The sequence below is a fragment of the Colossoma macropomum genome, unplaced genomic scaffold (assembly GCF_904425465.1).
Source record: "Colossoma macropomum unplaced genomic scaffold, Colossoma_macropomum, whole genome shotgun sequence".
NCBI lineage: Eukaryota > Metazoa > Chordata > Actinopteri > Characiformes > Serrasalmidae > Colossoma > Colossoma macropomum.
Window position 1 is genome coordinate 17,281,212 of NW_023494800.1, and position 72,089 is coordinate 17,353,300.

The window sequence follows — 72,089 nt, forward strand, 5'->3', positions numbered from 1 at the left end:
TGATATGATATTTTTGCCATATGACCCACCCCTAGCATAGGCTATAGCTTGGAGATCTAAACATAAAACTCAGTAAACAAAGTATGACTACAAAATAACCATATTGTCATGATATCAAATGACAACTGCTCTCAGGTTTGTCTATCAGTATACTATGGTCAGCAGTATCAAACGTAGCAGAAAGGTTAAGCATTAAAGGATCACAACGTTGTTTCCATCTGCTTTGAGTTTGAGCTCATTAACTCTCAGCAGTACAGTTTCTGTAATCTGACCAGATGTGAATCTTGACTGATGTCATTACTGATGAGGAAAAATATTTAGCTGCTTAAGTATTCAATTTAGTAAGACAAAAGCTATTTTCAATTTCTGCTTAAGAAGTGCATGTTGGTCTAAAATGGTCTAAATATTAAAATAAGCATCCCAAATGATTTGTCTTCAGTAATGGACTGGCAGCTGCAGCTCTGAGTGGATCTGGAAAGCTACTAGTTTGTAGTAAGGAAACTACTACATTTAACAAAGAGGAGGAGAAGTAAAAACACTTAGAAACAGATATTTGGACCAAAATCCATAATTCAGATGATCCACTGACTTTCTGGGGGTAGGTTCACGGGACAAAATGTTTTGGGTACAGAAAATTTTTGAATCATATTTTTCTGCAGGGTGTGAATGTAATTTTTTAAATCCACTACTGTAAACAAAATGGTCTCAGCTAAAAATTAGAGGAAAACGTTAAAGTTCAGGAAAAGGTGGATAAAAAACAGAGCTGTGGACTTCAATGTCCCAGCTGATTAACATTATTTATACATTTATATCTCCCTTAAACACTGATATCAGAAGCTTGTAAGACATGCCTGTAACATTCTCTACTTTATATTCATACTTCAAAAACATTCTTTACTTTCCAGTGTGGCTCAGACACTTCATAGGCTGGCCACCTGGTCAAAACTACATTCACAGCTATGAGGGCATCCAGACTGACCACTCTTTTGTTCTACTCTTATACGCTCCCTTTGAGCCAAACACTCCAGGCTAAAGAGGAAACCAAAGCAGAGTTTAAGCCCAGTGTTTGTCACAGCATGGATAACTTGCAAATAAGTCTGTGAAGCCACCATTAATATTGAGGGGTAAACACACATTTTGGAGCAACATATGCAGCCATGTAGACAACTTTTTCATGTTTTTCAGGGGCGCCCTTGCTTGTTTCAGCAAGGCAATGCCAAGCCACATTCTGCAGGTGTTAAAACAGAGTGGCTTTAAAGTAAAAGAGTACGGGTGCTAGACTGGTCTGCCTGTACTCCAGACCTGTCTCCCTTTGAAAACATGGCATATTATTAATATACAATATGCAATATACAACAATGGAGTAAGGTGATAAAATGTGATGTAACACAGTGCTAAATGTGGAACACTTTGCAGGCATCAAATGTAGACTAGATGTATATATACAAAAACTGTTGGTTGTTTGATTAAACACCAGAAACTTTGTATTATAAAAACAAGTTAATTAATTAAAACATTATTTTTTTTTACTGTTTTACAGTAAATACAGTTGAATGCAGATCAAAAAGGATTTGCAAATCACTGCTGTCTGCTTTGATTTACATTTTTTCTGCTGTCCCAACTTTTTGAAATTGGGTTTTTAAAGTCTTTACACTGGCTTCCAGTTAGATACATCATAGATTTTTAAAGCGCTGCTACTGGTCAATATGGATCATTCTACTGAATTAGTTCAAACTGTGGTGCTAAAAAATTATTTAATTAATTAATGAAAGTTGACAAATAATTAATTAAAGTATTCAGACTTTAGATATTTCAAAGGATTGTGATATTATTAATGAAAACCCAGGGCATTAATAGAGATTGTAATAAGTGAAATGTATATAAAATCATAATTTATAGAGTACTTTCTATTGAGAGGTGACTGTCTGAAACCCTAATCCATGAATATCAACTTAAAGATAATACTTTCATTTTTTTCCAATGTTGTTTTTAAAAAGATTTTTGATTTCTTTTACACTGAAGTTGAAAGACTTACATTTGTCATAAGTTAAATTTTATAATTTATTATGTACAGTGGGGCAAAAAAGTGTTTAGTCAGTCACTGATTGTGCAAGTTCTCCTACTTAGAAAGATGAGAGAGGTCTGTAATTTTCATCATAGGTACACTTCAACTATGAGAGACAAAATGAGAAAAAAATCCAGGAAATCACTTTGTAGGATTTTTAAAGAATTTATTTGTAAATTATGGTGGAAATAAGTATTTGGTCAATAACAAAAGTTCAACTCAATACTTTGTAACATAACCTTTGTTGGCAATGACAGAGGTCAAACGTTTCCTGTAAGTCTTCACCAGGTTTGCACACACTGTAGCTGGTATTTTGGCCCATTCCTCCATGCAGATCTCCTCTAGAGCAGTGATGTTTTGGGGTGTCGCTGGGCAACACGGACTTTCAACTCCCTCCACAAATTTTCTATGGGGTTGAGGTCTGGAGACTGGCTAGGCCACTCCAGGACCTTGAAATGCTTTTTATGGAGTCACTCCTTCGTTGCCCGAGCGGTGTGTTTGGGATCATTGTCATGCTGGAAGACCCAGCCACGTTCCATCTTCAATGCTCTCACTGATGGAAAGAGGTTTTGGCTTAAAATCTCATGATACATGGCCCCGTTCATTCTTCCCTTAACACGGATCAGTCGTCCTGTCCCCTTTGCAGAAAAACAGCCCCAAAGCATGATGTTTCCACCCCCATGCTTCACAGTAGGTATGGTGTCCTTGGGATGCAACTCAGCATTCTTTTTCCTCCAAACACGACGAGTTGAGTTTTTTACCAAAAAGTTTTATTTCGGTTTCATCTGACCACATGATATTCTCCCAATCCTCTTCTGGATCATCCATATGCTCTCTGGCAAACTTCAGATGGGCCTGGACATGTACTGGCTTAAGCAGTGGGACATGCCTGGCACTGCAGGATTTGAATCCCTCTCGGCGTAGTGTGTTACTGATGGTAGCCTTTGTTACTGTGGTCCCAGCTCTCTGCAGGTCATTCATCAGGTCCCTCCGTGTAGTTCTGGGATTTTTGCTCACCGTTCTCATGATCATTTTGACCCCACGGGATGAGATCTTGTGTGGGGCCCCAGATCGAGGGACATTATCAATGGTCTTGTATGTCTCCCATTTTCTTACAATTACTCCCACAGTTGATTTATTCACACCAACCTGCTTGCCTATTGTAGATTCACTCTTCCCAGCCTGGTGCAGGTCTACAATTTTCTTCCTGTTGTCCTTCGACAGCTCTTTGGTCTTGGCCATGGTTGAGTTTGGAGTCTGACTGTTTGAGGCTGTGGACAGGTGTCTTTTATACAGATAACGAAGTCAAACAGGTGCCATTAATACAGGTAACGAGTGGAGGACAGAAGAGCTTCTTAAAGAAGAAGTTACAGGTCTGTGAGAGCCAGAAATCTTGCTTGTTTGTGGGTGACCAAATACTTATTTTCCACCATAATTTACAAATAAATTCTTTAAAAATCCTACAAAGTGATTTCCTGGATTTTTTTTCTCATTTTGTCTCTCATAGTTGAAGTGTACCTATGATGAAAATTACAGACCTCTCTCATCTTTCTAAGTAGGAGAACTTGCACAATCAGTGACTGACTAAATACTTTTTTTGCCCCACTGTAATTAATTTAAATTATTGAAAAAATGGTGTGTCATGTTTTCGTGTCACTACTAAAACAAATTTTTTTAGTCATTTTATTTTTTTTTAGCCATTGCCCTGCATTTTAGAGCAGGAAATGAGACTGCATCCCTGTCCCTCTTGGGCACATGGTGAGTAGTTAGACCCTATTATTTTGAAGTAAATGTGTCATAAAGTCTGAAAATCAGTTTCGAAACACATTTTCTGTGATTATGTACACTTTTTGTGTTTTAATAAAAATAAATCCAATCTAAATTTGTCACTACCGAAACATTTGGTAAAGTTTGGGTAGTGTTATGACTGTAGTGACAAAAAGAACATTCACTCATTTATCTTAATAAAATAAACATATTACGTTTTAGGGTCAATCAAAGCAAAATGATATTAGTTGTTAGTCCAAGGCATTTAAAATCCAAAATGAGTTTTCAAATCTGTGAACCAGTCTTACAGAATGATCCATGTATCAGTGAATGGTGTAGGCCCAGAATACATCTCTGATATAGTATAAGATAAAAACAGAGTAAGCCTCTTAGATCCATGGATACAGGTCAGCAAGTCAAGCCTAGAATCCAAACTAAACATAGGAAAGCACCACAGACAGGAGATTCAATACTATTACAACACTATTACCTAAAGACAGAATAATACCTCAGAGATTTTGTGTATAACATCAAAGTAATCTTGTAGTTGGCTGCTGTTCATCCAGTGAAGGGAAGTGTGATCCTTCTCAGTCAGGGTGCTGGAAATAACTCAAGGGTAACTGTTATCCTCTCCTGGAGGTTAAATGCTAGCACTATTAATCCATGAATACATTATACCTTACAGGTGGTAAACATCCTCACTTAGGGTCCTGGAAAAAACTTAAATAATACTGCCTATTTTACCATTCAAGTCTTTAGCACTTTTTTTCTTTTAATGTTCTATTTGCTTTTGATTTTTGTAAAGCACATAAACTTGCATTGCCTTACGAGTCCTCCCTGGTCAGCTGACTGAGCTATGCTGCAACACAGCTACGAGGCCATCCAGGCTGAGAGGGACCCACCCACTGATTCTTTTCTAGTGGACTAAGGACTCTTTCCTGGCCAGCTGAGTGACCCTGTGTCGTGGTCTGGAGAGTTTGCCCCACTGCCACCTGGGGGAACTTGTTTTGTTTATCATTGTGTGTTTTGTTGGTATTGTAAAGCATACTTGGTTCCAAAAGGTGCTATATAAGTTAAACTGATTATTATTATTATTATTATAACAATAACAATAATCAGTTTTACATTATTATGACTTCATTTTCTATACTTTACAACTTTCTTCAGTTTACAGCCCCCTAGAGGTACATAATCCATTTTACCTTCCGGGATCGTGACATGATGTCATGGACAATTTAAAAGACCAGTAAATAACCGCCCTGATGATCAGTGATGGGATGACTGCTGTTGTCTTGTACTGGACATAACAGATTTAAGCATGTACATGATATGAATATCTGCATTGTATATTTTTTTCTGTTCTGTGAATAAGTGCTGGCACTTTGTGGTGTTTCATTCTGTACTGTATGAATTACTGTATGAATTATATAAACTAATTATTTATACAGCTCATGGCAGTTTCTAATGAAAGCACAGTTGAGGTTGTGTCCATACATCAACAAATGTTTAATCTTGTGCTAAATGAGAAAACTATAACAAAATATGTTGTTGCAATGTTAATGCCTTTGTTTTTTATATATGTGAATGGTGTAATGCTCTTTGCTCTTGGGAGTAAGCGTGTTTTTAAAGAGTCTCCACGCTACATTCTTTTTGCTCACATGCTTTTTACTGACTCTGTTCATCTGCTTTTCTCATCTATGCTGTATTGTTTTGCTCTGGTCTTACTTAAGGTAATCATGGCTGGCTGTGCCTTTATAGTTTTCGTTTCAGGAACAACTTTCTTTATCGCACCTTTAAACTTGGCTGTGATGTCCTTAGAACGTTATGTGGCCATATGCTTTCCTTTAAGACACGCAAAAATAGCCACTCAGAAAAGGACTTACCTTGCTATCATATTAATCTGGTGTATTAGCTCTATAAATGTCGTGTTTGACGTGTTATTTGGAGTAGTAATGGATCGTCACTTTCTAACCTCACAAGTATTTTGCACAAGGGAGAGGATCTTTATAAAACCGTGGCAACTCGATGTATACTATGGCTTTAACACGTTTTACTTTGTGTCAGTGACGCTGATCATCGTCTTCACCTACATCTGTATTATGATCACAGCCAGGTCTGTGTCCTCCAATAAAGGCTCTGCTACGAAAGCTTACAGGACTGTGCTGCTGCACTTCATTCAGCTATGCCTGGGTCTCACTGCGTTTCTGTACAGCATCATAGAGCGAGCTGCGGCCATGCTGGGGAGCACCACTCTCTTCCTGGATCTGCGCTACTTGAACTATTTGTTTATCCTGGTTCTGCCCCGCTGCCTGAGCCCACTCGCCTATGGGCTGAGAGACGAAGCCTTGAGACCCTTGTTCATTTACTACTTCTACTATGGCAAAGGCAAAATCAGGCCAGCTGTCAATGTACACTGAATTTAGTCATATGCTCAAGCAAAAATTAGCATGTCTGATGATACAATTAAAGTTTGTTAAACTGAAATAAATAAAGAACAAATGCATTTAGCATGTAATTCATATGTCTCCCTTAAGTGGGGTTTTTTCAGACACTGTTTCTGGCCTTGAATTTCAAAGTAAATAATGAGAACTAACTTGTGTATGCAATGTTCTGGACTGCATATTGTTGCAGGTTAAGGATAACTGCACAGATAGTGATAGTGATAGTTCTCAATAACCATGGAGAGTTCAGATCTCAAAGAGACCTACAGAAACATTAAAAAAATTGAAATGACAGGATTAAAGATGTTAATTGAAGCATAATAATTACATCAATGTATACATACACCTGAGAAAGTTTGCACTAAAAAGCTGTTTATCTGGGTAGCGAGTGTTTATTTGCTCAGAAAAAACAAAAATTAGCATAAACACAGAAAATGTGAATAAAATAAGTAGTTGTTTTGCATTTGTCATTGTGTTCATTTCAAATGTCTTCTTATGACTTGCCTGGTATTAATTTAAATTATTATCCAAAGCCTGGTTTTACTCAGTGGTTCATCATGTTAAATCATGTGTGCTGCATCACAAATCTATGTGATGACTAAAGCAGTAAGGTGGAATAAACTTTCATCAAACTGTTCTTGAAACTAGCTCACAAGATATCAACTACTTTTTAAAAAATACAAAGTTCTTCTTGTTACTTTTTATTGTATTCATGATGGTTTGCATCTATTCCAATGATATATGCATATGAAAACATTTACATTTAAAAATCATTTTAAACATCTTGCTTAGGTGTTTACATTTTTCCACAGTACTGTAAGTATATATGTCAACATCACATGCAGAAAAATCCATCTTAGGCTTGAACATCTCTCTTATTATATTAATTAGCTAATCCACTGACTAAGGCCATACAGCTAGAGTCATTTAGCAATATTAGTGGCTACATGCACTCGTATGTGTTAAGAGGTTGCTACTACTGTCTCATGGGAAGCTACAGCTTCCCCTCAGTTGAACTAAACTCTGTCCTAGTTAGGAAGGACACTGTGGGGAACCACAGTAACAAGATGATAGAACACTTCAGGGCAATCAGAGGCACCAGCCCCATCTCAGATACTTTGTGACTGAGTGAAAAATAAATGTGTTAAATGTCAGAATGTTCTGTAGTTTTGTAATGGGTTGCTAGGGTCGGCTGATCCTTGAAGGGGGAGTTAGGTTGTGGGTTTGAGCCCAGTATGTTCCGTTTTATTTGTACTTGCATGAGCCTTTCCAGGGCTTCTGGGGTAAACTTAGTCTTATGTGAACCCAATTACAAGTTGAAGGGCCAGTTTGTCAGGTTAAGCGACCAACTAATCTTGCTGGATTAGATTAACCCAGGATGTGTTCTGTCCAGTGGTGACTTAGGTGTGTGGTCAAAAACAACCCAAACTGGGATTTCCAAAACCAGCACTTATTATAGTGCAGAAAAAGAAAAAACTGAGCCAGTGATGTTGGTAATGTGAACAACCCCGGAAGTTAGAAAATAGCAAGATACATGAAGAAAAATTATTATATAATAAAACTTAATCAGGGTCAATTACAGGATAACTAGATGAGAATATTCAGTTGTGATCAAATAATAGACAGTATGTACACACAAAAAATAATCTGTGTGTCATGAAGAACATCTTCCCACAGTAGGCCTATGGCAAAGAGCCCACAACCAATCCTCTGTAAAAATGGAGTGATACAAATAAGCTTCAAGCAGTTTTGGAATATGTATCAATGTTAAACAAACTTAGCAAAATGTAAGAATATGGTGATTTTTGGTCACATATAATCTAAGAAAATACAAATGGTGTATAATAAAACTATATAACTATTTTATGTACAATTACACTTGCACTGATTAGTTGATTCCCATGACCAAAAGATTTACAAAAGCAAAGCCAAATAATGGGGTAAAGCGATATTATACTATTATAGGGCCATGCATTTCCTGCATTAAACTGGCCTTAACTGAAAGAACAACAACATCAAATTCTGCTTTTGATTGTAAATACTTCTGGGTTGTTTCACAGCCCAGGCACTTTCACTACAGACCTTATAATCATTAATGCTGTTATTAAACACTGGGATTCCCCCATACAAAAACAGTTTACTTGTAATTTAAACCTCCTAGAACCCATAAGCGTCCGAGCAATGGAGCAAGTGGAGCATGTGCACCCTCACTTTTATTAGAGTGAGCAAACACACATTGCTTCACCACTTTTTATTCAACCTAGAGGGCTGCAAGGGACAGATATTTTAGTCCTGCTCCCCCTAGAATTCATCCCGCTCCTGTAGAAAATCTGCACCATTTGTCCTGCTCCCGCCTGCAACCTAAAAGTTTGTCCAGCTCCCACCTGCAGTCCCATATTGCGGGTTTCATCTGCGTCACTCACACCTGAAGTGGCTTTTTTATTGTCTATTCGCCTTTCTTAAGAGCACTTTCTACATCTGTGGCCATCTGGCTTTGTGAAGGCTGTGCTGTAAAAAGGCCTGTCTTAAAATCAGTGTTTCAATTCATTCTAAAGGTGTTCAGGGGGGTTGAGGTTAGGCCACTGGAGTTCCTCCACACAAAACAAACTATGTCTTTATGGTCTTCAATTTGTGTAGTTTTATTACCAATTGCAGAGTTTCACGACTGCTTTAACCAGTGATTCTCTTCACATTACAAACACATGGTGTACTGACAGTTGTTACCATAGAGACTGGGTGGGCAGACATGATGAGTTTCCATTGGGTGAATAGGCTGTTGGTTAAACTTGAGGTGCGTTCAACAGAGACACTTATTGCACACACTTTAGAACAGAGTAAAACAACTACACTATATGGACAAAAGTATTGGGACACCTACACAATACACCTACAGGAGCTTTTATGACATCCTATTCTAAGTGCATAGGCATTAATATGGAGTTGGTTCCCCCATTTAAACTGTAACAGCTTCCATTCTTCTGGAAAGGCTTTCTATAAGATTTTGGTCTTGGAAATTTTTGCCCATTCATCCAGAAAAGCATTCGTGAGGTCAGGCACCGATGTTGGACGAGAGAGCCTGACTCGCAATCTGCGTTCTAGTTCATCCCAAAGGTGCTCAATGGGGTTGAGGTCAGGGCTTTGTGAGGGGAGGTCAAGTTCGTCCACACCAAACTCAACCAACTACGCCTTTATGGACCTTGCTTTGTGCAATGGGGCACAGTCATGCTGGAACAGAAAAGGGCCTTCCCAAAAGTTGGAAGCATTGAATTGTCCAAAATGTCTTGGTATGCTGAAACAACAAGATTTCCCTTCACTGGAACTAAGGGGTCTAGGCCAGCCCCTGAAAAAACAACCCCACAGCTTTATCCCTCCTCCACCAACTTTACAGTTGGCACAATGCAGTCAGGCAGGTAATGTTCTCCTGGCATTCGCCAAACTGAGACTCATCCATCAGACTGCCACTGTGTGATTCATCACTCCATAGAACATGTTTTCACTGCTCCAGAGTTCAGTGATGGCGTGGTTTATACCACTCCATCTGACGCTTGGCATTGTGCTTGGTGATGTAAAGCTTGCAGGCAGCTGCTCGACCATGGAAAACCATGAATGGAGCTCCCGGCATACAGTTTCCACTTTTTAATAATACCACTCACAGTTGATTGTGGAATATCAAGGAGTGAAGAAATTTTACAAACCGACTTGTTGCAATGGTGGCATTCTATTACAGTACCACACTCAAATTCAGTGAGCTCTTTATAACGACCCATTCTTTCGCAAATGTTTGTAAAGGCAGACTGCATGGCTAGGTGCTTGATTTTATACATCTGTGGCAATGAGACTAAACAAAACACCTGAATTTAATGATTAAGGGGTGTGTCCCAATATGTTTGTCCATATGGCAAGCCATTTGTGGTTACCTAGGTTACCTAGGTTTCAAGATTGGCATTGTAGCACATTTCCACCCCTGTGTACATGGGCCATTCTACCAAAATGGTTACAGTCAGAGTTGAAAACTCAGTTTGGACTTTTAACTGACTTAATTCAGTTCTGCTTTGAATGTTGTCTTAATTATATCTTTTTTATTTAAATAAATAACTGAACATCACATTTATCACTACAAATACAGTAATAAACTATGCTCTACCAATACGATAATAAACTAAACTCTGTGTTTTGGTTGTGACTTGAAAACATGGGACAGGATTTTTGAATAGAGTTTTTCTTGATTGCTTGTCAGTGCAACAAAAATCAGAACACATTTCCCTCTTATTATAAACTGCTCACACACTTTTTGCAGAATACTTAATACAGTTCTCTGTCTCTAGGCACAAATTACATAATCATCTCTCACAGTATTTCCTTCAAAGTTGAAACTGCAATGGGACAAACATAACAGAGGACATTCTTGTATCAGTGAGAGAATCAGGAAAAACTAAAGTCAAAGTGTCATTTCTCATATTTCAAAATAATGAAAAGAATAAATATAATGCACATAGGTATAGATAGACATGAGTATCTAATAATGTACACTGTAAAAAGTGGCTCATCAGATATACTTAAAAAAATTACATGTGAAAATAAGTAAATGAACTAATTTTATTCAATCTAAATAAATAGTTGGAATGAATGATTCTTTCAATCAAAGAAATTTTTGAGCTGAATAAAACTAGTTCAATTACTTGTTACCACATGAAGTATTTTTTTAAGTAGAGTGTGGGGGTGGGGTTTGCTAGTATTTTAAGAATGTGTGGGAGCATTCAGGAGGAGAGACTGTGTAAGCAATCTAGATAAACTATTAAAAACTCATGATCAACCTAAATCTTTCAACTTTAAAATAAATTAAAAGATATTAAAAAAAGCAACAACATTAAACGTACCCTACAAATTATGATTTTGTATATATTTATTATATTTAATTTATTATTACTAGCTTAAATAATGCCTTAAATAGATCATAATATAATCATTGTAAATATCCTAGGTCTGAATACTCTGTTTTTTACTGTGGGAACACAGTTTGCACTGATTCAGTAGAATGGTCCATATATACTCCACAGTCATACTATCTGAACACAGTCAGCCTATTGGGCCCCCCTTGTGGCATGGCTCCTGAAGACTTTTTCCTTTTCATCAGTAAAGGGTCCAGATTTATGGAAGCCTGTTTCCCCCACTTGAAAAAAAAAAAAAACAAAAAACAGCCACATAGTATGTAATAATAATGTGAAAGTTTCTCATTATTATGACTTACTGTCTCATAGTAATGACTTAGTGTCTCATATTAATGAGAAGATCTGCATTCTCCCATAAAGACTCTTCTGAGAGATACTAAATCATAAGGAGATACTATGTCATTTATGAGATATTATTTCATTATAAAGAGACATTATTTCATTATTATGAGATTGCATACTAAGTCATAATTGTGAAAAAAAAATTATTTCTTCAAATCAAAATGTTGCATTTATTCTCCATTATTAAACTGTGCCATCGTGCGTCCAAATTTACAATTTACTGTGATAGCCGGCTGTCAGTGGTGGACAGTAACTGTATCTGTACTTTACTGAAGTATTTCCATTTTGGGCAACTTTTTACTTTCATTCCACTACATTTCAAAGTCAAATATCTTACTTTTTACTCCACTACATTATGTGAAATCTGTCATTCCTTTTGGTTTATGTGTGTAAAAAAACGTAACATGTCGAAACGAAAAAAGCATAAAGCAAGCACACCAATCAGGGCACAGCGCGCACTTTGTTTTGAGCTTGTTTTGACCTGTTGGACATACCAACCCAGTGCAAGCATACGGTTCAACATCAGTTGCAGCAGTGTAAAATTTTGGGAGTGTCTATTCCAACATAAATGATGGAACTAACCTAACTTTGTGTAAATAGACCACAATATAGAAATATGTACACATATGCAGTTGTGACTGACATGTTTCTTTTTTCTGAATTTACACAAACACTATTTCATTTTATAGTAAATTTGTTTTTGCTAGGTTATGTTTATGAACAGAGACCTACAGACGCAATATAGTAAAGGAAAACACATTTGTGAACCTGTGTTTAAAGCACAGAAGCAAGAGTCTTGTTATAAAAATGGTAATAGGACATTAGAGTCATAATTAATCTTTTAGTACTTTTACTTTTGTTACTTAAGTACATTTGAAGGTAAATACTTTTGTACTTTTACTCAAGTGGAGGTCGAAAGGGAGGACTTCTACTTTAACTGGAGTAATATTTTACCTTGGGTATCTCTACTTTAACTCAAGTACATGATTTGTGTACTTTGTCCACCACTGACGGCTGTGAACTGGGGGAGGCGCTGCTGCTGTTCTGAACCACCGCTGCCAGTAACTATAGAGACTTCAGTGCAAACTGGCTGAGCAATTGAAGCGTGTGATAAAGCCTTGGGTCTGCCAGTGGGCCCTGGCTATTTAAGGGGTTAAATTACAAAAACTATAACCACCACATGGTTTTCCAGAAGCATCTAAAGCTGAATTCTAGAATGACTCTGCTATTTTAAAGGAAAATATCTAATTTTTTAACATGTAAAGCATGTGAGTATGGCTCGCTTGCAGTCAGAAGTATTTCCAGAAGGGAACATTATTAGCACGTAAGTCCAGATGAATCTACACCAGAAGAAGCTCAAGAATGCTCATGTATGCAGTAACGTCAATTAAAATGAGAAGTATTTTTCAAAAGATGTTGGGTTACTCAGTATTATATAATTTAATATGTTTTTTACTAAAGATTTTCAGTAAAACACTTGATGCTCAAAAAAGCATATAATCTAAAAATAGAACAGAAAGTAAGTCAAAGCCTCAGGAGACTGTGCATATTGTTTGGGTAATGACAACTTTTTAACAAGAGAATACTGCTAATGATTCACTTTTTAAAAGCATTTTTAATATCAAATACATACTGTACCAAAACAGAGGCATAAAGTTATCAAAAGAACAGACAATCCCAGGGGCTCATGGGTATACAAATGCTATACAGACTCAACAACGCTGCAGGATTATGTTCTGTGCTCTTTGGAGTAAATGTGAGTTCAAAATAACTACAACAACTACCTTAACTACAGTCTAGAAAATACCAATTACTTTATTCAGCTTGTTTTTTCCTCTAAGTTGTTTGTTTTGTTTTTGCTCTGCCTCTCTTTAAGGTAGTCAGAGCTACCTGTGCTTTTATCATCTTTCATTACTGACAACTGAATGTATACAATGTTTTACTTTGTATCAGTGACAATGAGCAATACCTCTCTCTGTACACACCTGCGATATCTGAGCTTTCCTACCATCCTCCTACCTCTCCCACTGCCTGAGCCCTTTCATCTATGACCTGCAAGTACACTGTAATCCCACATTTTGTTTTAACTCAAATAAATTTAATAAGTCTGTTGTACATAAAACTCAATATGCCCCACATATTGCTCAACAATTTTAAGTTAAGGCATTGTTTTTGATGATTTTGTACACCCAATTGGCATTTTTGAGTTGAATTAACCTATTGCTATTTAGTTTAGTCTGTTGCTTTGGCAACATTGAAACCCCACATTCAAAACATGATGACATTTCTGTTGGTTTTATTTGTTTCTTTCTCATTAAAGTTGCTGAACAAATGTGTGAAACTGAGTGAAGCTAAATTAGCTGTGAAATATAATTACATGTTTGTTTTGTTAACACAATCTTATAAAACGTATAATTCTTTCCCATTGGCTCCTGGCTCCATCTATTTGCATATTGAGTGTTTCTTTCCCTTTGTTTTACTCACTGTCAGTGTGCTTTCAATCCACCCAGACTGCCTTTCTTCAGGCATGTGTTTTTTATATATGTTTTACTCAGCTGCCTGACATTGTGTTGTTGACTAAGAGTGAAGGTTATCGTTCTCTTTGCTAATAAGTGGACATTTGTTTTGGTCAGAGACCATATTCACAGTAAAGGGTAATCCTTCGGTATTTAGCAAAGTGGCTAATGTCACCTAAATAGAAATTCTCAACTGCCTAATGAAACATATAATCAAATCACAATTTCAAGACATTAAAATAGTAAGAATTTACAAATTGCACAAACTCATGTTTATGTTAGCCTAACTCAAAAATTATAGTTATTCTAACTCAAGTTTTCACTACACATTACTTAATTTTTTTAAGGCAACCAGTTTCCTCTAATTTTTTTTTAAAGTAAATTCAACTTATCCAGGCTTACAGTGTATGGGCTTTATTGAATTATCATTTCTCCTATGGGACTAGTAAACTTAGTGTGCAGGTTTGGATTGATTACATGCAAATACTATGGAGTCTAAGATCTCTTTTCTAATTTATTGCTGCCACCTGTATTTGCATTTGTGTTCTATTGCCATTTTCAGATTTTACCTTTTTTTTAATCACAGTTTCTTTTTTCTGTCATGGAAACAGCTGTACTTTTTCCCTTACATTACCTGTGAATTCAAGCACTTGGAAATTACATTATATCCTGCTGTGTCTTGGCTTCCCAGAGAAGCATGATCCAAACATATAGATTTTTCATCGTCTCTCATTTTCAGACTGCCATGGCATGATGTCATGGAGAATTTAAAGACCAGTACATGACAGTCCTGACAATTACTGCTGAGCTGGCATAGGAGAGTGTGCTTGTCTTTCACTGAACATAATGGATTTGTGCAGGTTCATGATGTAACCTTGTCAATTTTGTTGCATTTTGTAAATGTTTTCTGTTCCGTGAATAAATGTTGGTAATTTGTAGTGTTTCATTCTTTACATAGCAATATCTGGAAATAGTAAGCATGTTTTTAGAAAGATTCCAGAGGCTACGTTCTTTTTGCCCACATGCTTCTCAGGGACTTGATTCAGCTTTTTTCTCTGCTATACTGTATTGCCTTGCCTTGGCCTTTCTCAAGGTAGTCACAGCTGGCTGTGCTTTTATCATTTTTTGTTTCAGGTACTACTTTCTTTAACACAGCTTTAAACCTGGCCATGATGTCTTTGGAGAGTTATGTGGCCATACGCCTTACTCTAAGACATGTACACATAGCCAGTCAGAACGGGAGTTACCTTGCCATCGCGTTCATCTGGTGTGTTGGCTCCATAAACTTTGTGTGTGACTTGTTTCTTGGAGTAGTAATGGACCCTAGCTTTTTAACTTGGCAAGTATTTTGCACAAGGGAGAGGCTCTTTATAAAAGCATGGCTTCAATGTGTTTTACTTTGTGTCAGTGACACTGATCATCATCTTCACCTACATCAGCTTTATGATCTCAGCCAGGTCTGTGTCCTTCAAAGACTCTGCTAAGAAAGCTTACATGACTGTGCTGCTGCACTTCATTCAGCTATGCCTGTGTCTTACTGTGATTCTCTTCAGCGTCATAGATTGAGCTGTGGCCATGCCAGGCAACTCTACGTGGATCTGTGCTGTATGCTCTTTCAATTATCAACATTTAATCACATGCTAAAGTATACACCAGCATGTCAGATGACATGTTTATAGTTCATTAAACTGTTGTGAAAAAAACTTTGCATCTTTTGTATTCTTTAGCGTGTAATTCATAAGTTCCCCTTAAGTGGGTGCTTTGGTTCAGCTCTGTTAAATACAGAAGTTAAAACTGAAAAAAAGTAGATCTCTTTCTGCCCAACTTCAGTTGACTTATATCCATAATATCCTACTTGCAAACCATGTAGACCCTTTTCCTTAATTAGTACTGCTCTTCATAGTGTGTCACGGAGTGTAACTTAAAATGGAGTTACAGAATTAGAAGTGGGTATGTTGGGAATTGCTGTCCGTGTCTGGAAATTGCTACCTATAGTGCAGCATGGCGACGCCACAGTACATTTTGTACCTTGAGTTAGACTACCTCCATAAAGCACAGGTTAACCAGTGCATACACTGTGCTATCAGCCCCTAGCCCGATGCCAAGAAGCCTGGTAGACGGAGTAAAGCTGAATATTGAGCACTGCAGCACTCTGTGAGTAAAGCAGCTAGCCTGGAAATTTGGATTTTACAGCGGATGAAGCCTTGGATGTGCTTTCAACACAGACGTCAGACGCTGATTTTCTGAACGATTTTAAGCGGTGCCCAACTCCAACCCCCTGCGTGACGAAAGTTTGAATATTCACTATTGATTACTGCTGAAGATCCAGAACCCCAAAATAATAATTGATAATTGGGTGGCACAGGTTAAGCACAATTAAGAGAAAACACTAAAGAAAGCTTTGTGACTGAAATACTAGTAAATATTGTGTGTTGAGATTGTGTTTTTTACTTTTCTCTCTCATAATATTTGTCAATGTTATTCAGCACAACGTTTTTATGATGTACAAAGCAAAGTGGACTGTCACAAACAGCATATTCTTTTTCTATGAAGCTAGTGGCTCTTCAGTCTTTATCAGCGAAAGCACAGTTCTGGCAAATGTACAGTAGCCTGTGCACTTCTAATGTGCTCAGTCTTTACAGTAAAAGAACGGGATGTATCTTTAGGCCTACTGTTGGAGAGGTGTCCTCAACATAACAGAGACAGGCATGCCTCATGTGACAACCAAGGGTGACAACAATCCCCACAAGGGCTGCTACACTAAAAGGCATGTTAATTACCTTCACACTTGAGGAAAAGGCACAAACAATGCTTGATACTACGCTTCTCTTTGTCTCTAGTGACTAAGTTGATTCCAAGGCGTGTTTGTGTGCTTGTCATCAATAACATAAACACTCCAGAGACTTTACTTTGTGTTATGAAAGAGAGAGAGAGAGAGAGGGAGAGAGAGAGAGAGAGAGAGAGAGAGAGAGAGAGAGAGAGAGTTTGTGTTAATCTCAAATGATCTGAAGTCTGTGTGTAGGTGTGCCAATCAGTCCTGAATGCCTTGCTCTGGGTTGTGTACAAGTGCACAACCTGCTTTCCATACTTAAGCATTTTATCTTTAAAATATTCATAGTCCTTACAGCATAACCATAAACTTTGCACAGTGCAAATTTTACCCCTGGTTTTAACTTGAAATCAAACTGAATGCTTAAATTCAGCAGATTCAGAATGTCCTGAGATCCAGCCATTTCTTTTTATCCTCTGTAGGATACGATATTTTGTGGCTGTATATTGAAGGCCATTTATGTTGCTTTCTTAGAACATTACCTGTTTCGCATAATGATAAACACAAAGCTCATTGTAATTGTCATTGTAATACACATAGTTTTGAAAACCCCAACAGGTAAAAAAAAATCTGACCATATGACACTGCACTGCAAAACACAAGGCAATCTTTGTCAAAATATAAACACCACAAAATGCACTGAATAACCACTTTAGATTTGCAAATCACAAAGTTTCTACTACACCAAACTGCATATGGTGTAGGGAACTGTAAAACAGAAGGAAAAATGCAACAATACAGTGTTACAGGATGTGAAATGTATACAAAGTGTTCTTAAAAAGCACGAACCACAACCGTGTTCATGTTCACATTAGTTCCAGCTTTTACCGCTTAACCCCGGGCAAAATCAGTGTAATCAACTGTAATCATCCTTCACAACAGACTTCATCAAACATCCCCAGCACATTTCAACACGGATGCAGCACTAATAAGCCAGTGTGAACACCCCCGACCCCTAACCCCCTGAAAGAAAGTAAAGTCCTCCAAGTGACCAAAGTGTGACTGGATATGAGCAGGTTGTGGGGAGATGGGAGGTACAAGGCTGAGGCAGCTGAGGTTGTGATCTGGGGTGTCTCATCTATCATGTGTGTCAGAGCTGGCTTCTTCTGGAGGTGGCTAGAGTGCCACCAAGTGCAATGCTGAGAAGGTAGGTAACTGGGCCCAGTTAATGAGTGACATGGAGAAGAAGGGGCCAGTATAAGGCCATTTTGTTGTCCCTGTGAGGGCTTTGGACCCAAAACCAGTCTGAGACGGTAATAGTTGGCACCGTGTCCAGTTTTGACTGGTGAAAATGCTGTTTTATATGTCTCTGACGGCAGTTAACCAAGGCTCTGATTGTACAGGAAAGCACTTGTGGTGGGAAAGGATGAATCCTGTTGAGGGCCAGCCTCAGGGTGGTAAAACGCTGTGCGAATATGGAAGATGCCCTGTTTAGCAAGGTAGGCACTGAATTCTGCAGAGACCAGTTGAGGGTTGTTGTCTGGTGTGGTGGTTATAGGGAGACCCCAGCATGAGAAAAGAGAAAGTTAATGTTGACCAAAAGCAGTGGTGGTGGGGCACTCCATGTGTCTCCCCAGAGGTATCCAGCTGCAGGCGCAGATGAAGGGGTGGGGGAGCCTGGTGGCCCATCTGACCTAGCTGAAACAGAGTTACATAGATGATTTATACATAATTCAGCTTATCGCAGCTGCGGCATGTCTGTCCACAAGCTGGGCAGGTTTAGGCTCTTGTGGTGTCAGACCTTGATCCACATTTGCTGCATGGCTGTTGTAAACATAGCTGAGGACGCTGTCATTGTCCCATCTGCATGACAGTGTTAGCAAAGGAGTCAGGCTGCTGCATTTCACTCTGACTGGGGTGCGGAGGAGGACCCGAGAAGGCTGCTGTCGAATGTGATGTTGGCAGTGTTTCTGAATATCCTAAGCACACACTGTCCCTCCACTCCCAGCCAGTGTAACAGTAGTGCTGCTTTACGACGTACACTTCGAAGGACTGTAACCAGCGGATCCATGGTGTGGGAGGCTTGAAAGGCAGAGTGAGAAAGGATTTGGGTGTAGGAAGAGAAATAGCAGTCATTGTCATTGCCAGATATTGTGTTCTTAATAGGCATTAACTGAAACAGTGTTTGCATTAACATTAGCTCCAACCTGTACTACTCAATGCTGCGAAAAACTCAGACAGTGTAACCCTTCACATCAGGCATCACCAAACATCTACAGTACAGCTAAACACAGAAAACACATGCAGCACTAAGAAGTCTATGTGCAAACATCACAAATGCAAGTGTATTTGAAGTTTTGAAGGAATAGTAATGATTCTTGGACATGTTTGGGGTGGGGACTTATTTTGTGGTTCTTTATGTGGCTCTCTAACCACTAATTTCACCTATGATATACGTAACCAGTAATTTCACTTATGATTATAATTTTATTGTGTATCTATTTATTAAAACTAAAATCTGCATGTCAGGCAACTACTTTAGTTAACAGGTGTCAGCCCCTAGCCTACCCAGCTGACAGGGAACATTCCCACAACTATGGCGTTTTAACATTATATAAAAGTTCTCCCAATGTTAGGAGCAAATGGTATTACAGTACCGTCAATGGAACGTTCTGTAAGTAATACAAGGCCTTGATAAAAGTTCTTGAAATATTAGTATGAAATGTGTGAAAAGTGCAAGGTTAAATTATTAAGATGATAATGTGCTGTTAAAAGACGTGCAGCCATTGAGTGTGTCTGACTGCATAAAGGTTTTCTCCTTAATATAATATTTAATATTTCATGTTTAATCCAATTATATATCAAGAAATTCATATCTTATTACTTTTTCCTAATTTTTCACAACTGATACTGCATATAAAAATTGCTTTCATGAGAAAGCATGCGTTTTCCACAGCCTATCCAGTTTAGGTTGCCATGGTGACAGAGATTGGGCAGTTAAATATGTTCGGACAACTGAACTGGTTTACTCCAGATGGAGCTAGTTTTCTCTGGTCTGCATAGAAGGTAAGAAGTGAAACGAGGTCTGTAGAGCATTATATAAAGGTATCACACTGAGTACCTTATTACTTACTTAGTCCTAACTTATTTAAATTTAAAAGAGCAAACATTAGTTAACTAGTTAACGTTAGCTAGATTAGTCATGAGCTAAAATTAGCTAACTATATAGGCTCATATTTATCAGGTTATTTTATGCTACTGAATATAAAAACTGCACAGCCTTTCAGGGATTCTAAACTACTTTATTGGTAACAGATATACTAGGAAGCCTTATGGAATCATCTAACCATGAAATGCGTGTAGTTTTTGGAAACCTTTTTCCTTGCACTGTTCACAGAAAGTTGTGTAAATGTGGAGCATACTGTGATCAGTCTCAGGAATTTTTCTCACATAATATCATGATTTGCTTTTGTTTTATCTACAGAGATTATTTTTATTGATGTAACCAAGTCAACTCAGGTTGTGATTGTGGATATGCAAAATAGTACCAGTGAGATACATGGAAGTGATGCGCAAAAGGAGAGGGGCGGTCTAGGCCAATTTGATTGTCATTTCCCTGCTCTAATGTCATCATCCCACACTCTGTATCCCAGGATGCTGTGATGTCACTGTAGAATATAAAAGACCCAGAAATCCTGGTTGTTGCACAGAGCTTGAAGACCTCAAAATGGTCACTTCTTACTTGTTTCACTCATGAGGGATGATCGGTGGGAGATATACACAAAACCATTGCACATTTACATAAATGGGCTTAAATATAACAATTTCTTTCTGATTGTACATTTAGTGCTTACAGTGCCTCCTATAACTTTCAAATGTCTTCTCTGTTGATTAGATTAGCTTTTCTTGAAATTGAATGGCAGGCATTAATGTAAGCACAGTAGATGCTTTTATTTTTCAGTCCTTTATAAAAGTGGAACTGGATGGAGGGAGTATCACAAAGTTGCTGGTAGCAATAGTGCTAACTCTGTTATTTGTACATGTAAACTGTGTGATGCTCTATGCTCTTATGAGTAAGCGTGTTTTTAAAGAATCCCCACGCTACATTCTCTTTGCCCACATGCTTTTCAATGACTCTGTAAATCTCATTCTGACTTCTTTATTGTTTCTCTTGGCTTTTGCCTTCCTCAAGCTGGCCAAAGCTGTCTGTTCACTCCTTGTTTTTCTCTCTACTGCAACATTCCGCAATGCACCTTTAAACTTGGCTTTGATGTCACTGGAGCGTTATGTGGCCATATGCTTTCCTTTAAGACACGCTGAAATAGCCACTCAGAAAAGGACTTGGGTTGCCATCAGCTTTATTTGGTTTTTTGGCTCTGTGAACATTTTGAGTGACATAATTTTTGCAGCAATGATGGATCCTAACTTCTTCTATGTACAGATGCATTGTACTCGTGAGCAGATCTTCATGAAACCATGGCAACTTGATGTGTACAATGGCTTCAATGCATTTTACTTTGTGTCAGTGACAGTCATCATCATCTTCACCTACATCAGCATTATGATCACAGCCAGATCCATGTCCTTCAATAAAGACTCTGCTAAGAAAGCTCACAGGACTGTACTGCTGCACCTCATTCAGCTGGGCCTGTGTCTCACCTCTTTCCTGTATGGCACGCTTGAGAGAACACTTGTAATGACAAGTAATAGCAACTTTCTTTTTCTACATCTGCGCTATCTGAACTACATATTTGTCCTGATCCTGCCCCGTTGCCTGAGCCCCCTCATTTACGGGCTGAGAGACGAGGCTGTGCGAACCTTATTCACATACTACTTCTGTCATTGCTCAAGAAAGTTCCACACTACTGTGGATGTGTAGTTAAAACATTTTATTTCTGTGAATATATTATGTTATGCAGGCCTTTATTGGATTATATGTAATGGTCGTGAAGTATTTGTTCAGTAGCAAGTTATTTAATTATTTGCATTTAGCAAGCCAAAGCATGTCTTTGCAGGTAACCTTGAGCTGCCTGAACTGTTGAAAATATTTTTTAGTTCTTAATCCTTATTCTGGAAGCCTTATACACAGCAAGTAATTACTGAATGAGTTGAGTGTGTTAAAGCAGGCAACACATGAAATCATGAAGCATGCGGTACCCAGTTCTCATCTAGAAGTAAGCTCTATCTGTCTAAAAAAAACAAAAAAAAAAAGCACGATCATTTATCTGCTGCAAAACTACAGAATACTCCTTCAAAGTTAAAGCAGAATGAAATTGTACAGAAAAAGCAAGAAAGTCCTGTGAACAATTAGAAAAGATACCATGGGCTTATATGTGGTTGTATATTTGCAATTTATGAATATATTCATTTTGATTCATGTGTATGTTCAATTATGCGTTATATACAATGCACTTTACCTGTGTTGTGTGCTGAGCTGTGACAGGTGATGAAATCTATTCTTTGTCCTTCATGTGATTTCATGAAAGTGTTATCAAGAAATAAAATGGATTTTAAAGGTTGAGGCCCATTTGACCTTACTTTTAACTCAAGGCTTGAGCTGCACTAATATTACATAATGCAATTCCCAAACTCCCAATTTGTAACCGGATCTAGCCATAATTATGATAGTCATTCCTTACTCTGTGAAATTGAGGTGGAGGTTGATAGAAATATATTGATTATAAATGCATCCAGTGAAATTAAATATGTGCATATAATTTCTTCAGTATACCATAATGATTTATTATAATTATTTGACTGTCACTGTAGCATCTTGCTGTTTTTTATTTATTTAATTAGCTTTACTAATTAGATGCTATAGTAAGATTTCATTGAACAATTGAAGTGACAGGCAAAAAGAGAACAATTAGGACAACCTGATTCTCCTTTTAAAATGTTTTTAATTAATGACTTAAGTTGCTATTCTCAACTTACAGAGATCTTGTTTTCATGACATTACGTGCACGTTCACCTGCCTTCAAATTTAGGATCATCAGAACGTGCACATGAGCTAATATACCAGTGATATGACATCAAACACGCAATGCATTCAACTATCTCCTATAATAGTATCCAGCTATTCAAATCAAGATCAATGACACAATTTTTCTATTAATCTGCCAGTCAAATCTTTTTTGGCAACCACAGTAAATTTTGAAAGACACCCCCAAACCACAAACCTAACAATTATTTTTGTGTGCTAATAGCATCTCTTTGTGGCTCCATTTCAGTTGTTTTTTTTTTAAACTTGTCCTTGCCTACTTTGACTCACCACCTGGGTGTGTGTCACACCTATGTTACACAAGTGGCCGCTCACAGCAGAAGGTGAGTAATGGACAGCAAGGAGCAGACTATTCAAACTGAATGCGCTTACCCAGCCTTGTTGAGCCAACTGACAAGCCATGAATACTTTACAGTGCTTTTTTTGCCTTTTTTTTAATAAATTTGAGCATAACATACATAATATGTGCAAGTAATTGCTTTGTATGGCTATAATCGCTTAAGACAGGAGTGTCCAATCTTATCCGCAGAGGGCCGGTGTGGCTGCAGGTTTTCACTCCAACAAAGGAGGAGGTCACCTGGTGAAATGTTTAGAGACTAAGACCAACTGATTACACATGTAGAATCAAGTATGCTTCCGCTTGTTTAGAGTGAAAACGTGCAGCCACACCGGCTCTTTGCAGATAAGATTGGACACCCCTGCCTCAAGATTATCGATCAGCGGGAGAAGATGAAAGAAGAGATAGAAAGAAGGGAGGTTTGAATGTTTAATAGAGGAAGAAGTGCCAGTTAGAGAAAAGGGATTGTCACAATGTGGAGTGTTTCCTTGGACAGCCTGCACTATTGAAAATTGGTTTTAGTTTAGTATAGGATCCTCAGACCCTTAGGTCTGGAGGCCTATGTGCTGCAAGTACTCTTTGAGTACTTCCTGAGCAGATTTAAGTGTGTTGAAATATTAAATGCATTAAAAAAAAAACATGGAGTGTGGTTTTCCAGTTCTGGTTGGAAATTAATTTTAATCTGTTCTGAAAAACTGTCCTTAAAACTTTTTAAGTAGAATTAAATCATGGCACTTTTAATTTTACTTGAGTTCATTTCTATTGAAGTACTTTTACTTTGCTTCTTTAATTTTTAATAGTGTTACAGCGTAAAATGAATATGCGTTTCAGCTCATAAACCAATTAGAAGAAAACCTGGTTAAATTTAAAAGATTCAGGTCTGAAAGGCAATCAAAACAGAGCAGCTCCAATCAAGAGACAGAGAGAACATTACCAGCACAAATGAAGAACATCAAACTGTCATCTTGATTTGTTTTCAAATTAACTGATGTAAATGACATTATTTTTATCTGCCAAATGTGTCTCCTGAATCCTGCAGTAATCTCTGCTTTTCACAACTCAGCTTCCACCCAGAAGAAGCAGTTGCGTGGCTGGCTAATCCTAGTTGAACAGGTACTGTTTTGCTATTTTCTTTTTGTTTTGTTGTTTTAGAATAAATTGATGTGGTTGCATATGTTTTGTTACAAGTGTCTGTGGGCTAGCTGCTTTAGTTAACATACATGTCAACCCATGGCCTACGGTTTACCTGTACAGTTTTGTCGCAGGTTTTGGATTTATATTTAGTACAGCACTAGGCTGTGATACTGGAAATGTAGTCTAATACAGATTTACCAAAAACTCTGGCCATTTATTCAGTCAAGCTCAGATTTGTTTTTCACTTTCTGTTTTTTGAAGATGTACTGGCCTTAAAACCAACATGCCCAGACTGCTATTTATGTGAAATTTTGCCTCACGTAAAAACCGGGCCAAATAGAGCATCACCAAAATTTAAAAAGAGTTGTGTCATAATATTCCAATCACTGTTTGATCTTATTGAAGAAAAAAAATAGTTTTGAGGGACAGTGAGGGAGCATTGAGTGCATTCCACCTAAAAAGATCATTATATGCTATGGCAGGGCATGGATTTAGCAAATTTCACTCGTTCCGCCACGGACTGAGTTGAAAGATGTATAAGCTCCACTTGTCATGTCACTTTTCATAAGGACTTAGTTGTAATTTTATGATAACAAACTATTTTTATTTTAATAAAAAGTAGGGAAGCAAATGTGTGTGTTCGCTCTCTGTCTAATAAAAGTGGGGGTTGTGCATGCTCCACTTGTTCCATTGCTCAGCTGCCTATGCTCAGTGTTGAACTCACACTGTTGGCTGGATATTTTTGCTTTGTGGACTGTTCTCAGTCCAGCAGTGACACTAAGGTGTTTAAAAACTCATACCAGCTCAACACACACTAACACACCACCGCACGCCAGTGTCATCGCAGTGCTGAGAATGATCCACCACCCAAGTAATGCAAATGAAAACTGAAAATTTTATTATTTTTTGAATTTGATGCGAGCAAAATATATATGTCCATTTTGAATTTGATGCCAACAACATGTTCCAAAAAGTTGGGACAGGAGCAACAAAAGACTAGTAAAGTTGTGCAATGCTTAAAAAAACACCTGGTGGTTAATTAGCAACAGGTCAGTAACATGACTGGGTATAAAAAGAGCATCTCTGAGACGCTGAGAGTTTCAGAAGTAAAGATGAGGAGGGGTTCACCACTCTGTGAAAGACTGCACAAGCAAATAGTGCAATTCAAGGATAACGTTTCTCAATGTAAAATAGCAAAGAACTTGCTTTTCATCATCTATGGTACATAATAACATTAAAAGATTCAGAGAATCTGGAGAAACCTCTGTATGCAAGGGACAAAGCCAAAAACCAGCATTAGATGGCTGTGATCTTTGGGCCCTCAGGTGGCACTACATTAAAAACAGGCACGATTCTGTAGTGGAAATCACTCCATGAGCTCAGAAACACTTCTGAAAACCACTGTCTGTGAACACAGTTCATCACTGCATTCACAAATGCAAGTTAAAACTCTATCATGCAAAGAAGAAACCATATAGAAACAGGATACAGAAATACACCACCCTATCTGGGCCCAAGCTCATGTAAGATGGACTAAGGTGAAGTGGAAAAGTCTTCTGTGGTCCAAATAATCAAAATTTGAAATTCTTTTAGGAAATTATGGACACTGCGTCTTTCGGGCTAAAGACCACCCAGCTTTCAACATTTGACATGTTGTCTTTGTACTGTTTTCAGTTTTATATAAGGTTTAAATGATTTGCATATCATTGCATTCTGTTTTTTTTTACATGTTACACAGTGTCACAACTTTCTTGGGAACAGAGTTGTAGAAAAAAACTTTGCGCAGGTTTATTTGCAGGGCCGTAGGAATGTGTAAGAGAGTGAGAGAGATAAGTTAGAAAGGAGGTCTGTGTGTTTAACAGAGAAAGACAGTTGGAGACAGAAAGAAATGACAGTGAGAGAAAAAGCATGTTTGTAAGCGACAGTGAATAAGAAAGAGAGAGAGCATGTACAGGTCATCACTGCCTGCCCTGCCTCTCTGGTGTTGTGATGTCACTGCACAATTTAAAAGACAGAAACCTATCACTGCTCAGAGCGTGAAGACTGTACATGGTGCAGCTGCTTTAACTTATCGGGATGATTGATTTGTTGTTCTAAATGTTTTTTCTTTATGTTTCTCTTGGTTATTAGTTTTTGTGCGAGCTGACTTCACAAGATTCCTTTATGTACAGTGGTATGTATTGTTCTTCTGAGCTTCTGTAATCAATGGCAGGCACTAATATAAGCACTGCAGATGCTTTTATAGATCAGTATGTCATCAAAGCAGAACTGGATGCAGGGAATATTGCAAAGTTGATGGTAGTAATACTGATCACTCTGTTATCTGTATATGTAAACTGTGTCATGCTCCATGTTCTTAGGAGCAAGCGTATTTTTAAAGAATCTCCACGCTACATTCTGTTTGCCCACATGCTTTTCAATGACTCTGTTCAACTCATTCTCACCTCTGTAATATGTATATTTGCCCTGGTCTTCTTTAAGATCACTAAAGCCGTCTGTTCGCTCCTCATCTTTCTGTCTGTTGCAACATTTCGCAACGCACCTTTTAACCTGGCTGTGATGTCAATGGAGCGTTATGTGGCCGTATGTTTTCCTCTAAGACACGCTGAAATAGCCACTCAGAAAAGGACTTACATTGTTATTTGCTTTATTTGGTTTTTTGGCTCTGTGAACATTTTGACTGACATTTTTTTTGCAGCAGTGATGGATCCTAACTTCTTCTACATGCAGATTTATTGTGCTCGTGAGCAGATCTTCATAAAACCATGGCAGCTTGATGTGTACAATGGCTTTAACGTGTTTCACTTTGTATTAGTAACAGTCATCATCATCTTCACATACATCAGCATTATGATCGTAGCCAGGTCTGTATCCTCCAATAAAGACTCTGCTAAGAAAGCCCACAGGACTGTGCTGCTGCACCTCATTCAGTTGGGCCTGTGTCTCACCTCTTTCCTGTATGGCACACTAGAGCGCACACTTATAATGACAAGTAGTAGCAACTTTATCATTCTTCACCTGCGCTATCTGAACTACATATTTGTCCTGATTTTGCCCCGCTGCCTGAGCCCAATCATCTATGGGCTGAGAGATGAGGCTGTGCGACCCTTGTTCACATACTACTTTTTCCACCACTCAAGAAAGTTCCACACCACTGTGAACATAAAGTGAACCAGTTTGTCTAGTGGTATGATCATCAATCACCAATTTTGGGGAAAGTTCTGTCAGCTTCAGTGATTGTCACAATATCAAATGTTGTCTTCAACTGCCTGGAATTTATTTATTTATTTTTTAATGTAGTATAGTGACCCTCAGTCCCAGTTTTGGAGACCTATGCACTGCAAGTAATTGAAGGGTTTTGTTCCAAAACACATTATAGATTATTTTCAAGAATTTTTTTTTCCATCATATATGTTGTTGGGTTTTACATGTTATTTTTGATTAATATCACATTATGAGACGAATAAAAACGTGTTTTCTGTTATAGCTGTTATTCTTTTCCAAAGATCAGTATATCTCATATTGTTACACATGGATTTATAGCATTTTGGAATGAAAGGCTTCAGTTATCAAGTGCTTCCTAAACTGATTTAAGTTTGTTGAAGTAAGAAAAACATGAAAGTTTGCTTTTCCAGTGGTGGTAAGAAATTCAGTTTGATCTGTCTGAGAAGACTGTCCTTAAAACTACAACATGCGGCTCCCGAGTGGCGCAACCGTCTAAGCGTTGGCCCTATCATCAGGAGATCGCGAGTTCGATCCCTGGTGTTGCTACAGCCCGAGAGCACAATTCGGTGGGTGGGATGGCTGCCCCTCTCCCCGCCATCACTCAGCGCGATGCTGGTCAGCGCAGGCGTCTGTTAGCTGACGTAACAAATCTTGCGGTTGGCGCTTTCCTCCGAGCGCGTTCAGCTGTCCAATGATTCTGCGTGAGGAAGCCTGTGTTAGCCTTCGCCCTCCTAGCGTTGAAGGTATCGTGTGATTGGGGGAGTCTTAACTAGCGGGTGGAATTGGAGACGACTAAATTTGGGGAGAAAAATTGGGTAAAAAAAACAACAACAAAAAACTAACAAAAAACATAATCATCAAGTGGTTCAAATTTTCCAGCCAAAACAGAGATATATGAGAATGGGCAGGAAGTCCTAAAGAACTGTCAAATGAGCAATCACAAAAGATACCATGCACTAATATGTGATATGTAATCTTTAATATTGTCTTACATTTATAAAGTTGACTTCACCATTAACAGAAATTTACAACAATACTGACAGCTCAAGAGTTTTACTACAGACATCTGGACTTTTTTTGTCTGGAGTTATGTTGCTTTTTTATTCAAAGACAGCTGATAAACCATTTATTTAACATGGACTAATGTCATCCGAAGACAGCATATGCAGTTGCACCAACTATTTCTTAATGGCAAACACTTTCAGACTGTTTCCATTCAAAAAGACATTCTACATAATCTGTGTTTACATTTAAAATTAATAAGTGATTGTGCAAGATTCCTGTAGGTAAAAAACATATTGCCCTATAATCTGTCCCAAGCTGGGGGAGTATTATAAAGTTCTCTCTGTAGTATAAAATTTACTCAGCAAAGAAAGGCAGGAAGGAATCTGTGAAATTGAATATTATTTTGGAAGATACTGGTATGAAACATTTACAGACATTTTACAGTCTTTAGTGATTTATATGTTAGAGATGTATACATACATTTGAGACAGTACAAGAATAATAATGTGCTAATTAATCAAGCATACTTTTTAAAATATTCACCATCAAAATCAGCCATAAGCAACACACTGAACACAAATTAAATGCACTCATCCTAAATTCAGCTGCAGTCAAGACACTAGAGGAGATGGAGAAGAATGATAATGGCAAGGAGGGGAAAAATGATAAAGTATTTGTTACATTATAAAAAAAATAAAAACTACAACATAATAAATAATCTATCACTGTGCATATCATGTGCATAATCATTATTGTGATGAAGTGAGGCAGGCTGCATTTCTCAAAAGATGTTGTGAGTAGCATGCCCGTGATGGCCATCACCAAGCCCGGTTCCTCACTGCCCATCTTTCCTAAGAAAACTGACGGAGTACCAGAGAGGTGTTGGGAGTTGGGTGACTATCAGTCCTATTTATTAGTCAATTACAGTGGGTTGTTCCACTCTGTGGAGGCCAACGTTACTTTTGTAGCATATCTGCTGCAAGGACCTGCCTTGGTGTGGGTGACCTATGTCTTTTCAAGACTTTGCTCCTCACTCACTTTTCATGCTCTTAGACCGATTGCGGTTTGCTTTAAACCCTCTGCTTGAGGAAAAAGAGAAAAGCCCTTAAGAACATTTCTGACCGGCTCTCCAAGCAGTTCCAGTACCAGTCCTTGGTGCAGCTCCAGTGCTGTCCCCCCGAGCCGCTCATCCTATGTCAGCTCCCCGAGCTATTGAGCTATTTCTCCTGCATTGGCTAGGTGAGACTAAGCAGGGGCCCAGGATGCCTGTAATGTTCTTTATACCTGTGTTAATTAAGAAATAGAAGGACAGTAGTGCCTTTACTTTTTGCAGTAAACCAGTCCAATCTGTTTCCTGTATCATGATAACTTCAGACTGCCCCAAGGGCTCCTATTATCTCTAAACCATAATATCAGATCTCTGGCCAACATATATTTTTTTTTAGTTAATGACATTATAATATCTTGCAGATAGATTTTTTTTTTTAACTGATGCATTGTTCGCAGCAGTGCTACTCTTCTCAATGAGACAGCCCCTACAAAAGTTTTATGAATATGTGTTGAACTAGTAATAAAGGAGGAGAAGTAGCTACTTTATTTAAAGATGTGTTCCAGTGCAGATTTCACTTTATTTGGCTTTATTTCTTTTGAAAACCATTGTGCTTCATATTCAAGGGTGTTCTGAGAAAATTTAGTTTTAATCATTTACAGATCCCCAAAATAACTGTCAAAACTTTTGTCTGTTATCTCCATTGATTACAACTTTGTCAGAACCAGCGACTTTAACACCACATATATAAAATCATGGACAAGAATGCCAAATAACTTTTTGCCTTACTTGACACCTTGGGTCTCTCTCAGCAAGTGAAAGAGCCTATGCACACTCGAGGCCACATTTTGGATTTGGTTGTTTCTAAAGATCTTAACATTTCTGCTGTTATGGTGAAGGATTCTGCCCTTTCTGATCATTTCTATTTTTTTAATTGCTGATTTTTTCTGGATGTTTAAAAAGCTCTATTCCTGTTAAAATGTTTGTAAAAGCATGCCTATTTTATTCAGGCCTTTCTGTGTCACCAACCATAAGTGCAGAGTCAGTTGATGTCCTTATGAAAAGTTCTAACTTGGAAATTCTTAATGTTATGGATGTTTTGGCACCAGTAAAAGGGAAGAAAACTTTGGGCAAACAGAAAGCACAATGGAGAAACCCCATGATGGTAAAATGTCTCAAAAGAGAATGCTGGAAAGAGGAATGCTGAACGTAATGGAAATAAACAAAATTTCAAATCCACTATGACATATAAAAACAAAGACTTTCTACTTTTAACTTTGAGTTATGCATGGCTAGACATTTTCATATCTGCATGATTATTAACAGGAACTCCCATACTCTATTTGATATGGTTGATATGGTTTCGACCCCCCAAAACAGACAGCACCAGAGCTCCTTTCCACTGAGAAATGTTATGAATTTTTGTTTTTTCATATAAAAATCAAAACTATTGGATTGACGTTAACACCACACAGTCAAATAATGAAACTATGCCACCTCTGCAACACCTAGAATACTGATTATTAGGTCACAATCAGTATTAGGCATCAATATTAGTAGTAATTCCACAAAAACTGTAAAAAATGTATTTTTTAACGTATTTAAGTGTATTTCTTAACTCTGCAGCAAATAGTTAATTTCTGACTTCTATTAGGCAAAAAGAAAGTTTTCCAACAAATGAGCAATTTTCCTAATGTAATTGGTTATTTTGTTCAATTTCAGTCTGGTTTCCAACCCCTCCACTGTACTGAAACTTCTCTTATAAAGGTGTTAAATTACATCTGAATTTTATTAACTATTATTATTATTATTATTAATAATAATTTATTAATTAAATTATATCTGATATCTGAATTTTCCACCAAATGGATTACGTTTTAAGCGAAAACTTTATAATAAAACAATGTGTCAGATTTCAGGTAGCATATTTATAACCATTTCATGTAAAAACTTTCTGTGAGGGAGCTTTTAAAGACATTAAACTGGGAACAATTCTGACTTGTCAAGTTTCTCTACAATGGAGCATTTCACACCAAACCACTCTGACCTTGTTTACATTAGCCATCACTGGAATTCCCCTTTAATGTAATAAAATGCTCATGGGTCACTACTTATAATTAAAAATTACCGCTGATCATTTTACAATGAAACTTTTTTTAAGCGATTAAGTTGTGATTGAGATGTGATTGAGATGTAATATACAACGTATCTGTTTTCTAACAAAACACGAAGTGTGGCTGAATTAAAGCCTTGTGGGTGAGGTCTTGAATAACTCAGATGTGCTTTACACCAGCTTCTTCAGCCAAAAATCAGACTTTGATATTTTATTAGTTTCAAATAGATTAAAAAGTTGGATTTTGAGATCATTTCGAGACAATGAGTTAATACATGGCAGATCTGTATACCGAAAAAGTGATGCACAGAATTTACTTGATAGAAACATTTCTAGATAAACACAATTTTGTTGTAGAAAAAGTGGTAAATGTAAGGGATTAATGGGGTTGGGAGGGTTACTTTAAAAATGTATTTTGTTACAGACTACTGATAACCTGATAAATATGTAATTGTAACCTAATCTAATGGATTACTGTTTTAAAGTAACATAATCAAATTACTTTCCGTTATTTTTGGATTACTTGTCCTTTCATATAATTAAATAAAGACAGAAAAAATCAACAATTTTTCCATCAAGAATTTTTTTTTTCATTTTGTTTTATGAAACAAATTTTAGGTGATCTATTGTCCACTCTTTATGTTTGACATTTGTACTTCCATTTCAAAATTGGGTATTTTAGGACTACAGAGAAGATGGGGACAGGAGAACCTGATAAAAAGCTGAGGAAAAAGAAAACAATTGGTACACTACAAATTTCCAGATCATTGAGTTCAACAACTATGCAAATGCAGTTTAATTAAGAACTACACTGCTCTCCCGGCACTTATTGGTTAAAAATGTGTTGCTTATCAAATGAAAAGATTAATTTGGTAGGCATCTTCTTTTGAGACAAAACGAGTTACGCATAAGCTTCCTGTCCGTCTCTTGGCCTTGGGCCAGGGCCTCAAAGCTGGCCTGGTTTTCCCTCTGGAAATCCAGGAGAGTCTGATGCTGGGTCTGCTGCAGGAGGGAGAGCGCTTAAACAATCTCTCCAAGCAGTGAGAACTCCATGGCGACATTTGTCCATTTGTTGGCATATTGGTTTGGTGTGACTGGCTCTCTCTCTCTCCTTGCATGTGACGCTCAACCATGCCCCCTTCTCCACAAGCCATTACTTTATTTTAGAATCTGTCTTTACACACTATGCGATGATTTTAAAATAGTTAATAAACATCGATGGTGTTTCTTCTAAAGATGTTTTATATATGTTTTTAACATTTATTGGGTAAATATTCTGAAAATGTTCTTCTTAATAGAGAAGAGGTGCAAAGTGCAAATTTTTATTACATTTCTGTGATTTATTACTTTATTGTAAAATTGTTACATTATCAGGGTCTACAAGTGTATTTTATAAACATAAACAAACGTAGAATTTGATGGCTGCAACACACTCAAAAAAAAATTGGACAGAGGTGTGTTTACCTCACTTTGTTACATCATCTTTCATTTGAATTACATTTTTTAATTGTAACTTTGGGTCTGACTGTCACAGAGTCAGTAACACTTCTCCATGTGAGCAGAGCCTCCTTCACTGCCAGCTTGAATTGTTTGTTCATTAGTGTGGCAGTTACACTCGGCTTACGTCACCAGGTATCAGCAGGTATTGCATGTTGGTATTGGTGATTTCTATGAGTACAAGTAAATGAGCATGGTATCAGCCCAATACCAGTATTGGTATCTATGCATCCCTACCTGAGCCCATGTGGCTGTATTTAACACAGTAGCATGGCGGTTTCTTATGCAATGCTGTCTGAGGGCTTGAAAGTCACACACATTCAACAGTAGTTTCTATCCCTGCCCTGCATGGTCTGAGATTCCTCTGCATTTCCTAAATCTTTTCACAATATTATGTATGGTAGATGGTGAAAGACCTACATTATTTTTCATTTTCAGAAATGTTCTTTTTGAACTGTTTGACAATTCTCTCACAAAGTTGGACAAAGACCTAGACCACGACCTATCTTTGCTTGCAAAGACAGAGCCTTTAGTGGATGCACCTTTTATACCCAATCATGATACTTTCACCTGTTACCAATTCACCTGCTTTAGGGAATGTTTCAAAATGGTATAAATTGGTATAAATTTAATATTCTATGAACGTTTCACATTTATTTTGCCCCATCCAAAAAATTCAAAATTAGTTTATATTTACAAAATGCAATCAAAAACATTTAAAAGTCATTTCTTTTGTCAGTTATAGGTTCAAGAGAATTAACTTTCAGATCACAAATCACAGATTTTTGTTTTTATTGCATTTTACAAAATTTCCAAACTTTTCCAGAAATGAGGTTTGCATATATTGTGTGTGTGTGTGTGTGTGTGTGTGTGTGTGTGTGCATGTGTGTGTGTGTGTGTGTGCGTGTGCGTGTGCGTGTGTGTGTGTGAGAGAGAGAGAGAGAGAGAGAGAGAGAAAACTAACAGGTCATTTTTGCACACTCTGCCTCTCTCATGTGATGTCACTGTACAGTATAAAAGTCACAGATATCTGTATCACTGCTCTAAGCTTGAAGGCTTCACAAGGTGTAACTTCTCTTCTTTAACCAATCAGGGATTAATGTAAGACTGATTTTTATATGGTATACACATATAGTGCACATATAGAAGGTGCTTTGAAATTGTACACTTAGCCTTTACAAGGCTGCTTGTAACTCTCAAATGTATTTTCTGATCATTATTTCAGTCCTTCAGGCTTGTAGTAAATATACTGTTATATATTGTTCCTTTTTGTTTCTGCAGTCAAGCAATGGCAGGCACTAATATAAGCACTGTAAATGGTTTTTTTTCTCAGAATTTAATCAAATCGGAACTGGATGGAGGAAGTATAACAAAGTTGGTATTAGCAGTACTACTGCCTCTGTTTTCTGTGTATGTAAATTGCATTATGCTCTATTCTCTTAAGAGTAAGCGTGTTTTTAAAGAATCTCCACGCTACATTCTCTTTGCCCACATGCTTTTCAATGATTCTGTAAATCTCATTCTCACCTCTTTGTTGTATGTCCTGGCCCTGGCCTTCCTCAAGCTGGCTAAAGCCGTCTGTTCGCTTATCCTGTTGATGTCTACTACAACATTTCTCAATGCACCCTTAAACCTGGCTGTGATGTCACTGGAGCGTTACGTGGCCATACGCTTTCCTCTAAGACACGCTGAAATAGCCACTCAGAAAAGGACTTACATTGCTATTTGCTTTGTCTGGTTATTTGGCTCTGCAAACATTTTGACTGACATAATTTTTGCAGCAGTTGTGGATCCTAACTTCTTTTATGTACAGATGTTTTGCTCTCGTGAGCAGATCTTCATAAAACCATGGCAGCTTGATGTTTACAATGGATGCAACGTGTTTTACTTTCTATCAGTAACAGTCATCATCATCTTCACCTACATCAGCATTATAATCACAGCCAGGTCCATGTCCTCCAATAAAGACTCTGCTAAGAAAGCCCACAGGACTGTGCTGCTGCACCTCATTCAGCTGGGCCTGTGTCTCACCTCTTTTGTATACGGCTCTGTAGAGAGAGCACTTTATTTAATGACTGGAAGTGATAATGCTGTCTTTAAAACTATGAGATACCTGAATTTTCTCTTTGTTCTGATTCTGCCCCGCTGTCTGAGCCCTCTCATCTATGGGCTTAGAGATGATGCTGTAAGACCCTTATTCAAATATTATTTCTGCTATGCCTCTACCAAACAGGACACTAAAGAAAAAACATTTAATGACAAGTAACAGAAAGTAATAGAGATTTGATTAAGGCTCTGAACTACATGTTTACTCTCATTGTGCTCTGCTGCCTATGCCCACTCAGTTAGGAGCATAGAGATGAGGCTGTGTGACCCTTGTATAGATGAATGCATTTTGTTTATGCCCATGTATGATGTTTTCCAAACTTTAATAAATTATATGCTATGTAATATATATGTGCTATAGTCACCCTGGGGATTTTTTTCATAACATCCCAGTTTCTTGAAGATTAGCTTTACAGATAGTGTACATCATGAAGAATGGACATTCTGTAGAACTCAATAAAGTTATAATTTCCCAATAATATAATAACTCACTGAAGTGTAATATAATTTTGCACCTTTTTAAACATGTAATAAAACTCAACAATGTTACAATATATATATATATATATAATGGATAATGACACCAGTTTATCTGATAATTTAAGTGTATAAAGTATGAATAAATACATGAATCTGCCCACATTAGCGAATCATTTGTAAAATAGTTCAATATTATTAAAACTCAAATCATTATTGTAAAAGGCATATGGCATAGAACAGGACATTCCCTGCATTATTGCAGTTATGCAATTATTAAACACAAGCATGAACTCAACTGTGAAAAAGTAGTTGGCTTACAAAATAAATGATAGATATTAATATTCAACACTATATTTAGTAATATAGTAAATATGGTTGATGATTGGGGCTGAGTGTCTCACTTATTTAACAGGGCTAGCAAGAAGAGTGGCCATATTTCACGGAAAGTTGGTACTGGCCAGCCCTTGTCTGGGATCCTGAATAAATTCCCAATGTAATAAGACCATTGGTAAACATAAACACATTTAAAATTTGATGCCTGTAACACACTCAAAAACGTTTGGACAGAGGTGTGTTTACCTCACTTTGTTACATCACCTTTCATTTGAATTACATTTTTCAGTTGCTTGGGAACTGAGGATACTGATTGTTGCAGTTTTGCAAGTGGAATCTTTGCCTGTTCTTGCTTGACAAGACTTCAGCTACTCAACAATGTGTGGTCAACATTATCTGGTATTCCTCTTCATGATGTGACATTTCGATAGGAGAAAGATCTGGACTATGGGAAGGCCAGTCAAGCACATGCACTCTGAGACTACGAAGCCATGCCTTTCTTGTAGAATATGCAGAATGAGGCTTGGCATTGTTTTGCTGAAACAAGCAAAACACACTGAGGAAACACGCTAAAAAACTGAGCAGAGCTGCTAACTCTGTGGACTGAATCTAAAAGCCAGGCATGGATTTACATGATAGAACAATACTAGGTCTGTCTACAGCCTATTTTCAAAAAGGTTTTGTAGTAAAACAGAGTACGTCGACATATACAGACTTTTGTAGCAAATGTGTAGTTTTTTACTTTCGTTTTGCTAGCCTACATGTCTCCACCCGTATTGGGGAAGTGGCTGTGATTGCATTTCTTTAAAAATAGGCTAAGAACACACAGTGGATGCCTGGCAAGAATCTGACAAGTAATGTGTGTCTGACTGTCGCAGTGTCAGAAACTTTTCTCCGTGTGAGCAGAGCCTCCTTCAGCACCTGCACGTTTAAAATATGTTCAGCCATTCATGTTTATGTTTCAGTGTTCCAACAAAGCCATTCTCACTTTGTATCATTATTGATGGAATCAAAAGCTCAGGGATCACTACATAATTAATCATTTTGGCTGATCTTTTTACAATAAAACAAGTTTTAAGCAAATGAAAAATGTGTCTTTGCAAAATGCAATATACGATGGATCTTTTTTATAGTGGGGTTTTTAATTTTAATAAACAAGTCATACAAATATAAAACCAGTACTCGTGTTGAATTAAAGTTATTCAGATGCTCAAGTAGTGGGTGATCTGCTAACTAGGAATCCCAGGGTATGCCATAGGCACGGCAAGCTGAACTAAGCCTAAAATATAAAAAGTAAGATGTGCCAGGTATAGAAAAAATTACATAGATTCTGAAAGGAATGTACAGTTAAAGATATTACCCAATGCATAAATATTCTTATTAGACTAAGAAGAGTAAACAAAGGGTTTTGAGCCTGCCAAAAGGTGATTATTAAGCCGCAAAAGAGAATATGAAATTTAGGCCCAATCCCATTTCTTATTTTTTACCCCTTGCCCATTGGAAATGAGTTACAAGGGGTAGTGGTGGAAATCTTCCCTATGAAATAGAATACCTTCAAATAAAAAAGAACATTACTTCATTAACAGGCTACTAGCAGTGCTCTGTATGCGATCCAGCCAGTCTGCAGTGATAGCAGAGGAGGGTAAAGTTCAGCAACCTCGCTGCCAGGCTTGGTTAAATTTAGGTGATCATATGCCTTTAAGGAGGGGGATGTGATAATTATTTATTATCGCCCAACTCTAATTCTTTGGCGATATGAAGCTGAAGTCAGCTATTCTCCAGCTTCTAGTTCGAATTTTTCTTCTCCGCCTTAAATGGAGCAGCAGTTAACATTACATTCTGGCACCTCAGGCATTGGTACTGCTGGACTATTTAAGATGAAACCGAAAATTTAACTAGTTAGCTACCGAGACATTAACATACTATTATCAGTTTTTTATGCTTGTTATGAAGAAAAGGCCCAAAATATATTAAAGTGACATTAACCTAAGATAATGGTTGCTTGGTTATCATCATTTTTAACAGAAAAAATATTCACATCCGTGTTTTGTTTTTTTTTGGTTGCTTGAGCAGCCATCTTGCCAGTGTTTCTTTTTTTCTCACAACACTCCATTTGGGGTGTGCCTCCAATAAGCCTCCATTTGGGGGGCCATGTAGTCCTAAGGCTTCACCCTACCCCTCTATCTCAACAAAAATCGGGACACCCTACCTTTAGACGTGAATGCGCAAAACGGAGGGCTAAGTGGTAGGGGCGAGGGGTAAAATGGGATTAGGCCTTAATATCATATCCAAGAAACCTGGAGGATTGTTTCCTTACATAAAGAGAACAGGTGATTATAGGTCCAAGTGACACATCTGTTTTCTAACAAAACACAACAAAGTGTGGCTGAGTTAAGGCCCTATGGGTGAGGTCTTAAGTCATTCAGATGTGCTTTATACCAGCTTCTTCAGCCAACAGACTTTATTATTTTATCAGTTATAAGTAGATTAAAAAGTTGGATTTTAAGAGATTTTGAGAAAATAAATTAATAGATAGGAACTTTACTATAGTGGCACAGCAGGGAAAACTAACTAATATTGTGTTCTAACAGCTAGTGATGCAAGCAACAACAGCAAAACCAATATGCTTCCATTATAATCAGTGAGGATGTGTACACCAGATACGAGCGGCAGAGTGTGATGTGATGTGACGTGATGTGATGAGCCGTTTTTGACAGATGCCTCGTTTCTGTTTTGACACTCTGCAGTTCCACCTTAAAATGGATGAAAAGAAAGTCTTTCAATGAAGTGGAGGAGAGATTGATATCTATGACCCTTCCAGTAAACAATGTGGTGAGAAACAGCCAGAGTGATGGAAGTTGACCCAGAGTAGCATAACCGAGCTGCCCACCACCACAGCAGTATAATGGTATGTTATTTCAACTAATGATGTTAATTGTGGGGATAAAATGTAACCCATTACAAGCTTTATTAAATACATGCTTCAAATCACATCTGGACAGCTGCTTCAGTAAAGCAGCTATCTTTTGATAGTCTTTTGGTTGGACTTGTCTGGTGTAGATATTTTGAAGGCTTAGCGACGCAGTGCGGCACTACGTTTAAATGCCAGCTTGCTTTTAGGACATAGTGTAATTTTGCGTTATGGCCAGTCATAATCCTGATGCTGTCCTGATTCTTTCCTGAATGCCAGTTTATTTTTCTCCTTCAAACACTGATTAGCAACCATCACACTATCCTTCATTATCTCACTCAAGCTTTCAGGTTTTTAGCATTAAGCTAGCATTGCTGGGAAAGTATTATGAATAAGAAGCTCTAAGCATTTAAAAGATGTGCAAAAGCGAAACTTGAAACTTTGACAGAGTAGAACATGCCTGTTTCTAAAGCCAAATATAAATTGTCAACCACCCAAATCAAAAAGGTGATTTGTCCTCATCGGCAGTGATCTTTGTCATCATAAGTGAGATATAAATGGATAAAACCAAGCATTTCCACACCCGCTGTGGCAATATACTTTAGCTTGGATGTCTGGACATTTTTCAAGTTTGCTGCGTTTTCCATCTTTATGCACATTTCAGCTGTCAGATTGTAATTTATGTCATCTTTATTTCAGTTAATATTTTGCTTGTCAAGAATAGATGTGTGCTTTCTAGCAGGGGTATCAAACTCTTGGGGCCATAGTAAAAAAAAAATATATTTTTAAATAACATGCTACCACTCAATTGTTTATTCAAAATTTGCCTCAACAGCAAAACATAAGCACTTGTGGTAGAGCTTGCAGTATTACATGAATACACACACACACACACACACACACACACACATATCCATTAGCTACAGATAACTGTTAAACCTCTTTAAATGTCCCCAGGAGGTAGGTCCTTTAAAACCACCTATTTGCTTGCACTAGATACCGTCATCTTTTCTTTGCTGTAATTTCATTAATTATTGGGACCATTTTCTGAGATGCTAAGCTATGTGTTTATGTAGTATGCAGCTGAAGTGCTGCTAGTGTGTTTAATGACTGGTGTCCCATAGATTGTTACTGGGGGGAGGGGGGTTGCACACTGGGAACTGTAGTGCAGCACTCTGTGAAATGGACTAGTATTAATATAAAATGACCATAATTTCAAAGGCAAGATAGGATTCTGCCAAGGGCCTGATCTGGCCTGCGAGTGTATTTGACTGTAAAAATATTATTACATTATCAGTTAATACATTGTTTTAGATTATTGGGAAAGTTATTACATTGTTGGGTTTTATTACATCTCTGACCAAGTTAAGTGCAACATTGCATTATATTTCTGAGACTTATTATTGAGAAATGTTACATTATTTTGTTATACAGGTACTTACATGAGGTGCATGTCATTCCGTCTTTATGCAGCAACATTCAACAAACAGGCCATACACTATATGGGCAAAAATACACACCTCTTAATCATTGAATTCAATGTTTCATTTAGTCTCATTGCCACAGGTGTGTAAAATCAAGCACCTAGTCATGTAGTCTGCATTTACAAACATTTGTGAAAGAATGGGTCATTATAAAGAGCTCACTAAATTTGAGCATGGTACTGTAATAGGATGCCACCATTGCAACAAGTCAGTTCGCAAAATCTCTTCCCTCCTAGATATTCCACAATCAACTGTGAGTGGTATTATATAAGTGGAAACGTTTAGGAACCACAGCAACTTTAAGTTACAGAGGTGCATGTGCATAAAAGTCACCCACACTCTGCTGACTCAATAACTGCAGATTTACAAACCTCTTCTGGCATTGACATAGGCACAAAAACTGTGCGCCGGGAGCTTCATGGCATGGGTTTCTATTGCTGAGCAGCTGAATGCAAGCCTTACATCACCATGCTTAATGCCAAGCATCAGATGGAGTGGTGTAAAGCACACCGCCACTGGACTCGAATCACGGATCAATGGAGTGACGAATCACGCTTCTCTATCTGGCAGTCTGATGGATGAGTCTGGGTTTGGCGAATGCCAAGACAGCATTGCCTGCCTGACTGCATTGTGCCAACTGTAAAGTTTGGTGGGGGAGGGATAATGCTGTGGGGTTGTTTATCAAGGGGTGGCCTAGGCCTTCTTAGTTCTAGTGAAAGGAATTTTGAATGCTTCAGTATACCATGACATTTTGGACAATTGTATGCTTCCAACTTTGTGGGAACAGTTTGGGAAAGGCCCTTTTATGTTCCAGCATGACTGTGCCCCAGTGCACAAAGCCAGGTCCATAAAGGCATGGTTGAATGAGTTTGGTGTGGAACAACTTGACTGGCTCACACAAAGCCCTGACCTAAACCCCATCGAACACCTAGAACGGAGATTGCAAGCCAGGCCCTCTCATCCAACATCAGTTTATGACCAAACAAATGCTCTTCTGAATGAATGGGCAAAGGTTCCCACAGACACACTCCAAAATCTGGTAGAAAGCTTTCTAAAAGAGTGGAAGCTGTTATAGCTGCCAATAGGGGGAGCAGCTCCAAATGAATAATCCTGTGGATTTAGAATAGGTTGTCATAAAAGCTCTTGTAGGTGTAATGGGTGGATGTCCCAATACTTTTGTTCGTACTGTGCATAAAGGGAGTATGAGAAAGCAAGTGAAAAGACAGGGGTGTGTGTCTGTTGAAGTGTATTTAGAAGAATAGTTTTATAAAAGAAGGTAAAAACACTCTTAACTTCTATAAGTATAAGGTGAGGTCTGAAGTCTGAGTTATCTGTTATGCAGGGTTTTGGAATGTTTACGTTAAAGGGGCCCCCCTGGTCCAAAGGTCTATCTCTTAGTTCCACATAGATGAGATCAATTTAAAAAGGGCCATATGTTCAGTTTGCTTTTTCAACAACAAGTACCCTATATAAGCAGCTGGTTTATTCTGTTTTGGAGGGGACACAATTGGCATAGATCCCCTCTCAGATACTTTATAGTGCTTGATATGATACCATTTTACTTTGTAATAAACATCTTATGCAAGTAATGCGGTGTCAGCGGAGACTTCTTCATCATCTTCACATCATCGCTACTTAATAAACAACACTGTAAAAGACATAGAGAAGAGAGAGAGAGAGAGAACTAGCGTCATCTTTTGCTCTGCCTCTCTGATGTTGTGACATTACTGGACAGTATAAAAGTCACAGATATCTGTATCACTGCTCAGAGCTTGATGGCTTCACAAGGTGCAACTTCTCTTCTTTAAACCAAGTATCAAAGGAAGGTGGATTTTTTAGGCTATGTGCAAAACTACTGACTGCATTTACATAGGGTGCTTTCAAACTTTACACTTAGCCTTTACAAGGCTGACTGTGACTCTCAAATGCATTTGCTGTTCATTATTTTAGTCCTTGCATGCTGACTTTATGGGCTTTTGGTAAAATTAGTGTTCTATATTATTTCTTTTTGTTTCTGTAATTGGTCAATGGCAGGCACTGATGTAAGCACTGTGAATGCTTTTATTTCTTAGAATTTCTAAGTGGAACTCGATGGAGGAAATCTAACAAAGCTGATGGTAGGAACACTGAATACTCTTTTTTCTGTGTATATAAATTGTATCATCTCTTATGAGTAAGCATGTTTTTAAAGGATCCCCACGCTACATTCTCTTTGCCCACATGCTTTTCAGTGACTCTGTTCATCTGATTCTCTCCACTCTGACGTATATCCTGGCTGTGGCCTTCCTCAAGCTGGCTAAAGCCGCCTGTTCACTCACTGTTTTTGACCACTGCAACATTTTTCAATGCACCTTTAAACCTGGCTGTGATGTCACTAGAGCGATATGTGGCCATACGCTTTCCTCTAAGACATGCAGAAATAGCCACTCAGAAAAGGACTTACATTGCCATTTACTTTGTTTGGCTATTTGGCTCTGTAAATATATTAACAGACATCATTTTTGCAGCAGTGATGGATCCTAACTTCTTGTACATGCAGATGTATTGCTCTCATAAACAGATCTTCATAAAACCATGGCAGCTTGATTTATACAATGGATGCTACGTCTTTTACTTTGTGTCAGTAACGGGCAGGGCACTAAAGAGAGAACTTGCAATGACAAGCAACAGAAAGTAATAGAAGCCGTCTGTTTCTGCATTATCTGAACTATATGCTTGTTCGCATTGTGCACTGCTGCCTATGCCCACTCAGGTAAGAGCATAGAGACAGAGCTCTGTGACCCTAGATGCATAGATGAATGCATTTTGTTTAAGCCCATGTATGATGTTATACTTTATTCATCTTGGGCATTTTTTCAGCTGTAGTGATTGTCACAACATGGCAGGTTCTTGAAGAACTGATGTCTTGAAGAACTAATGTTCTGTACAACCCAACCATGCAATAATTTCCCAAAAATGTAATACCTCCCTGAAATGTAATACTATTTTGCACTTAATAAAAATTTAATAAAAATCATTAAAGTAATTACTTGCCCAAATGTAATAATATGTCTTAAGTGATAATGTCATAATATTTTTACTGATAAAATTATACCTTATTTTATAGTTTCAGGTTGACCATATGTAATACATTTTATTACTGGGAACTGGGAGTTTTTTATGGATGATCATACTACTTTATCTGTTAATGTAAGGCCATGTTCATACATAGTCCATATTCTACAATTTGTGCTGTATTCAGAATTAAGTTAAACCCATGTTTTGAGGAGATAATACTAAAATAATGCACATCAGTATTCAGAGAACAGAGAACATTGATAGAGTCAAGCAGTACTCAGACAGATGTGCACAGTGGGAGGAGTTTGTGCACAACAGAAGTGTATTTCAGTTTTCCACCATTCAGACTTTGAGCTTTTGCTTTTCTGACAGAAACATTATAAAATGCCATTTCAGGTCAGTATTAAACATTTAAATACAATCTCAGAAAAAAGGTGTGAAACTGTCACTGGAGCAGTACCCCTCTTTTCACTGGGGTGGTACCCTGAAGGGTACATCTCAGTACCTTTTAGTCAGGGAACATAATTGTACCATAATCCATTGAAATTAAATTAGTTAAATTAATTTAATTAAATTAATTAAAAAGTTGTTCTGACTCCATACACCCCGTCCCATCTTTGGCCTTTTTATTGTATTTTTTTTGTGTTAAAACATTGGGTTATGAAAGTGTACAAATACATACTTTTCCACTGGGAGAAACTTGTTTAAGGTACACAAATGGTCCTTAAAACCAACCATTGTTGTACCTTTGAAGATACATTTACATTATTTGTATCTTGATAAATAAAAAAAATGTATCTGCACAGAACCTTTATTTCTTACAGTGTATGATAAAATATAGCTATCAACCTTCTGCCCATATTCAGCACCTGCTGATTCAAAATGTGTTCAACCATTCACATTCATGTTTCATTCCAAAAATGCAATGCCATTATTAATGGAATGAAAAGCTCATGGGTCACTGAATATAGCTTAGTAATTTTGGCTGATTACATTACATGTAATATACAACATCTGTTTTGTAATGAAACACAGCAGTTGTGGCTCAATTAAAGCCCTGTGTTTGAGGTGTTAAAATAATTCAGATATGCTGCATACCAGTTTTTTCAGCCAATAATCTTTATAATCTTTATACACTTATTACTTAATGCAGTGTTAGAACTGATTGGTAACTGCCCCATTGGCAGATTTTCACTATAAAACTGTTCATACAAAGTAGCAGAACTTTCCTCTTAAGAGTTAACCTCGCCCCTGAATATGGTCCCAATCATGTAAAAGGGTATAACATCATCAGTAAAATATTATTACATTATTAGTTAAGACATTGGGACACCTTATTGGAAACTTATTACATTCAGGGTTGCACTGATATCGTTACCGTGATGCTGATGGCGATGGGGATACCGATACCTATGACTGATCCCACAAAGCAATTTCTGATGTGCATGCACGCTACTGAGTGATTCAGGGCATAAGTATTAGAATATGTAGGGTGATGATTGTACTGATGTTAGAAGTAAACTAAAGCCTGATGTAATGACATCGCAGGAGGTTAGCAGATTGTGTGTGTGTGTGTGTGTTTGTGTGTGAAGTGTGGGCTGATTTGCATCGCAACTCCCAGTCTGAAAACCCTCTCCGGCCCTGGCCTTACTTAAATCAATTATCTGATCTGGTGTTCAGTATTGACTGCTAAAATACAAAAACACTTTTTTTCTTAGTAGAGATTTCATCAATGTCCATCTCAAATTCTTGTAAAGGAAGTCATACATGTAAACGTGTTTGGGGTCTCTAGATGTGTGCATTAGTGTGGGTGCAGTTTAAGTATAAACCATTATGTACGCTTATTGTACCTCTGACCCTCAATAAAAAGATATTCTGTTTGAAAAATTGAATTAGAAATATAAACATAAACACTTAATTTTTTACTTCAAGTGCCTTTATGAGCATATACTTTTACACTTCTACCTGAGTAAAAAATTGACGTCATACTTCAACTTTTACTTGAGTATTTTTTTTACTAGATTACTTGTACTTTTACCTTAGTAAGGGACTTGGGTACTTCTGCCACCTCTGCCATTTGCCTCTCTGGCAGTGCATCTCCATCATTCAGCTGCATCATGCAGCAGCAGGGTCTCGCAGCCTTTTGCTTCAACCAAACTGAGAAATCTACAACTTGTGGCTACTATTAGCATGAATGACTAATATTTACTAAACTCTAGCAGAGTCTGATGCTTGGAGATGTAAGTGTGAGTGTATGGGACGCATGTGTGAGACAAACAACTTGAAAAATAAATCTGCGGAAATTGTAGAAATGTCAGGAAAGGTATTAAGGTTAGAGTCATCGGCCGATACTTAAGGATCAGGTATAGGAAGAGAAAAAGTGGAATCACTGCATCCCTGATTACATTATTGGGTTTAATTACATTTCTTGGAGTTTGTACATAATTGGGAAATTATAACATTATTCTTTTTACAAATATTTATCTCAGGTGCATTTCTTTAACAGTACAAGTTCAACTATGAATTTATTAAAAAATTAGGTTAATATAATTTTGTATCTTGTATTATTTATTCAAAAATGAAAGTGAATCCTAAAATATATCTTTAAAATCTTTGTGCTGCAACATTCGACAAACAAGACATAAAAAGAGTAGGAGAAAACAAATCAGAAGGCAGTAGTGTGTGTGTGTGTGTGTGTGTGTGTGTGTGTGTGTGTGTGAAAGAGATAGAGAAGAGGGAGAGGACTAATAGGACGTCTCTTGCTCTGCCTCTCTGATGTTGTGATGTCACTGTACAGTATAAAAGTCACAGAAATCTGTATCACTGCTGAGAGGCTTCACAAGGTGCAACTTCTTTAACTCATCAGGGATCAACGGAAAGCTGATTTGTATTGGATATACTCAAACGACTGACTACACATACACAGGGGCTTTCAACATGTACACTTAGCCTTTACAAGGCTGCCTGTAACTCTCAGTTGTATTTTCTGTTCATTGTTTCAGTTCTCGCTTGCTGACTTAAGATTTTTAGTTAAAATATTGTTAAATATTAGTACTTCTTGTTTCTGTAATCAGTCATGGCAGGCACTAATGAAAGCACTGTGAATACTTTTATTTATCAGAATTTAATCAAAACGGAGCTGGATGGAGGGAGTATAACAAAGCTAATGGTAGTAATACTGACTACTCTGTTTTCTGTGTATATAAATTGCATTATGCTCTATTCTCTTAAGAGTAAGCGTGTTTTTAAAGAATCTCCTCGCTACATTCTCTTTGCACACATGCTTTTTAATGACTCTGCTCATCTCATTCTCTCCACTATGATGTATGTCCTGGCCCTGGCCTTCCTCAAGCTGGCTAAAGCCGTCTGTTCGCTCATCATGTTAATATCTACTACAACATTTCTTAATGCACCTTTAAACCTGGCTGTGATGTCACTAGAGCGATATGTGGCCGTACGCTTTCCTCTAAGACACGCTGAAATAGCCACTCAGAAAAGGACTTACATTGCCATTTGCTTTGTTTGGTTATTTGGCTCTGCAAACATTTTGACTGACATCATTTTGGCAGCAGTGATGGATCCTAACTTCTTCTACATGCAGATGTATTGCTTTCGTGATCAGATCTTCATAAAATCATGGCAGCTTGATTTATACAATGGATGCAACGTGTTTTACTTTGTGTCAGTAACGGTTGTCATCGTCTTCACCTACATCAACATTATAATTACAGCCAGGTCCAAGTCCTCCAATAAAGACTCTGCTAAGAAAGCCCACAGGACTGTGCTGCTGCACCTCATTCAGCTGGGCCTGTGTCTCACCTCTTTTGTATACGGCTCTATAGAGAGAGCACTTTCTTTGATGGCTGGTAGTGATACTGCTCTCTTCAAACAGCTGAAATATGTGAATTTTCTCATTGTTCTGATTCTGCCCCGCTGCCTGAGCCCTCTCATCTATGGGCTTAGAGATGATGCTGTAAGACCCTTATTCAAATATTATTTCTGCTGTGGCTCTACTAAAGCAGGACACTAATGATAAAACTTGTAATGAAAAAGCTTGCAAGTAACAGAAAGTAACAGAAGCCGAAGGTAATAGAAGTCTCGCTGTGCTCTGCTGCCTATGCCCACTAAGTTAGGAGCATAGAGACGGGGCTGTGTCACCCTAGATGCATAGGTTAATGCATTTTGTTTATCCCCATGTATGATGTATTGCAAAACTTTATTAGATTACATGCTATAACCGCACATACATGCTATATTCATTCTGGGGATTTTTTTCTAGCTGTAATGATTGTCACAACATGGCAGGTTCTTCAAGACTGGCTTTACAGACCGTGTACTTCTTGAAGAACTAATGTTCTGCAGAACTCAATAATGCAATAATTTCCAAAAGATGTAATAATTTCCTTAAATGTAATAAAATTTTGCACTTTTTTGCACTAGGATAAAACTCAACATAATAATAATGCAATGTTTGTAAACAATGTAATAACAATAATGTAATACAAACTTTTTTTAAATGGATAATGATGCTACTTTGTCTGATAATGTAAGATCATGTTTATATATAGTCTATATTCTTAAATTTGTGCCGTATTCAGAGTTGAGTATTGTCCTGCAATAATACACATCAGTATTCAGACTCAAGCAATGCTCAGACATATATGCACAGTGGGAGGAGTTTATGCACAAGAGTGTGTTTTCCACTATTCAGGCTTTGACCTTTGGCTTTTCCCCAACAGAAAGACTATAGAATGGCATTTACTGTAAGTTATACATATAAATATAACATACATAATCATTTGAATAAATACATAAATATGCCCAAATAAAAAAAAAAAGTAAAATCTGCAAGATTTGTTAAATACTTAAATATTATTGAATCTCAAATTATTATAACAAATTATATTATTATATTATAATTCCAAAAATACAGTTCTGGCTTCGTATCATTATTAATGATAATAAAAAGCTCATAGCTCAAAACATATAGTCCATAATTTTGGATGATCAATTTACACTTTTTGTCACTGCAAAATGTAATATAGAAAGTGTTTTCTAAAAACACAGCAAGTGTGGCTGAATGAAACCACTGTGTGTTGTAATTTAGATGTGCTTCATTACAGCTTTTTCAGCCAATAATCAGACATTATTATTTATTTTATCAGTTTTAAGTAGGTTAAAAATTAGATTAAGTGATTTTGAGAAAATAGGTTAATAGAGAGCAGTGGGGGGTCCATGAGTAAGCTCTCCATGAGGACTTGAGGCCCATGAGGACTTGCATGGGAAGGCAGATGTTCCTGCCATCCATGAGTCTCAAAGTTATGGGTGAAATAATCCCAGCTGTAGGTAAAATACTGTGGTGCTAGCATTGCACCACTGGACATGCATCTTCTCAGAATAAAACAACAACCAGGCTGGAAGAGCTTCTAGCTCAATAGCCACGTTTGTTATCAAGCTGAGCCACATGGTTACATGATGTTCAACTGCGGTCAACAGCATGAAGAGGGTTGCCCATGATGAGGATGACAGCTAATGAATTTTCACAAAGGTGTCTGTGTTACCCCAACAACCCAGTCCAGGGTTAAGGGACTGATAGGTTGATTGACTGATTGATCAATTGATTTAGGTAGCAGATCTGTAGGTTCAAAAAAGTGATGCTTGGAATTTACTTGATTTACTTGAATAATTTATAGATAAACACAGATTGTCTTTCAGTTTAACTGCTTTTGGTTGTAACTGTATTGAAGTAATGGATATTATTCTAGTGGATATTCTGTACACATTTTGATCAAGTAAATTCAATGCATCACTTTGTCCAGTATAGAGTGTTAAATGTAATCAAAGAAGGTTAATGAGAAAAAAGGGGTGGCAGATGGAAGTGATGTGTTATATGTTACTTTTCCATCTTTTGTGTAAGTTTAGCTTTTTTAGATTCTAGAATACCATTTTGAGAAATAAGATTAGGTACAGATTCTGTTGTTTCTAAGAATATACCACATTTTAGAAAGAAAAAATAAACAAAAACAAAAAAATATTGCAACTGTGCTCCATGAAGTGAATTTACAATAAATTAAACCCTCTGCATCCCTTTTTTTCCAGAGAAAAAATGGTTCAGGTCAGCAAAAAAGTGTAAGTTGAGCTTGGTTGCCTTGTTATAGGCTGAAATTGCTCAAGTATTTTGTTGGGTTTTAATTCAGTCCACCGACTTGTGGTCATTCTCACCCACAGATGTGAGCATTTCTTCTGGAAATGCTTTTTTCTAGGGGGGTAATGTGGTTTTCCACACATTAACTGAGAGCTCACACATCTTCCCTTTAGTCTTCAGTTTGAGAAATGAACAACATTTCACACTTGGGTAATTAGGCAAGTTTTCACAGTTACAGACATGATACAGCATTTTGTAAAGTTTTTCAGAGGTATCTTGTGTGTAGGTACAGTTGCAAGATTCTCAAGGACTAACCTGGTGAACCAGTTTGCCACTGCACCACCCTGGGGCAGACCAGTGCTGCAACAGCAGTTAATTAAGAACGTCAAAGAGAGACACTTGCTGTTTCTTGGGAGAAGCAGTTAAAACAGGGGTGTCCAATATTATCCGCAAAGGGCCAGTGTGGCTACAGGTTTTCACTCCAGACAAGCTGGAGCACACCTTATGCCACTTGTTTAATCAGCTGGTCTCAGTCTTCAAACTGCGGATCAGGTGATCTCCTGTTTTGTTGGAATGAAAACCTGCAGCCACAGCGGCCCTTTGTGGATAAGATTGGACACCCCTAAGCTAAACAATAATCTTTCCCTAAAATTATATTTGAACACCTCTATAGTCATAACATCATAATAAGTATATTGTCAGGGACCTGCCAGAATTTTGTTTTTGAGTCATTCAGGGGGTCCTGGACCCTGCAGAATCGCCTGTATTCCACACTGTGGTTAATGTTTGTAAGATTCATTGATGATCCTTGTATCAGCCTGTGCTAATCCCTGCTACATCAAATAAGCCATGTAGGAGAGCTTCTGTTCTTAGTATTACATCATCCATTTGGAAAAGCAAAATTGAAAAAAAAAATATCAACTTGTAAATATAATATATACAACAGGTGCTCAAAAAATATAACTGAAAAAGTCAAATCATTATTATAATAGACATATGGCACAAAACAGGACAGGACATTCCCTACATTTCATTCCAACAATGCCATTCTGACTTTGTGCCATTATTAAAGTAATAAAATGCATATGGATCAATGCATAATTCATAATTTTGGCTGATCACTTTACCATAAAACAATTTTAAGTGAATGAAAAGTGTGGCTTGCAATATGTAATCTACGACACATCTGTTTTCTAACAAAACACAACAAAGGTGTAGCTGAATTAAAGCCCTGTGGGTGAGGTGTTAAGTAATTAAGTAATTCAGCTTTTAATTTCAGCTTTTTCTTTTCTTTGCTGCAAGTTCATTAATTATTAGGACCAGTTTCTGAGATGCTAAGTGTTTATATTATTTGAAATGCAGCTGAAATGCAGCTCGTGTGTTTGATGATTGGACTGGTGTCACTTAGATTGTTTTTGGAGAGAGGGTTGGAGTGTACATTACATTGCAGTGCATGTTGGGGATTGTAGTGCAGCGCATTGTAAAACTAATGTTAATTGAAAATTAAAATATTTTCAAGGGCCGGATTGGATTGTGCCACGGGCCTGATTTAGCTAGCCTTTTGTTTGACATGTGGGCTTTATAGGGAAGCGTTGCTTCGGTTGTTGGGTTTATGTTAACTTTTGTTCTCATTAATGTGTAAGTAATATTGCTACCGTTTTGTCTCGATTCAGAAAATATGTGCATAGTGATGATGTGCTAACATTGCCGTTAGTATGTTGCTGTTGCGGTGCTGCATAGGCCTTCTTTAATTTGTTGTGATATCATAAAAAATCAATGACCACACCATTGTATTTCTGAACATTACATTATTGTGTTATACAAGTACTTACATCTCTTTCAGTTCAAGTTCAATAATATTTTTATTAGAAAATGAGGTAAATATAATATTAATTAATTATTCAAGGATTAAAGTAAATTTTGAAATTTACTGAAAAGATAACCCTAAAAATCTCTGTGCTGCAACATTCAACAAACAAGGCATATAAAGAGAGTACAAGAAAGCAAGTGAAAAAGGAGGGGTGTGGGTGTGTAAAAGAGAGAGAGAACTAACAGGTAGTCTCTTGCTCTGCCCCTGATGTTGTGATGTCACTGGACAGTATAAAAATCACACAAATCTGTATCACTGCTAAGAGCTTGAAGGATTCACAAGGTGCAACTTCACTTCTTTAAATCATTAAGGATCAAAGGAAGGTTGATTTTTATAGGCTATACAGAAAACTATTGACTGCACATATACAGGGTGCTTTCAAATTGTACACTTGACCTTCACAAGGCTGCCTCTAACTCTCAAATGTATTTTCTGTTCAGTATTTTAGTCCTTGCTAGCTGACTTAACAAGCATTTAGTTAATATAGTATTATATTATACCTTTTTGTTTCTGTAATTGGTCAATGGCAGGCACTAATGAAAGCACTGTGAATGCTTTTGTTTCTCAGAATTTTGTCAAAGTGGAACTGGATGGAGGTAATATAACAAAGCTTGTGGTAGCAATACTGACTACCCTGTTTTCTGTGTATGTAAATTGCATTATGCTCTATTCTCTTAAAAGTAAGCAAGTTTTTAAAGAATCTCCACGCTACATTCTCTTTGCCCACATGCTTTTTAATGACTCTATTCATCTCATTCTCTCCACTATGATGTATGTCCTGGCCCTGGCCTTCCTCAAACTGGCTAAAGCCGTCTGTTCACTTATCCTGTTTATGTCTACTACAAGATTTCTCAATGCACCTTTAAACCTGGCTGTGATGTCACTGGAGCGTTACGTGGCCATACGTTTTCCTCTAAGACACGCTGAAATAGCCACTCAGAAAAGGACTTACATTGCCATTTGCTTTGTTTGGTTATTTGGCTCTGCAAACATTTTGACTGACATCATTTTTGCAGCAGTGATGGACCCTAACTTCTTGTACACGCAGATGCATTGGTCTCGTGAGCAGATCTTCATAAAACCATGGCAGCTTGATTTATACAATGGATGCAACGTCTTTTACTTTGTGTCAGTAACGGTCATCATCATCTACACTTACATCAACATTATAATCACAGCCAGGTCCATGTCCTCCAATAAAGACTAAAAAAGCCCACAGGACTGTGCTGCTGCACCTCATTCAGCTGGGCCTGTGTCTCACCTCTTTTATATATGGCTCTGTAGAGAGAGCACTTTATTTGATGGCTGGTAGTGATACGGCTCTCTTTAAACACCTGAGATACCTGAATTTTCTCATTGTTCTGGTTGTGCCCCGCTGCCTGAGCCCTCTCATCTATGGGCTTAGAGATGATGCTGTAAGACCCTTATTCAAATATTATTTCTGCTATGGTTGTACCAAAGCAGGGCACTAAATAGAAGACCTGTAACAACAAGCAACAGAAAGTAATAGAAGCCGTCTGTTTCTGCATTATGTGAACTATATGTTTGTTCGCATTGTGCACTGCTGCCTATGCCCACTCAGTTAAGAGCATAGAGACGGGGCTCTGTGACCCTAGATGCATAGATGAATGCATTTTGTTTAAGCCCATGTATGATGTTATACTTTATTCATCTTGGGCATTTTTTCAGCTGTAGTGATTGTCACAACATGGCAGGTTCTGATGAACTGATGTCTTGAAGAACTAATGTTCTGTACAACCCAACCATGTAATAATTTCCCAAAAATGTAATACCTCCCTGAAATGTAATACTATTTTGCACTTAATAAAAATCTAATAAAAATCATTAATGGAATTACTTGCCCAATAATGTAATAAGATGTCTTAGGCGATAATGTAATAATTATTACTGATATAATTATATCTTATTATACATTTTCAGGTTGACCATATGTAGTACATTGTATTATTGGTGACTGGGAGTTTTTTATGGATGATCATACTACTTTATCTGTTAATGTAAGGCCATTTTCATACATAGCCCATATTCTACAATTTGTGCTGTATTCAGAATTAAGTTAAACCCATGTTTTGAGGAGTTAATACTGAAATAATGCACATCAGTATTCAGAGAACAGAGAACATTGATAGAGTCAAGCAGTACTCAGACAGATGTGCACAGTGGGAGGAGTGCACAAGTGTATTTCAGTTTTCCTCCATTCAGACTTTGAGCTTTTGCTTTTCTGACAGAAACATTATAAAATGCCATTTCATCTCAGAAAAAAGGTGTGAAACTGTCACTGGAGCAGTACCCCTCTTTTCACTGGAGTGGTACCCTGAAGGGTACATCTCAGTACCTTTTAGTCAGGGAACATAATTGTACCGTAATCCATTAAAATTATATTTTGTTGTACTGACTTCACACACCCTGTCTCATCTTTAGCCTTTTTATTGTATTGTTCTGTTTTAAAACATTAGGTCAAAAAAAGTACAAATACATACTTTTCCACTGGGAGAAACTTGTTTAAAGTACACCCTTAGTCCTTAAAACCACTGTTGTGCATTTGAAGATACATGTACATCGTTTGTATCTTGATAAATAAAAAAATGTATCTGCACAGTATATGATAAAATATAGCTATCAACCTTCTGCCCATATTCAGCACCTGCTGATTCAAAATGTGTTCAGCCATTCACATTCATGTTTCATTCCAAAAATGCAATGCCATTATTAATGGAAATAAAAAGCTCATGGGTCACTGCATATAGCTTAATAATTTTACCAGGTTTTCAGCCAATAATCAGAGATTATTATTTTATCAGTTTTAAGTAGATTAAAAAGTTAGATTAAGTGAATTTAAGGTAATAAGTTAGTAGAGAGCAGTGGTCAGTCCATGAGTGAACAGTTCATGAGGACTGTAGGCCCATGAGGACTTTCATGAGAATGCAGACGTTCCCGCCATCCATGAGTCTCTCAGTTATGGGTGAAATAATTCCAGCTATGGGTAAAATACTGTGGTGCTATCATTGAACCACTGGGGATGCATCTTCTCAGAAGAAAGCAACAACCAGGCTGGAAGAGCTTCTAGCTCAATGGCTACATGTTTGTGATCAAAGTGAGCCACAGTGTTACATGATGTTCAGCTGTGGTCAACAGCTTGAAGAAAGTTGGACTCTGTCAAGCTCTTTTTGCCCATGATGATGACCACAAAATGAGGATGACAGCTAATGAATTGTCACAAAGACCCACTCGAGGATTGATTGGTTGTGTGGCCGGCAGCCACCTCACCATACTCGCCAGACCTATTTTCATGAGCAGTCACAGATGAAGGCACCTCTCTGAAAGCACATCCCTCAGCACCCCATGTTTTGGACAGCTGGCAACCACATGGTCACGGAGGCAAGGCCTGGAATTCTGCATGGCTGGCTCCTGTTAATCACCTCAGCTGCAGTCACTCTCCCAGGCAGGGCCACTACCATAAAAACGATACTCAGAGGTTCAGCCAGACAAATGACTTCCAGGACTCCACAAGCTGAGTGAGCTAATGCGTGGGGTTCTTCTCTCTCCCGGCTTCGCCATTCTCTACCTTTCACTCTCTCTCCATGTCTACAGGAGACTAAGCCACACCGTGAACAAGGCCATGCTGGCCAGCTGCCAGCCACCTTTCTGCTCTTGAACCCAGCCCATCCTCTCCAGGAGAAGTAAAGGGCCTCCTGTATAGAAGCTGCCTAGACAAAGAACTTAATAGAGTTTTTTTTCTTTTTTTCCTCTGTGTTTCATTTTTTTTTGAGGTCTCTTTGATTGGTGAATAAAAATGGCGGTATTTTTGGACTCAATTTTCATGTCTGCCTGTTCTGTTGTCTCTCTTTAGTCAGGAGCGCCTCACAATTATTTGATTGATTAAGATAGTAGGTCTGTACACTGAAAAAAGGAGGCACTGAATTTACTTGATTCAAAAAATTATAGATAAACAGTTTTGTCTTTCAGTGTAGCTGCTTTTGATTATAACTGTATGTGCTGTATAACTGTATAACTGCATCACTTTTTTCAGTGTAGAGCATCAAACGTAAGGGATCAAAGGAAGGTTAATGAGAAAATAAAAGTGCAGTGTAACTCAGGACAGACTATGCAAGTTAAGATTTTTTAATGTTACTTTTGCATCATTTATGTAAGTTTACTTAACTTTTTTCAGATACTAGACTGCCATTCTAAGATTAAAATAAGTTTCTAAGGAATTTGTCTTGTACCACATACACAGTTTTTTGGTTTTTTTCTGTAATTTTGCTCCTTGATATGAAATTAAATGAAACCTGCATAGCTTTTTAAGGAGAATAAAACTCATCTTAAAACTTATTTTATTGGGTTTTTACTCAGTTCCTCCCAGTTTGGTCATTCTCACCTGCAAGTTACTTCTCCCCCTATGAAATAGTAACCCTGTCTATGGGGGGAGTTAAGGACTTCATTTTTTCAGTCTTCTCACCACAGAAGGCAGAGGTATGATTGGGATTTAAATCATGATCTCTTGATGGTCTTGATGGTCAGGCAGTTAGAGAACGCCACTGCTTAGGAACTGCAAAGTTGCTGAAATGTCTGTGTTAAAGACAGTATGAAACATTCAAATAACTCAGTAGTGTGATATGTGCTGAAGTAGTATGACAAAATATCATATCACAATACCTATCAACTTTTTCATGATACATGATATGTACTATGATATCTTATGCTACATACTTTATTAGTAAAAATGCTATGTACTTTATTAGTAGAAATGTGTCATTTTGCTGCCTAACTATGCCCAACCTGGGAGCAGCACAGTGTCACCAGCAGAGCTGCGATACCTGGGCCAGTAGGGGGTTAAGTGCCTGTGTGTGTGTGTGTGTGTGTGTGTGTGTGTGTGTGTGTGTGTGTATATATTTCTAATTTAGTGTGTAAGTATTCTAAAATATTCTCCTAATATTTCCTAAAAATTGAAAAGGTAACTGTAAACTGAGTACTGCCCTTACAAAATCTAACTTGCACTGAATACATAATTCCTGTATTCTGCATATGTATTCTGAATACTTGTATTCTGTGACATCCTGAACCTGCCAAAAATATAATAATGTATTAAATATGGTCAGACAGGGTAACAAGCCAAACTACTACAGCATTATCAGGAACATAGTAAGTTACTCAGTACTCAGCACTGGATTTGATCCAATCTTGATGAGATCTATTCTGCATTACTAAACAAATGCATTTTTCAGCTGTGAAAAAGTATTTAACTTACATGATAAATGACAGATGGTACCATTTGGTAGTGTATGTTATTGATTATTATACAACAGTTAGTTCCGGCCACACAAGCTGATTGGTTGAGAAGCGTTCTGACCATGCTGATATTTCGCCATAACTTCACGAGTTTTTCACAAACACTGCATCACTCCGCTAAGACGCCGTGGCCAGGCAACAAGTTTGACAGCTGTAGGAGACGTTCACACCATTTGAACGTTTTTACTTCTTACTTTGCGCACAAGCAGAAAATGGATACTTTTAAGATCACATTTGTCCGACTCTGAAGATGAAACTACACTAAATTTCCAAACTGTCATTACCACCAAGCAAGCTTTTCAGATGGCAGCTGTGACAGAAAAACACCTAAACAACCTAGAATTAGCCAGACATGAACAGAATACCATTCGACAAACATGTAGTCTCATCTTCAGAGTCAGACCAAATTGGACTGAGCCAAAAAGCTGCCGCAATAAAAAACAAAAAAGCTGCTCAGTGGTGATGACAGTTTGGAAATTTAGTGTAAGGAGCTGGAGAGAGAACTGCCGGCTGTGCAGCAAGTGAGCGGAGCTCATTACTGTGACGTAGCAACAAGCTGCTTGTTAAGGAACTATAATTTGGCGGAAGGAATTGCTAACATTAAAACACATTAAATGCCACGTTCATGGCCCAGTTTATTTATTTCTTACTTTATCATAGCCGTGATGTTATTTCATGATAACACACTCCCCATCGTGTTTTAATGCTTAATTAATTTTTGATAGTTATGTCATCTTAACATTGTATAGCTGCCACCATATAATGTAGCTCATCAAGCAGCTCTGCTAAAGTGTACTGGGCAAATAATTAGTGTGGTCTTATTTAAGAGTAACAAAATAATAGCATTATTAACACTGATTCACTCTAGAAAAATTGAAAGTGTTTTATTGTGGTTTCCATTGTGTTATAAGAAAAATATTGTATGTTTTGTTCCCTTTGGTGTTATTATTCTCTGCAGAACAGTATTAAAATCTTCAGTTACAACAATCCGCATAGAGCACAATGAGCACTAAAATACTGTAATCCACTGAAGTAGAGAATAGTTTAGGTGCTTTTAAATGTATTCTTAATGTAGAAAGCCAGTGTTGGCTGCTTCCTTAAGCAAAATGAACAAGAATAATGTTAAGGTATCCCTGATGTAGCAGTTACATTCAGGGCCCACTGTTTGATCTAACTTTTATGTCGTCTTTATTTGGGTCTGCCCAATGTGGCAGTAACCTGTGTTTTTGGTTTGATAATCATCAGGTTTTAAGTTTGTACATCTTTACCTTTGTATGTTTAACATTGTGCATCCCAGCTGTCTGCTTTTAACTTGGTTTTGTTATCTTCTCTGTGTAGAAATTGTGTCTGTCTGTGAGCGGAAGGTGCGGCAGTGCTGGTTATTTGTTTGAATTCAGCTTTCTGAATGGTTGGCATGGTTTTGTGTCAGGGTGTGAATGTTGGAATATGTGGGGAGATGATTGTGCTAATGTTAGAAGTAGTCTAAAGCCTGATGTAATGACACTGCAGGACGTTAGCGAATTGTGTGTGTGTGTGTGTGTGTGTATGGAGTGTGGGCTTGTTTGTCTATAACTCCCAGTCTGAAAACCCACTCCAGCCCTGGCCTTACTTAAAGGAATTATCTGATCTGATAATTATCTGATAAAAATATATATATATTTTTTTTAGTAGAGATTCCATCAATGTCCATCTCAAATTCTTGTAAAGGAAGATGTAAACATGTTTGGGTGCTCTAGATGAAAGCATTTTTGTGGATACAGTTCTAGTATAAACCATTCTATACGCTTAGTCTGATGGAGATGTGCCTCTAACCCTCAATAAAAAGATATTCTATATATTTAAAAATTTTAATTAGAAATTGAAATATAAGAAATGCTTTTAATTTTTTACTTTAAGTGCGTTTATGAGCATGTATTTTTACACTTCTACTTGAGTAAAAATTTGACGTCATACTTCAACTTTTACTTGAGTATTTTGTTTACTAGATTACTTGTACTTTTACTTTAGTAAGGGACTTGGGTACTTCTGCCACCTCTGCCACTAGCCTAGCTTGCAGTGCACCTCTGTCGGTCAGCTGCATCATGCAGCAGCAGGGTCTCGTGGCCTGTTGCTTCAAGCAATCTGAGAAATCTACAACTTGTGGCTACTATTAGCATGAATGACTAATATTTAATAAACTCTAGCAGAGTCTGATGCTTGGAGATGTAAGTGTGAGTGTATGGGACGCATGTGTGAGACAAATAACTTGAAAAATAAATATGCGTATATTGTATAAATGTCAGGACTTAAAGGTATTAAGGTTAGAGTTAGTATCTTCATCGGCCGATACTCAAGGATCAGGTATAGGAAGAGAAAAAGTGGAATCGCTGCATCACTGATTACATTATTGGGTTTTATTACATTTTTGACCAAGAGCACAATTTTATTACATTTCTTGGAGTTAGTACATAATTGGGACATTATAACATTATTCTTTCTACAAATATTTATCTCAGGAGCATTTCTTTAATTTGGTTAATATATTATATTATATTAACCTAAAAAATTTGGTTAATATAATTTTGTATCTTGTATTATTTATTCAAAAATGAAAGTGAATCCTAAATTTACCCTTTAAATCTTTGTGCTGCAACGTGCAAAAAACAAGACATAAAAGGAGTATGAAAAAGCAAATGAGAAAGCAGGAGTGTGTGTGTGTGTGTGTGTGTGTGTGTGTGTGTGTGTGTGTGTGTGTGTGTAAAAGAGATAGAGAAGAGGGGGAGGACTAATAGGACATCTCTTGCTCTGCCTCTCTGATGTTGTGATGTCAGTGTACAGTATAAAAGTCACAGAAATCTGTATCACTGCTGAGAGCTTGAAGGCTTCACAAGATGCAACTTCTCTGCTTTACTCCATCAACGATCAAAGTAAGGTTGATTTTTATAGGCTATACAGAAAACTACTGACTGCATATATACAGGGTGCTTTCAAACTGTACACTTAGCCTTTACAAGGCTGCCTCTAACTCTCAAATGTGTTTTCTGTTCATTATTCATCAACTTCTTTAACTCATCAGGGATCAACGGAAAGCTGATTTGTATTGGATATACTCAAACGACTGACTACACATACACAGGGGCTTTCAACATGTACACTTAGCCTTTACAAGGCTGCTTATAACTCTCAGTTGTATTTTCTGTTCATTGTTTTAGTTCTTGCTTGCTGACTTAACAAGTTTTCAATTAAAATATTAAAATATTGTTGTATATTATTTCTTTTTGCTTCTGTAATCAGTCAATGGCAGGCACTAATGAAAGCACTGCAAGTGCTTTTGGTTATCAGAATTTAATCAAAACGGAGCTGGATGGAGGGAGTATAACAAAGCTTGTGGTAGTAATACTGACTACCCTGTTTTCTGTGTATATAAATTGCATTATGCTCTATTCTCTTAAGAGTAAGCGTGTTTTTAAAGAATCTCCTCGCTACATTCTCTTTGCACACATGCTTTTTAATGACTCTATTCATCTCATTCTCTCCACTATGATGTATGTCCTGTCCCTGGCCTTTCTCAAGCTGGCTAAAGCCGTCTGTTCGCTCATCATGTTAATATCTACTACAACATTTCTCAATGCACCTTTAAACCTGGCTGTGATGTCACTAGAGCGATATGTGGCCGTACGCTTTCCTCTAAGACACGCTGAAATAGCCACTCAGAAAAGGACTTACATTGCCATTTGCTTTGTTTGGTTATTTGGCTCTGCAAACATTTTGACTGACATCATTTTTGCAGCAGTGATGGATCCTAACTTCTTGTACATGCAGATGTATTGCTCTCGTGATCAGATCTTCATCACAGCATGGCAGCTTGATTTATACAATGGGCGCAATATCTTTTACTTTGTTTCTGTAACAGTCAATGCTCAGACAGATGTGCACAGTGGGATGAGGTTATACAGAAGATAAATGTGTTTTCCACTTTTCAGACTTTGACCTTTGGCTTTTCTCCAACAGAAACACTACATAATTACATTTGATATCAGTTATACATATAAATATAACATACATAATCATTTGAATAAATACATTAATATGCCCAAATGAAAAAATCATAAAATATTTCAAATTTGTTATACTTAAATACAACCGCATTTCAAAAAAAGTTGGGACACTGTGCAAAATGTAAATAAAAACAAAATGCAATGATGAGCAAATCATTTAAACACTATATTTCATTGAAAATAGTACAAAGACAACATATCAAATGTTGAAACTTTTATTGTTTATGGAAAAATGTATGCCCATTTTGAATTTGATGCCAACACCACATTCCAAAAAGTTGGGACAGGGGTAACAAAAGGCTGGTAAAGTTGTGTAATGCTGAAAAAAAATACCCAGTGGTTGTTTGGCAACAGGTCAGTAACAGGATTGGGTATAAAAAGAACATCTCAGAGAGGCTGAGTCTTTCAGAAGTAAAGATGATAAGGGGTTTACCACTTAAAAACTGCACAAGCAAATAGTGCAACAATTCAAGAATAATATTTCTAAACATAAAACAGCAAATAACTTTTGTTTTTTATCATCTATGTTACATAATAATATTAAAAGATTCAGAGAATCTGGAGAAATCTCTGTATGCAAGGGACAAGACCCATTTGCTGGCCATGATCTTTGGGCCCTCAGGCAGCACTGCATTAAAAACAGACATGATTTTGTTGTGGAAAGACTGCATGGGCTCAAAAACACTTCTGAAAAATCACTGTCTATGAAAAATGTTCGTCGCTGCATCCCCAAATGCAAGTTAAAACTCTAAAATGCAAAGACAAAACCGTATGTAAACAGGATCCAGAAATGCTGCCACCTTCTCTGGGCCTAAGCTCATTTAAAATAGACTGAGGAAAAGTGAAAAAGAGTCCTGTAGTCCGATGAATCAACATTTGAAATTCTTTTTGGAATTCATGGACACTGTGTGCACTGATAACAAGCTAAAGACCACTCAGGGTGGCATGGGTGATGTGGGTGACGTGCACATCTGCGAAGGCACCATTAATACTGAATGATATATACAGGTTTTGGCAACATATGCTGCCATCCAGATTATGTCTTTTTCAGGGAAGGCCTTGCTTATTTCAGCAAGACAAAGTCAAACCACATTCTGCATGTATTACAGCAGCATTTCAATGCACCACTTTGAGCACACCACGATCAAGCTGAACCAGACAGAACCCATCAGGCAGTCCAGCTGCAGGGTGCCAGCACACTTAATACCAGAGCTCAAAAAGGAAGTGGAGAACATATTGAAAAATATTTAAAGGTTTTAAACTGCTGGCCAGTTCAGGGACGGTCGGAATCACTACAGGGCGTCAGGTCAGGACGCTTCTCTAATGCTTTACAGAGAGCCACCACCAACTTGAATCCAACTGATTCCCTTTAATGTGTTAAAGTGGGTGTGTGTGGTTCTAGAACAAACAAATATACACAAAGGCATACATAAGAAAATGTACAAAAATATTATATGACACCAGGAACAACGAATGCAGACACTATAATGCTTACATTGTTCTGTAAGACCATCATTTAAGGCATTCGCTGAGCAGATCAACTTAAAGCGCTCTATATGCGCATTACTGTGTACACAATTTTAGAGTCATGACTGAAACTTCTCAAGCTTGAGCAAACTTGTTGCAGCAGATGGCGCTAAACACTTAAATTTACACTGTGGTACACTTTTAGCACTGTATGCAAACCAAACATTCAGAAATGGCACCTTCAAGAGCAAGACAACATGCCATGCCATAATAAGCATATGCAGGTAATTAGTGATACAGACATACTGCCAAACCATGCCGACCAAACGTTTAGAAGTAATCGATAATGCTAAACTTGAAATGGACAAAGTGAACTTACATACTTACATTTAAATGTACGCACACAACACATTAAAAAGAGGGGGTAAATCCCACGGCCAAACAATTCCAAAACCTCGATGAATTCTTGCATTTCCTCCACTACCATCGAACAACACAGACCAACCTACAAACCCAGAATGCTCTGTGCTGCACTCTGATTGGCCGAAGGCACACAGGTAGGCGGGCTGAACATGAACAAGTCATTAAAAGGCAAAATTAAAGTCCCCAGACGGCCCTTTTTAACTTATATACTTGAAGTAAATGCTGAATATGTATGTATTGTGAACAAGAACGTGACTATTTTGACTTGCGAATACGTGAATGTAATTTTGGTTTAATCCACTGGGAGGGGCAATAGGTATTTAAGGAGACGCCCTGTCCAGGCACGAGGAAGTCTAACTGCTGCAAGTAAGACAGCTAGTCTCACTGCCAATATGCACCCTGAGGTAGAGAGGGCAATTAAGTGAGAAAAGGAAGAGTAACAAAATGCCTGCCATGTATTTTAGTTCTATTTTTTTTTGCCAATGGGGAAGGATCTTTTATGGTACTGTTTGTATTTTTGATAATGTGTGCAATAAAGAAATGGGGAAAGAGAATAATTTAACCAGCCTTCTGCTCAAACTTCTTCTAAACATGCCAACATGGTAACCTCCAGGCCACTTCGAGTCCATTCTACCACAGTACTATAGATGATGAAAAGCAAAAGTTCTTTGCTATTTAATGTTGAGAAATATTATTCTTAAATTGTTGCACTATTTGCTTGTGCAGTCTTTCACAGAGTGGTGAACCCTTCTCCATCTTTACTTCTGTCTGTACTTCTTTAGTCAACCACCAGGTGTTTGTTTTGGCATTACACAACTTTACCAGCCTTTTGTTGCCCAACTTTTTTGGAACATGTTGTTGGCATGAAATTCAAAAAGGTGCATACATATTTCAAAAAACAATAAAATTTCTCAAATTCAACATAGAGGGGACTTAACAGCCCTTTCTTGTCCTAAGTTCCATAAATCCTTGGAATTTGCAGTGCTATAAGGCTCAGTCCCGTCAAGCTCAGTGGTCTTTGTGTATTTCTCATTTACAGTACACCATTACTTATCTTATCATGAAAACTCGCACACATCGCAGAACAGAGAGGAGACAGCCAACCTAAAAACACTATTTCTCCTGAGTGTGTTGTGGCCACTGTTAGATGGGATCAACTGAGTGCTATTTTAACCCGCAAGCATCTATTGTTTTTGTTACATTACAATTAACCAGTTAACCACACTTTTAATACAGTTTCACTCTAGAAAAATTCGAAAAAGTCCTAAAGTAAATAAACAATGCTAGCTGCTTCCTTAAGCAAAACAAACAAGAATAATGTTAAGGTTTTGAGCGTAGTTCACTTGCATGTGTTATATGCTTAAGGCCATACTTCAGAGTATAACAAAATTGGTAAAAATACTATTACATCGTCACTGAAGACACTGTATCACATTATTGGGAAAGCCATTACATTTAGGGTTGCACTGAGACTGCATCAGTATTGGCGTTGATACTGGCAATTAAATGCAGGATGGGGATACAGATACCTATGACCGATACAGATACCTATGACTTGTATACACAGTGATGGTGTGGGCTGATGAGCAGCAGTAAGTATGCTCATTCCAACATCATGCCAGTATTTCGTGGGTATGGTAGTGGGTGGTATTGTAGTTGGAATTTTTCCTAAGGTATTTATTTCACCGATATGTCACAAAAAAAAAAATAATAATAAAATAATCTACACACAGTGAAAAACATGCTAAAGGGAGCCCCTTACCTGAATGGCTGAACCAGGCTTCTGTCAGTAATCATTCATTCCTGCTGTGTAGTCATTTATAGTCTGAGTTAATGTTAGCCCAGGTTATTAACGAGGCATTAGAGAGACACATGGAAGGAACCTCTGGTCTTTTGGGGTAATGATAGCCTTTAGGCTTGGTTTAGTCTTTAGCATAGCATCCTGCTAACCAGGCCTGTGTCTACTGGCCCCACCTGTGGTGCACCTCTGTCAGTCAGCTGTATCACGCTTCAGAGGTATCTTGTGGCCTGTTGCTTCAAGCAAGCTAAGAAATCTATGACTTGCAGCTACTGTTAGCGTGAATCACTAATATTCACTAATAAAATCTGATGCTCTGAGTTTTAAGCAAGAGCATGTGGGATGCACATATGAGAAAACGGGAAAGAAAATAAATTATTTATATAGTTGCAGAAATTGTAAGCCAGTAAGGTTAGATCGGTATGAGTACTTAGCTTCGGCCAATCGACCTCAAGGATCAGGTATAGGAAGAAAAAAAAAAAATCATATTTTATCACTTTGTACAAATACTTATCTGAGGTGTATGTCTTTAACAATTCAAGTTCAATTATGAGTTTATTAGAACACTACATAAATAGAATTCTGTATCTTCTAATAATTATTCAAGATCTAAAGTGAATCCTAAAATTTATCAAGATAACCTTAGAAACTTGTATGCTGCAACTTTCAACAATCAGGACATATAAGGGGAGTATGAGAAAGCAAGTAACAAGGTGTGTGTGTGTAAGACATAGAAAGGAAAGAGAGAGAACTAGCAAATCCTCTCTTGCTCTGCCTCTCTGATGTTGTGATGTCACTATACAGCATAAAAGTCACAGAAATCTGTGTCATTGCTCAGAGCTTGAAGGCTTCACAAGATGCAACTTCTCTGCTTTACTCCATCAACGATCAAAGTAAGGTTGATTTTTATAGGCTATACAGAAAACTACTGACTGCACATATACAGGGTGCTTTCAAACTGTACACTTAGCCTTTACAAGGCTGCCTCTAACTCTCAAATGTGTTTTCTGTTCATTATTTTAGTTCTTGCTAGCTGACTTAACAGGCTTTTGGTTAAAATAGTGTTACATATTGTTCCTTTTTGTTTCTGTAATCTGTCAATGGCAGGCACTAATGAAAGCATTGTGAATGCTTTCATTTCTCAGAGTGTAGTCAAATCGGAAATGGATGGAGGGTTTATAACAAAACTGGTAGTAGCTATGCTGACTACTCTGTTTTCTGTGTATATTAATTGTATCATGCTCTATTCTCTTAAAAGTAAGCGTGTTTTTAAAGAATCTCCACGCTACATTCTCTTTGCCCACATGCTTTTTAATGACTCTATTCATCTTATTCTCACCTCTTTGTTTTATGCCCTGGCCGTGGCCTTCCTCAAGCTGGCTAAAGCCGTCTGTTCGCTCATCCTGTTTTTGTCTACTACAACATTTCTCAATGCACCTTTGAACCTGGCTGTGATGTCACTGGAGCGTTACGTGGCCATACACTTTCCTCTAAGACATGCAGAAATAGCCACTCAGAAAAGGACTTACATTGCTATTTGCTTTGTTTGGTTATTTGGCTGTGTAAACATTTTGACTGACATCATTTTGGCAGCAGTGATGGACCCTAACTTCTTCTACATGCAGATGTATTGCTCTCGTGAGCAGATTTTCATAAAACCTTGGCAGCTTGATTTATACAATGGATGCAACGTGTTTTACTTTGTGTCAGTAACAGTCATCATCATCTTCACCTACATCAGCATTATGATTACAGCCAGGTCCATGTCCTCCAATAAAGACTCTGCTAACAAAGCCCACAGGACTGTACTGCTGCACCTCATTCAGCTGGGCCTGTGTCTCACCTCTTTTGTATACGGTTCTATAGAGAGAGCACTTTACTTGATGGCTGGTGGTGATACGGCTCTTTTTAAACACCTGAGATATCTTAATTTTCTCATTGTTCTGATTCTGCCCCGCTGCCTGAGCCCTCTCATCTATGGGCTTAGAGATGATGCTGTAAGACCCTTATTCAAATATTATTTCTGCTATCGTTCTACCAAAGCAGGGCACTAAAGAGAAAACTTGTCATGAAAAGTAACAGAAAGTAATAGAAGCTTTCATGCACTTGCACTGTCTGAACTATATGCTTGTTCGCATTGTGTTCTGCTGCCTGTGCCCACTCAGTTAGAAGCATAGAGACAAAGCTGTGTGACTCTTGTCTTTGTACTATTTTCAATGAAATATAGGGTTTAAAGGATCTCCACATCATTGCATTTTGTTTTTATTTACATTTTACACAGCATCCCTAACTTTTTTGGAAATGAGCTTGTAATGATATGTCTAAACTGATAATGTAACAATATTTTTACTGAAAAGGTTACACTTTATTATACATTTTCAGATTGACCATATGTAGTACATTACATTATTGGGAATTTTTATGGATGCTGATACTACTTCGTCTGATAATCTAAGGCCATGTTCATGTTTAGTTTATACTCTGAAATAATGCACAACATAAGGTATTCAGACATCACACTTAATTATAGACTCATACAATGCTCAGACACAGTGGGAGGAGTTTGTGCACAACAGAGCTGTGTTTCAGTTTTCCACCATTCTGACTTTAAACATTTGCTGTTCTCTAACAAAAACATTATGGAATGCCATCTAAGATCAGCATTAAACATATAAAATTGATAAAATATAGCCCTCAACCTTCTACCTATATTCAGCACCTGCTGATTCAAAGTGTGTTCAGCCATTCACATTTATGTTTCATTCCAAAAATGCAAGTCTTACTTTTTGTCATTATTAATGGAATAAAAGCTCATTGGTCACTTTATATACCTAATAATTTTGGCTGATTGATTAAGGATTGATTGATTGATTGATTGATTGATTGAGAGAGCAGATCTGTACATTGAAAAAATTGATGAGCTGAATTTACTTGATTCAAAAATTTCTAGATAAACACAGTTGTGTCTTTCAGTGTAACTGCTTTTGATTGGAACTGTATTGATGTAATATATTTTATTCTTGTGGAAATGCTGTATACATTTTAATCAAGTAAATTTGATGCACCACTTTTTCAGTGTACAGTGTTATAAGGGATCAAAGGAAGGTTAATGAGAAAATAAAAGTGCAGCGTAACTCAGGACAGTTTATTTAACTAAATTTTTAATGTTACTTTTGCATCATTTATGTAAGTTTACTTTACTCAGATTCGAGAATGCCAATACAAAAAAAAGATAATAAATACACATTCTGTTGTTTCTAAATAATAGGCCTATACAACAAAAGCAATTTGACTCAACTCAGAGAGGTGTGATATATGCTTAGTTCCTCAAACTCCGGCAGAGAGCACTGCCTGTGCTTAGATACAGAACAGGTACCTGTGACAAGACTGTGTAATTAAACTAAAGAATTCATAATAGATTTTAGAAAGAACTCTATAATACCAGACCCATTATACATTATTGGGGACTGTGTGGAAAGAGTATGTGATTTCAGGTGCTTGGGCACACACATGACTAAAGATCTCTCCTGGACCACCAACACTATGGCATTAGTTAAAAAAGCACAGCAGTGACTCTACTTTCTGAGAATCCTCAGGAAAAACAACCTGCATGTGAAGCTTCTGTTGTCTTACTACCGCTGCTCCATAGAAAGTGTGCTTACATATGGCATCTCCACATGGTGCACCACCAGCTCAGCAGCGGACAGGAGAGCCCTTCAGAGGGTCATCAGCACAGCCCAGAAGATCATCGGCTCTATGCTCTCTGCCCTCCTTGGAGGAGGTTTTCATGTCCCGCTGCCTCAGCACGGCAGCTAACATACTGAAAGACCCATCCCATCCTGGTCATCACCTGTTCGACCTGTTACCCTCAGGCAGACGCTACAGGTCCATCACATCACAGACAAACAGACTTAAAAACAACTTCTACCCCAGTGCAATTTTATAGTTTTATTTTTATTTTCCTTTTTTTATAATTTTAAATTATTTAGTATTTTCTTTAATATCTTGCATTTTATATTAGCTTATATTTGCTTTGCTCCCAGTTTAATCTTTTTTTTGTTAATGCATCATTAGGATTGCTGCCCAGTTTTGTTGTACTATGTGCAGTGACAATAAAGTATCTTAAATCTTGAAACAGCCTGGTTTTAGGATGGGTAATATGGCAAAATATCATATCACAATACTTATGGGCATTTTCATGATTCATGAACCATGATATTTTGACATACAGACACAATTCACTAGTAGTGTCATATTTGAAATCTGCCTTCAAAAACTTTGATAATAATAATAATTCAATATATTGTTTACATATAACTTGTCTGTTAAAAGACAGGAGTTTAAATGTGGTCAGGTCTCTGTGGAAAGGCCTTTGGGGGAGGAAGCCCAGTTCTTCTGGAAATGCTTTTTCCTAGTTTGGTAATGTGGTTATCCACACATTAACTGAGAGCTCACACATCTCTTTAGTCTTCAGTTTGAGAAATGATCAGCAATTCACTCTCTCCATCAAACTCTTGGGAAATTAGGCAAGTTTTCAGAGTTACAAATATGCTACAGCTTTTTTTAAAGTTTTTCAGAGGTATCCCAGGCATAGTTACAGTTGCAAGTCTATGAAGGACCAACTGGGTGAACCAATTTGTTACAGTTCCAATCCTGAGGCAGACTAGTACTGCATCTCTAGTTAGTTAAGCATGCCAAAGACAGAAGCTCACTGTTTCATGAGTGAAGCAGTTAAACAATCACATTTACCTGAATTTCCATTGGAGTGTGCATTTTTCCCCTAACAGACAGCATAACATCATGATGAGTTTATTTTCAGGGTCTGCCAGAATTTTGGTTTTGAGACATTCAGGGAGTCCAAGAAGTTAATTAGGGGGTCCACTGCTGCTCCCATCATCCCTCTGCCCTCTCATGAACTAAGCCAACATTTTGCCATATCTCAGCAATAAAATCTTATGAATTTGACCATAAAGTGGGTAGTTGTGTGATTTTTAATTAAAGACATGTATGTAAATTGCCACAAAATGGATGTGTGAGTCCAGTGCAACATCAATTCTTATCACAAATAACTCGATTTATCAGTCTAATCAGGCTTTAGCAGGAATTTAGTGTTTGTAGAAGAGCCTTCTGTGTCCTACATTAGAGCACGTCTTTACAATGCTATGTGCTGATTTTCAAATAATTAGTATATAAGCATCGATTATATATATAAATTTCACCTCTGCATTTTGACCCATCCGTGCAGTGAAACACCACATATACATTAGTGAGCACACACACACTACGGGGCAGTGAGCACACTTGCCCAGAGCGGTGGGCAGCCCTATCCATGGCACCTGGGGACCAGTTTGGGGTTAGGTGCCTTGCTCAAGGGCACTTCAGTCATTTCTTCATTTCTGTATTCTGCATACATATTCTGAATACCTGTATTCTGTGACATCCTAAACCTGCCAGTAATGTCACACATGAATACTTAATTATCAAATAATGAATAATAAGTAGTTAATTACACATCAAAATGCAAAAAATATACTAAAATGTTAAAATCTTCAGTTACAACAATCCACAATGTGTGAAAACAAAATACTGTAATCCACCAAAGTATAAATTAATTTAGGTGCTTGTAAAAGTTTTCTTTATGTAGAAAGCCAATATTAGCTGCTTACTTCAGCAAAACAAACAAGAATGTTATGGTCACTGCTGTGTCAAACAAGCTGAGAAATCTACGACTCGTGGCTACTGCTACCCAGCAGAGTCTGATACGTGGAGATGTGAGTGAGAGTGTATAGGACTTGAGAAATAAATATGTATAAATTGTACATTGTAAATTATTTATTTGTATAAATTGTATACTAGTAAGGTTAGATAGAGTGGTGGGGTGTTGGTGCATCCCTATTTACGTTATTGGGTTTTATTACATTTTTGACAAAGTTGTTGGTTATTACATTATTGGGAAATTATTATCAGTTTCTACAAACATTTATCTCAGTTGTTTTAGCTTATTAGATATAATTCTGTATCTTGTATTAATTATTCAAGGATTAAAGTGAATCCTAAAATTTACCAAAAAGACAACAAACAAGGCATATAAACGGAGTATAAGAAAGCAAGTAAGAAGGCAGGAGTGTGTGTGTGCATGTATGTGTGCGCGTGTGTAAAAGAGAGAGAGAAGAGAGAGAGAGGACTAAGAGGCCATCTTTTCCTTTCTCTCTGCCTCTCTGATGTTGTGATGTCACTGTACAGTATAAAAGTCACAGAAATCTGTATCACTGCTCGGAGCCTGAAGGATTTACAAGGTGCATCTTTTTAAAGAAAGTACTTTTATTAGATATACACAAAACTACTGACTGCTCATACACAGGGTGCTTTTATATTGTACACTTAGCCCTTAAAAAAGCTGCCTGCAATTCTCCAAATAATTTTCTGTTCATTATTTTAGTTCTTGCTAGTTGACTTTTTGTTAATATAGTGAAGCTTTCAGTTAATATAGTGTTAAATATTGTTCATTTTTGTTTCTGTAATCAGTCAATGGCAGGCACTAATGAAAGCACTGCAAGTGCTTTTGGTTATCAGAATTTAATCATACCGGAACTGGATGGAGGGAGTATAACAAAGCTTGTGGTAGCAGTACTGACTACTCTGTTTTCTGTGTATATGAATTGCATTATGCTCTATGCTCTTAAGAGTAAGTGTGTTTTTAAAGAATCTCCACGCTACATTCTCTTTGCCCACATGCTTTTTAATGACTCTGTGAATCTCATTCTCACATCTCTGATGTATGTCCTGGCCTTGGTCTTCCTCAGGCTGGCTAAAGCCGTCTGTTCACTCATTCTGTTAATATCTACTACAACATTTCTCAATGCACCTTTAAACCTGGCTGTGATGTCACTAGAGCGTTACGTGGCCATACGCTTTCCTCTAAGACATGCTGAAATAGCCACTCAGAAAAGGACTTACATTGCCATTTGCTTTGTTTGGTTATTTGGCTCTGCAAACATTTTGAGTGACATCATTTTTGCAGCAGTGATGGATCCTAACTTCTTCTACATGCAGATGTATTGTTTTCGTGATCAGATCTTCATAAAACCTTGGCAGCTTGATTTATACAATGGATGCAACATCTTTTACTTTGTTTCTGTAACGGTCATCATCATCTTCACCTACGTCAACATTATGATCACAGCCAGGTCCATGTCCTCCAATAAAGACTCTGCTAAGAAAGCCCACAGGACTGTGCTGCTGCACCTCATTCAGCTGGGCCTGTGTCTCACCTCTTTTGTTTATGGCTCTGTAGAGAGAGCACTTTACTTGATGGCTGGTAGTGATACGGCTCTCTTTAAACACCTGAGATATCTTAATTTTCTCATTGTTCTGATTCTGCCCCGCTGCCTGAGCCCTCTCATCTATGGGCTTAGAGATGATGCTTTAAGACCTTTATTCAAACATTATTTCTGCTGT

General features: G+C 37.5%; 8 protein-coding genes and 3 pseudogenes across 8 annotated transcripts in view; all 11 read left to right on the forward strand.

Moving 5' to 3' along the window:
* Positions 1–4,855: 4,855 nt before the first annotated feature.
* Positions 4,856–6,249, forward strand: LOC118820448 (odorant receptor 131-2-like). Its single transcript, XM_036588799.1, has one exon. The coding sequence runs from the start codon at positions 5,284–5,286 to the stop codon at positions 6,247–6,249; it is 966 nt and encodes a 321-aa protein (XP_036444692.1). The 5' UTR covers positions 4,856–5,283.
* Positions 6,250–12,898: 6,649 nt separating this feature from the next.
* Positions 12,899–18,548, forward strand: LOC118820545 (annotated as a pseudogene).
* Positions 18,549–20,766: 2,218 nt separating this feature from the next.
* On the forward strand, positions 20,767–21,729 carry LOC118820500 (odorant receptor 131-2-like). The gene has a single exon (XM_036588865.1). The coding sequence runs from the start codon at positions 20,767–20,769 to the stop codon at positions 21,727–21,729; it is 963 nt and encodes a 320-aa protein (XP_036444758.1).
* Positions 21,730–26,527: 4,798 nt separating this feature from the next.
* Positions 26,528–27,493, forward strand: LOC118820432 (odorant receptor 131-2-like). The gene has a single exon (XM_036588779.1). It carries the CDS (start codon positions 26,528–26,530, stop codon positions 27,491–27,493), a length of 966 nt encoding a protein of 321 aa, XP_036444672.1.
* A 7,005-nt stretch (positions 27,494–34,498) lies between these two features.
* Positions 34,499–36,331, forward strand: LOC118820546 (odorant receptor 131-2-like). The gene is made up of 2 exons (XM_036588908.1): positions 34,499–35,439; positions 36,292–36,331. The coding sequence occupies exons 1-2, from the start codon at positions 34,499–34,501 to the stop codon at positions 36,329–36,331; spliced, it is 981 nt and encodes a 326-aa protein (XP_036444801.1).
* Positions 36,332–40,663: 4,332 nt separating this feature from the next.
* LOC118820547 lies at positions 40,664–43,201 on the forward strand (annotated as a pseudogene).
* Positions 43,202–46,657: 3,456 nt separating this feature from the next.
* LOC118820548 (odorant receptor 131-2-like) lies at positions 46,658–47,611 on the forward strand. Its single transcript, XM_036588910.1, has one exon. The coding sequence runs from the start codon at positions 46,658–46,660 to the stop codon at positions 47,609–47,611; it is 954 nt and encodes a 317-aa protein (XP_036444803.1).
* Positions 47,612–52,119: 4,508 nt separating this feature from the next.
* LOC118820549 lies at positions 52,120–53,068 on the forward strand (annotated as a pseudogene).
* Positions 53,069–60,182: 7,114 nt separating this feature from the next.
* On the forward strand, positions 60,183–60,848 carry LOC118820550 (odorant receptor 131-2-like). The gene has a single exon (XM_036588911.1). The coding sequence runs from the start codon at positions 60,183–60,185 to the stop codon at positions 60,846–60,848; it is 666 nt and encodes a 221-aa protein (XP_036444804.1).
* A 4,883-nt stretch (positions 60,849–65,731) lies between these two features.
* LOC118820551 (odorant receptor 131-2-like) lies at positions 65,732–66,685 on the forward strand. Its single transcript, XM_036588912.1, has one exon. The coding sequence runs from the start codon at positions 65,732–65,734 to the stop codon at positions 66,683–66,685; it is 954 nt and encodes a 317-aa protein (XP_036444805.1).
* A 4,474-nt stretch (positions 66,686–71,159) lies between these two features.
* Positions 71,160–72,089, forward strand: part of LOC118820552 (odorant receptor 131-2-like) — a 987-nt gene continuing 57 nt past the window's right edge. The window contains exon 1 of the mRNA XM_036588913.1: positions 71,160–72,089. This exon is cut by the window's right edge and continues 57 nt beyond it. Coding sequence (XP_036444806.1) covers positions 71,160–72,089 — 930 coding nt within the window.

What these genes read in the sequence shown, in the direction of transcription:
- LOC118820546 (XM_036588908.1), top strand. Translation starts at nt 34,499, where the DNA reads ATGGCAGGCACTAATATAAGCACTGTAAATGGTTTTTTTTCTCAGAAT. An exon ending in TTCTGCTATGCCTCTACCAA is followed by an intron (nt 35,440 to 36,291) that starts ACAGGACACTAA and finishes AATTCCCAATGT; the next exon opens with AATAAGACCATTGGTAAACA.
- LOC118820432 (XM_036588779.1), top strand. Translation starts at nt 26,528, where the DNA reads ATGGCAGGCACTAATATAAGCACTGCAGATGCTTTTATAGATCAGTAT.
- LOC118820551 (XM_036588912.1), top strand. Translation starts at nt 65,732, where the DNA reads ATGGCAGGCACTAATGAAAGCATTGTGAATGCTTTCATTTCTCAGAGT.
- LOC118820500 (XM_036588865.1), top strand. Translation starts at nt 20,767, where the DNA reads ATGGCAGGCATTAATGTAAGCACAGTAGATGCTTTTATTTTTCAGTCC.
- LOC118820548 (XM_036588910.1), top strand. Translation starts at nt 46,658, where the DNA reads ATGGCAGGCACTAATGAAAGCACTGTGAATACTTTTATTTATCAGAAT.
- LOC118820448 (XM_036588799.1), top strand. Translation starts at nt 5,284, where the DNA reads ATGGCAGTTTCTAATGAAAGCACAGTTGAGGTTGTGTCCATACATCAA.
- LOC118820550 (XM_036588911.1), top strand. Translation starts at nt 60,183, where the DNA reads ATGGCAGGCACTAATGAAAGCACTGCAAGTGCTTTTGGTTATCAGAAT.